General features: G+C 44.6%; 3 protein-coding genes and 1 non-coding gene across 4 annotated transcripts; 1 reads left to right on the top strand and 3 right to left on the bottom strand.

Moving 5' to 3' along the window:
• Window positions 1-10,039: 10,039 nt before the first annotated feature.
• On the top strand, window positions 10,040-12,317 carry LOC124675513 (glucose-6-phosphate/phosphate translocator 2, chloroplastic-like). Its single transcript, XM_047211592.1, has 5 exons — window positions 10,040-10,588; window positions 10,719-10,944; window positions 11,262-11,484; window positions 11,729-11,942; window positions 12,051-12,317. Exons 1-5 carry the CDS (start codon window positions 10,112-10,114, stop codon window positions 12,060-12,062), a joined length of 1,152 nt encoding a protein of 383 aa, XP_047067548.1. The 5' UTR covers window positions 10,040-10,111; the 3' UTR covers window positions 12,063-12,317.
• A 1,055-nt stretch (window positions 12,318-13,372) lies between these two features.
• Window positions 13,373-15,155, bottom strand: LOC124677308 (60S ribosomal protein L36a). Its single transcript, XM_047213311.1, has 4 exons — window positions 15,075-15,155; window positions 13,923-14,102; window positions 13,669-13,743; window positions 13,373-13,587 (listed from the first exon to the last, which is right to left on the bottom strand). The coding sequence occupies exons 1-4, from the start codon at window positions 15,075-15,077 to the stop codon at window positions 13,528-13,530; spliced, it is 318 nt and encodes a 105-aa protein (XP_047069267.1). The 5' UTR covers window positions 15,078-15,155; the 3' UTR covers window positions 13,373-13,527.
• Window positions 14,246-14,317, bottom strand: LOC124679908. The gene has a single exon (XR_006995327.1). It is a non-coding gene; the product is annotated as a small nucleolar RNA R66 (small nucleolar RNA).
• A 24,106-nt stretch (window positions 15,156-39,261) lies between the features above and the next one.
• Window positions 39,262-42,633, bottom strand: LOC124677913 (septum-promoting GTP-binding protein 1-like). The gene is made up of 6 exons (XM_047213853.1): window positions 42,030-42,633; window positions 41,504-41,624; window positions 41,325-41,421; window positions 41,168-41,207; window positions 40,870-40,953; window positions 39,262-39,765 (listed from the first exon to the last, which is right to left on the bottom strand). The coding sequence occupies exons 1-6, from the start codon at window positions 42,408-42,410 to the stop codon at window positions 39,601-39,603; spliced, it is 888 nt and encodes a 295-aa protein (XP_047069809.1). The 5' UTR covers window positions 42,411-42,633; the 3' UTR covers window positions 39,262-39,600.
• Window positions 42,634-66,877: the final 24,244 nt, after the last annotated feature.

Raw genomic sequence — 66,877 nt, 5'->3', positions numbered from 1 at the left:
TTTTCCCGCAGCTGACCATCCTTTAGGGCAAGGCTGCCCCAGCGAGCCTCCGAGTCAAAGGCGAGAAGAAAGAGGTGAACGGGTGCCACCATCGGCTTCAAATTATAATGCGAGCCAGCAGGAGTTTGAACAAAATCGGCTCTCAGCGGAGAGAACCTTCGGGGGTGGGCTTTGAGCTTCCCAGTGAGTTCTTACGTCTTCTTGATCAGGATGACTCATCATTCTTCGGCGGGCTGATGTAACTTCCGGTGAGGATGTTTTGAATTACTGAGTGCTCTCCAAAACTCTAGGCAGTAACAACCTCTGAACGTGACATCAGCCAGAGTCAGCCACCTTGCTTGCTTGTACCTTACGAGTCGATGTGGCGAGCATCCGATGCGCATATCATGCGAAATTTTTTCTACGGGCCTGATTTTTTCTATCTGTCGGCCCCCAATGTTTCTACGCATATGTATCGTACGTGTTTATCGAGTTCGTGCCCTAGGCGATGCTACGGAGTAGCTGGCGATATCGGCTCTATGGATATCAAGGCACTACGATGATGAACGTCGGCTACAGTTACAGGAACAATGTGGATTTCTTCCGGTGCATCGGCCCGGCCGCAAACCCATTGCCCATTGGATCGACGTTGAACCCGGGGCGGAATGAATGGTGAGGATAATTTGAGCGATTCTTTGGAATCGGCCTCCACCTTGCTTGCTCGATGAAGGTTTCGTAATGTTCCTCCGTGAGATCCTTGGGGCCGATCACATGGATCGGCATCGCGCGATTTGTCCATCGATGTTTGCTTTTGTTACGGTCAGGCCGGTGGATAAAACCAGCCTAACCCCGTTCTTTGTCACGTCGATGCGCTCATGATCGTCCAAATTGATGCTGAGAGTGGCTCTTGGCACCGATGTCTCCCAAACGTCCATGCCGGCCGTCGAAATCTCGGCTGAATCATCTGCGTGGACGACTTCTACTTCATCTCCATCCCTTTGTATTAGGCATTGGTGCATCGTGGATGGAATGCAACGGTTGGCGTGGATCCAATCTCTCCCTAGTAAGACAACATAGGAGCTTTTGTCTGTCGACAATAAAGAACGTCGTAGGGACGGTTTTCCTTCCTACGGTCGGATCCACATTCAGGACACCTTGTGCGTCAGATGCTTGGCCGTTGAAATCGCTCAGTGTTACATTGGTCTTGATCAGATCCGAGCTGGAGCGTCCCAACCGACGTAGCATGGAATATGGCATAATGTTGATTGCCGCTCCGGTATCCACCAACATCTTGTTGACAGGCTGCCCATTGATGTATCCTCGCAAGTACAGAGCCTTCAGATGCCTGTAACTTCTTTCTCGTGGATTCTCAAAGATGACCAGCCGTGGGCCGCAGTCTAGTTGTGCCACAGGTGCTTCGTCTAATCCTGGAGCGCTAAACTCCGTTGGAAGGATGAAGACCATGTTTGTGCCGGCCGATGTCTCATCATCGGCTTTCTTTTGTCTACGGGCGCCACTCTTTCCTTTGTGGCCGACCTTCTTCGTCCGGGGTTCGCTGAATTTTGGCGGCCAGATTAGGCCGTGCCTTCCTCAACGTGTGCGGGTATAACCTTTCGGCTTCCTCCAACCCACGCAGACGCTGAACCCTTCGCTTCGGGAACGAGCTGAGCCCATCGGGGCACCACCTTGGCCGATGATACTTGTCTTCCTCATCATCGTCCTCTAGTTCCTCGAGATCTTCCACCCGAGCGGACTCGAGCATGCTTGTTCCGAGGCGGGAGAGGCCCTAGACGTTTGAACACGGACACGTTAGGCTGCATCCTTCTTCCTTTGTTTGCATTACGAGGCGGTTGCCGATTGTAGGCAATCGGCTCATTCCTGAATCCCGGCGAGTGTACGAAGAAGGGGCAGTCCCAGTGCCTATCCACGTCGTCTTGCTCCCTCGACTTTTCCTTGGCGTGGCGCTCATATCGCTCCTCGTCGTGATCACGCCGACGACGTCTCCTGTCGTCCCTAGCCAGACGATCTTTTTCATCATCGTCGTTGTATCGCCGGCGTTGGTCATACTGACTCACATACTTGTTGAGGAGGTGATCAGAGAGAGGTCGCTGATATCTTATGTTCTTCACTTCTCCCTGCGTGACGTAGCGCTTGCCGTCGTGGCGGAGCCGATCGCGTGGAGCGGCTTCCTCTGTGTCTTTGCTATGAGAGCGGCTGCCCTCATCTCCGTCCTTACCGAGTGGTGCCCAGGTCCCACCATGTTGATATTGCACGAGAAATCTGGCTGGCACCCTCCATGGTAAGTATACTCCACCATGTTAACGACGGGGAAGGGGTGTGTGTCGACCTTCATGGCGTACTGATTGAAAATTAGCCGCCCTTTTTCTATCGCCATTTGGATCTGCTGACGCCACACCCTGCAGTCGTTAGTGGTGTGAGTGAACGTGTTATGCCACTTGCAGTATGGCTTTCCGTTCAGCTCCTGCACCGTGGGGATCTTGTGGCCTTCGGGTAACTTTAGCTGCTTCTCCGTGAGTAAGAGGTCGAAAATCTGCTCAGTTTTGGTCACGTCGAAGTCGAACCCTTTTGGAGGGCCTTGTGGCTTAACCCACTTGCAGGACACGGGGCCTGCTGCCCGAGTCCATTCAGCCACTGCTACCTCTCGATCTCCCGCAGCACCTTCATCCTCGTCTGTCTCAACCAGGACCACCGCACGCTTGAATTTGTCCTGGTAAACATCTGGGTGGCGCTGTTCATATGCTGCGGCTTACGCACCATGTGCGCCAATGAAGGGTAGTCACGCTTGGGAGGCCACGTCCTTGATCGATGATGAGAGACCCACCACCGCCAACTCGACTGCTTCTTTTTCACTTACGTGAACCGAATAGCATCGGTTCCTAATGGTCCTGAAGCTACTGGATGTATTCGACACTATTTCCCCGCGCTTCGTCGTACTTGTGCTAGATCGGCAATACCCGCCTCGGAAGCCTCGAGTGATACTTGTATGTGGAGCTGCTCTTCCAACTGCTTCCACGTCCGGATTGAGTTCGGTGGCAGCGATGTGTACCACCCGAAAGCCGATCTCGTGAGGGATCGTGCGAAGAACCTCACACGCAGCTCGTCCGATGCTGAGATCGTGCCCAGGTGTGCCAAATATCGGCTCACATGCTCGATGGAGCTGGAACCATCCGATCCACTAAACTTTGTGAAGTCGGGGAGCCGATATTTGGGCGGTAGCGGGATCAATTCGTACTCGTTGGGGTACGGCTTGGTATAGCCGAACGTCTTCCTTTTCGGCATCATGCCGAGCTGATCTTTCGGAATTGTACAAATCTGATCCGCGGTGATGGCTGAAGGTGTCGAACCACGAAGATTCGCCGGGGTGGCATACTTAACCAGCCATGCTTGCTTTTCCGAGTTACGAGCCAAGCTGCCGGAGCTGAGCTGCGGAGGTTTGTCGGAGTGGCGTGCTTAGCTAACCACGTTTGCTTCTCAAGATGCGCTCCCGACGTTCCTCCTGCTCGTTCCGAGAGTCCCTCGTTGTTGCAGCTCGGTTCGAGGGTGCCCGATTCTGCGGTCGCAGCACGTATGCGCACGCGTATCCGTGCGGGATCTCCTTGGGCGCCTCATGTAGGAATTGGTAGTCACTAGGGTCACCACCAATCTTGTAGACGACGTATGCCGATGAGTTCGGCACTTCTGGTGCTGCCAACGCGAACGGCAGCGGTGGACGGGACTGGAGTGGCACCTCTCCTTTGTGAGTCCCCAGAGATAGTCCCGACGGAGAATACTGATGGCTCATGATTTCCTGGATCACGCGCAGAGCGACACGCTCCAAAGTGTTCACCAGGTTCTCAGAGTGGCGGTGCAGCGAATGAGCCACCATGAAGTTGATCTCCTGACGCAGCGACCTGGTGCGTTCTTCGACGGGGCGGACAGGTCCACTCCATCGAGCGCGCCTTCGGTGAGAACCCCTTCCACCTGATGCCATGGGAGCGGGTTCTGTGGAAAGAGCCGATGAGGTCGGCTTCGAGGACTGCCTTGATTTCGTCATGCTTCTTCTTGAGCTCGTCAGTCAGATCCTCGTACTTGACCGGAGTGCTTTCCGCCATCTCGGATGTAGATGGCGATGCGGTGGATGTCGAAGATTGTCCCACCGGGCGTGCCGAGAATGTGTTGCGGTCGAGAAACCCACCGGCGGGCAGCGGCCGGCAGCACCGTAGAGCGGGAACAACTCGGGGCTGCGGGCGGCCCCGGTCCCTCGGAGCGACGGCCCGCAAAGCCTTACGGTCACACGTCCGATGCTGTCGCAAGGGCGTGCCACCTGACCTATACCGGTCGAGGAAGGTGTTGGATGATGCCTTGCTTAGTTTCTGCATGGCATACACGTAAACGTTAAATACGAGCCTCGATCGGCTCTCAGGTTATCCTGTGAATCGGCTCAAAGAGCCGATCCACCCATGATTCGTACGAGGTGCACGAATATATGGTGGTCCTGCTTGATCAAGATAAAGCTAAAGCGATCTACAACGATTTAGGGTTTTCACCGCATAATCGGATCATCCTACTCACGATTGGGCCTCGCGCTCGCGTACGGTGATCGTAAGCCGATCCTAGACAGGGCCTAAAAACCAACACGAGGTTGATCCCCGGAACATCCTGTCTAGGGCTAGCAAACTACACCCTACACGCCGCTGGATCCTCCAACCCTTTGTAAGGCCTAACTATTGCGGATATTAAACTAATCCTTGAAGAACAAGGAGCAACCGTAACGGATCGGATCTACTAAACGATGATCAAGCGGGGTGCCGCCCCTACACCTAAGATAGGTGTAAGGGCGGCTAGATGTATAAGGGTTGCACTACGACGGCATATGATACGAAGAACAATGCTAACCCTAACACATCTAAGATAACTACGTTGCTCGCCATCAAAAAGGCTTCAGCACGAGCAACGCATGAACAACGTGAATAAGCTTATGCTGCCTAGATCGCAAGATGCGATCTAGGCAGCATGGTGCTTACCGGAAGAAACCCTCGAGACGAAGGAGTTGGCGATGCGCCAAGATTCATTTGTGTTGAACGTTGGTTGTTGTTTATTTCATAAACCCTAGATACATATTTATAGTCCAGGGGACTTTCTAATGTGGGAATAATCCCAACCGTGCACGAGGCAAACTCTAACTAACCGACACGTAATCTAATATGTTACAGATACAAGGGCAAACTAGCCCAAACTTTGCATATAAGGCCGATTCACGTATTTCTTCCGTATATAATCTTTAAACCCATCTTGATCGCGGCCCACCTCTGACTTGGTCAAATTCTGGTGATAACACACCTTCCATGGGTTTGGTAGATGAGGGTAAGTCCGAAGCATCTCCCTCATCTAACGCACCCGTGTCTTTTACCTCTACACTAGGAGCCTTGGGAAGGGCCGGAGCCAAAAGCTCGGCAATCATCTTTTTCATGCTTTCCATTTGGGCTTCCATGGAGGACTTCAACGAATTGAAGTCTTCCATGGAGACCGTCTTGGTGGCCTCTTCCGTGGGATCCTCGTTCGGCATACTCTTAGGTGGTTAAGCCCGAAATAAGAGCCGAGGCTCTGATACCAATTGAAAGGATCGTATGCCGCACCTAGAGGGGGGGTGAATAGGTGCTAACCAATTTTTAGTTCTTTTTCAACTTAGGCTTGACACAAAGGTAAATTCTCTAGATATGCAACTAAGTGAATATACCTATATGACAAGGATATCAACTAAGCAAGATATAGCTACGCAATAGGAGATAGAGTGGGATAGAGGTAACCGAGAGTGGAGCACGCGATGACACGGAGATGATTCCCGTAGTTCCCTTCCTTTGCAAGAAGGTACGTCTACGTTTGGAGGAGTGTGGTTGCTACGCAAGCCAAACCAACAGCCACGAAGGCTTCACTCGGATCTCCCGTGAGCAACGCCACGAAGGCCTAGCCCACTTCCACTAAGGGATTTCCTCGAGGAGGAAACCGGGCCTTTACAAAGTTCTTGGGGCACACATCCACAACCAAATTGGAGGCTCCCAAATCCGTAACAATACAACAATCAACAACAACACATCAACAACAAATCAACTAGGGAACCAAATAGGAACACTAGCATGAGATCCCTCAAACAAGTGAGGGGGAAATGAAGAATGCTTCGGTGAGGATGTAGATCGGTGTCTTCTCCTTCGAATCTCCAAAGATCAAGAGCTTTGGTTGGGGGAGGAAGGAGATCTTGCAAATCTTGAGTTTCTTGAGGTAGCTCTAATGGAGGTGGCTTGGCAGATTTCTTGTGTAATGATTGAGCAAGCAACCAAGGTAGAAGAAGGGGGTATTTATACCTCCCCTCAAAAATGAGCCGTTGCAGCTTCCGGGGGGCCGGATATTCCGGCCTAAGTAAGGGCCGGATAATCCGCCCCCCCCGGATAATCCGGCCTTCGGGACAAAACTGTGACTTTATCCGGCCAAATGTCCGGCCCAATGCCAGACTTGCTTTTCTTCCAGTCCTTAGCCAAAATGGGCCGGATATTTATTTCCAAAATATCCGGCCCGGATATTCCGGCCCTGGTACAATACCGGGACAATATCCGGGCAAAAATCCGGCCCCTATACTGCGCTGCTTTTCCTCATGAGACTTAGCCAAAATCAGGGGGCCGGATATTTCAACAATATCCGGCCCCGGATTATCCGGCCTGGTCAACTTTTTCTGATTTCTTTTGACAGACGATCAAATCCAACACACATGAATAAATATCTATGTAATCCCTGTACCACTTAAACAAACATTAGTGTATCACATATATTGACATCAAACACACAAAACATAATGTGAGAGATGTTCTTTCACCGGCGCCGAAAATTATTGGCATGTGTTGCCTCATCTTCGAAGTAGTCGTTGTGCAGCATGGTATTCCCCTCCATCCTCTGTCGGGGCTTCGACTTCTTTCTCCCTGGCCTTGATCCTCCGCGGCGCGGCCTCTTCCTCTTCTATGCCTCGGCGTTAAGCACGTCCTCGAGGGTCGTGATGATCAGCAAATGCTCCCGGAGGTCATCGTCGATAGCTTGCTCGTCCTCCAGCAGTAGGGCAATCATATCATCGTCGCTATCCATGTCTGAAGCAAAATCAATGGATAAAATTGTGCCGCGGCAGACGAGGCAACGAACAACGGCCAATTGTGCGTACCTGGCAAGTCGTCGAGCACTTGTGTGCGCGGAGGTGGGCAGATTTGACGCCGCATTCTGGGACGCGTTGGTGAAGCGGCGGCGGAACGACCGGCGAGAGTGCCAGCCGCGACGACGGTGCCGACTCTCAGAAGAGATCACTCGTCGAAACGGCCGCAAATCTAGCAGCGGCGGAGGGGTGGGAGGCGCGGGAGGGAAGGAGCGACGAGAAAAAAGGCGTGAACCAACGGTTTATGGAAATAGTCACCGACATGTGGGAGCCCGCCTCGCTTTTCGTTGTGTCCGGCGTGCTCGGAGCGTCCCCTGTGGGGTGGGGACGGTCTCGGGGCGCCGAACACCGTATCAGGGCGCGCGGACAAAAAGCGGCTTTGGAGAACACGGTTGGGAACGTTTTTTATCCGGCGCGCCCCAAATCCCTTTGGGGGATGGTTTGGGAAACGCGACTGGAGATGCTCTTAGATTGGAACATAAATATTTGCTCCCTTTGTTCTAAAATAAGTGATTTTAGGACGGAGGGAATACAAAATTTTGTAATTCCTCCCCATTTATTTCTGTACTCGGGAGAATAGCTAATAGTGAGATGAGATTGACACATATAAATATGGGTGGTATGGATGATTTCAACACAATGGCATGCTAATGTCAGGTCTTCCTTCTCAAAATAAGTTTTCGCCTAGCTTTATAAATAAAGCAACCATATCCATACAAGATTCAAAGTAAGAGCAGAAACAGAAACTAACGACCACCATAATATTAAGGGGCTCTTTAATTACCAGATGTCCAATCCTAGTAAAAATAAGAAGAAACGTATTATATTTGCGAGTGAATAATTATTTCTAAATGTATACATGTAGTCATCAGTTGATGATCCTCACCTCTTTTTCATTTACATGAATCTCACTTTTTTTAGATAAAAGGCCATAAGTCCGACGTTAAATTAATAATGCCCTCAACAACGAAACAGATACAAAATGTTGAACCCAACTTACAAGGTAGAACTGCACACACGCACACACACAACACGGGCCAACCGAGGGAGCCACAGCCGGCAACGCGAACAACCGGCACGACTATTACAATCTACGAAGAGGAGGAGCAAATGCAGAGCGGGATACATTGTCGGACCGGAGCTCACCCAAGCATGTGTAAACCGACCACCACCCAAACGGCGAGACAACACCACCATCGCAAACGCCACCAGAGACCGGTCACCACAAGGAATCGACCAGCAAAGCTCACCAACCAGCGAGGATCACCAAGCTGGCAGCTCCCATCGAGAAACACCACGGGTGCAGAACACGAAGAAAGCCTTTCCGAGGAGGGACAGACAGAGGATGACCTCCACCACCCCAACAACGGAGAGCCGCACGGCATGAGAACTTCAAGGTGTCATCTTAAAAAAGAACACGACACAACAGCGCTGCTACCACCCTATCCAGAGATCTTGGGTTTTCACCTGGAGCACATGGAGAGGCCGAGTACCGCCACAACGACGCCTTCAAAAAGGTAGCGATGTCCGCGGACTCCACCGTCGTGTCCCAAAGGGCAAGGGTTTCCCCTGGCAAATGCACTCTGCCGTCTCCTAGGGTAGCGGTTGTCGCCGAAACCACCACTGTACCATTGCCACACCACAAAGCTCGCCGGCACCCCGCCACCCACATGTCCAAGGAACCCGACCAGCTCCAGAGTCCGTGGCACACCTGCCAACCAACCGGACTCCCACCATCCAGGGCCGCCGCCCCGGCTTCCCAACACTCTGCAAACTGCTAAGCATGGAAGACACCATTGCGAGGGTCGCAGAAGCCTACCGAGGCCACCGGGCCACCACAACACCACCACCGGCCCACTGGAAAGAGCACCCCCTGCCAGATCGACCACCAAACCGCCCCCGAGGCGGCCGGAGCATGCAAATCTAGGAAGAGATGGATGGGCTCAAAGGGGTCCGGGCCCCTGCCCGGCCCGAATCGAGGCGGCCAAACCCAGTCTGGATCCGCACAACCCACATCTTGCCGGTCTCCTCCATGGCTGGCTGGACGAGCGCGGTCGCCCACTACGCCCTGCCGAGCTGGGCATCAACCCGACGTCCCCGCGCATCACCAAGCCGTCACGCGCAGAGCTCGCGCTGCCCGCCGATGACCACTCCGGGGGGGGCAGCCACCGCGAGCACGCCCAGGCCACGCAACCACCACCGCGCCGCCGCACCCCACACCCAGCACAGGCGCCCTCACTGGCCGCGCCGTCGCCGCACGAGGGGGAGAGAGGGGCCCCGCCGGCACCGCACGTGCTTCGCCCGTCGACGCGCTGAGGCGGCTGCGAGGAGGAGGGGGAGGAGAGGAGGGGAACGAGGGAGGGCGCCGCCGGGAGCCCTAGGCCGCCCGCGGGAGCGTCTAAGGGGCTAGGGTTGGAAAACGTTCACCGAATCTCAATGTTTTGATCAGGTTGTTTTTGGTACCCAATGAGAAGTTGTCTAGGAAATAATAAAACAAACATTATAGTTCAGTTGAGAAGAGCAAATATAATTGGTTAAAGTATACTTTGCGAAAAGTTCGATTACAAAACTAACAGATCCAACACAAAACAGTGTCACATTCTTGCACTTCACGGGTGAAGTGTAAACTGTAAAGAATATATTGAAGAAAGATATCAGAGCGTTAAACTACAAGAATATACCCAAAATATTCGAGGAACATAGAGCAAGAAGATAGGGAGTACATAAGCAAAACATATTATTCCTTAAAAAAAGGAGAGAAAACCCAGTGGTGAAAAGATCCAAGGATGAACTGGCCAAACCGCCTCCCTTCTCCTTCGCGCCCTCACTATAAATACCTTCTTCCTCATCTCCCATCTACAATCACACACCACAAAGGCACAGAACCGCAGCAGGCGCATACCACAACACCCCAGACAAACCCCACGAAATCCCGCGGCCAAAATGCTGGCCGCCGCCGCCTCCGTGAGGCTCTCCCCGGCGTCCGCCACCGCAGCCACCACCAAGCTGACATTCAAGCCCATCCACCTCCCTCCCCTCCCCAACGCCGGTCTTCGTCCCCTCTCCCTCTCCGCGCGGCCCCTGTACCGCCAGGAGCCGTTCCTGGCGGCGTCCCGCGACGACCGCGCCGCGTCCATGGCGCCCCCTGCCGCCACCGCGGACGGCGCACGCCCGGTGGAGACGGCGGCCGCGCCGGAGACCGCGAGGAGCGCCAAGATTGGGGTCTATTTCGCGACGTGGTGGGCGCTGAACGTGATCTTCAACATCTACAACAAGAAGGTGCTCAACGCGTTCCCGTACCCGTGGCTCACGTCCACGCTCTCCCTGGCCGCCGGCTCCGCCATCATGCTCGCGTCCTGGGCCACCAGGATCGCCGAGGCGCCCCAGACGGACCTCGATTTCTGGAAGGCCCTGTCTCCGGTGAGCAATCCTGGACCTTTTCTTTTTTTTCAAGAAACAATCCTGCACACATTGCCATGCATGGTTTATCGGCGCGGCTCTGTTCTTGAGATCTGTGCTGATGCGTGTCTTGGGAATTTCCTTCTGTCAGGTGGCGATTGCGCACACAATCGGGCACGTGGCGGCGACGGTGAGCATGGCCAAGGTGGCCGTGTCCTTCACGCACATCATCAAGAGCGGGGAGCCGGCGTTCAGCGTGCTCGTCTCCAGGTTCTTCCTCGGCGAGCACTTCCCTGCGTCCGTGTACTTCTCCCTCCTTCCGATCATCGGTGGATGCGCTCTCGCCGCCGTCACCGAGCTCAATTTCAACATGACTGGTGAGCAATCTGCAGAATACCATTTTCTGAATCTTACCTCCAGCAGATTTAGATACATGAAAAATATCATCACTTGATATTTTCAATAGTTCTGACTTCTGAACAACATAACTGTCGACCAATCCTGAGGTCCATAATTTAGCACGTCTTCTACCAAAACCTGATCTATCTTTGATGTCACTTCTGGACAATCTTGTACTTCTGGATACGATTTCTGTGGAAAGAAGTATGCATAACTGTCGACCAATATGGAAGGTTTGACAGGTATTCTGATCGATCGATCTGCTGCTAATGCTGATACCAAACCCTCTGTGTAGGATTCATGGGGGCAATGATCTCGAACCTGGCGTTCGTGTTCCGGAACATATTCTCCAAGAAGGGGATGAAGGGCAAGTCTGTTAGCGGGATGAACTACTACGCCTGCCTCTCCATGCTCTCCCTGGTGATCCTCCTACCTTTCGCCTTCGCCATGGAAGGCCCCAAGGTGTGGGCTGCAGGCTGGCAGAATGCAGTCGCCGAGATCGGTCCCAACTTCGTCTGGTAAGTTCGATCACGTGCATCCTCCTTGTACTACAACTTACCAATTCACTCTCACAAGTTCACAACCACCATGTCATGCTGTTGAGGCTTAGCAATTCCAAATGTACTGGACTTGGAAACAAACAGTATAGCATTCATACTTGAGAAATGTCACAAGTTCAATTACACAACACAAGGACTATGATGCTTTCTGTGACTATTCACTCAGTTCATGTGTCTAAGTGTATTCCTCTATGGCTTTTAGGTGGGTGGCTGCACAGAGCGTGTTCTACCACCTGTACAACCAGGTGTCCTACATGTCTCTTGACGAGATCTCGCCGCTGACATTCAGCGTCGGCAACACAATGAAGCGTATCTCCGTCATTGTTGCCTCCATCATCATCTTTCACACGCCGGTGCAGCCCATCAACGCGCTCGGAGCGGCCATCGCCATCCTTGGAACCTTCATCTACTCCCAGGTAATCCATCCCACACGTTTCATTTGCCTCACCATACATGCGTGAGAAATGAGGTAGCCAATTCAGTATTCACCACTGAAAGTTAACCAAAAATCTCCGGTATTGCAGGCAAAACAGTAATGGGAAGTCGGGAACGGTATCTCTTTTCGCCGCGAGTCGGCTCGGCATTGGAACATGACATGTTGTTGAGCATATCTAATTAAGAACCCCTTGTAATATATATTAGGAATCGGTTTTTTTTGGTTTTCTTCTCTTTGTAGGATTATTAGCTGCCAATGTCTCTGAATTCTTCGTTTGTTGTTCTATGACCGTGACGCTGATGATGTAGAGAGGTGAATGAGTCCATCTAAATAAAAGTTGTCCGGAAATTTTGCTCGCCCTTTTGCACGGTTTGCCCCGGATCTCTCCTACGTGGTCCTAAACACAACTCGTGGTTTAGAATGCATTGGGCGTTGCTCTTTTGCCCCCAGATTGTTTTCTTGCTGGCGATGGATACAGGGCATGGCTGCTTCGTGCAATTTGCGAGCCAGGATCTCTGAGATGGGTGTTGCATTTGGCGCATAGCTCGTTTGCTGCGTGTTGCCCCATGTTTCCTTGGCCTTTCGTTTGGGAGTATCTGCTCGGTCCCCGGCTTGTTTTGCTGCCTGTTGACAAATGCTGGCGTTTGGGCGCGGCATATACCTGCAGTAGCATATATTCTTGGTTTAGAGGATCACCCTTTCCAGGGCTCAAAGGGGCATTGAATTTGAGTTTGAGTCTCAGATTCAGATGTTTCTTTCGGTGCTTTGTAGGAAGATCACTGAGACTGAGATGGCGTTCGATTGTTTGACGTTGGCTAGATGCTACGGATTGAACCTTTATAAACTATCGAAAGGGCGCACAGGCACAGGTGATGTACACGTACTTTTGTTTCCCGTTGTAGTAGTGCTAAGCTTATACAGGCACATCAGTACTGGTTTTTTTCTTCTTTCTGACAGAGCAGTACGAGCTTAAGAGTAGATTGTTTGTAACGTTGGCAATGGATTCTACATTGCAGTGATGCATTAGGCATTCGAGTTCACACAAGTGGGTTTAAAAAGTAAACAACAGAATGTTGGCAAAATAGGGTCTAGTGATCGACCATAGAAACAAACTTCTCTACCTGGCCTACAAGAATGTCAGCACAGACCTCAGTTATCTTGATTCTCTTGTGGCTTGAGTAGAGATCGTTTCAGACCTTAACTGGCAACAATATGTGAATGTTCCAGCAATCCTAACAGCTATCTTGCATGTCCAAGAAATCCGAACAGTAATAAAGCTCAGGTTACCATGTAACTCAAACATACAGTGCAAGCGATCATGCAGGCAAACTACCACTAATGAGGAGCCACGGGACATCAGATCTAATGAACAAGCCTGAGATTAGAACAAGTCATTATGCACATTCAAAGAGGATTCAAGCTACAAAACTTCATTCAGCCAAAAGTAATCGAATACAAGACACACAAGTTTCGATACGTGACAAGGTCTGTTATAATTTAACTTCTAACATCAAAATCTTAAGACATGTTGTTGAACACCACAACTACAGATAGGTGAAAGCTATTTAGAAGAGAGATGTCCCCTTGCCCTTCTTATCTCCACCGATCTCAAAGTGCTTGCACCTCTGCAAAGAGGAAAAAGAAAGACTGAGCAAGCACAACAGACACAACGAAGACATGTTCAGTTTAAGAGAAAAGGAACTAACCTTGATGGCGCGCTGGGAGTAGTGCTTGCAGCTCTGGCACTGCAGCTTCAGCACAATCTTCTTAGTGGTTTTTGCCTGAAGAAGGTCACCAAATTAGCACATCATACAGCTGCATCTTATCTTCATAAGATGTTTACATTGGAAAGGCACATCATAAGGAGATGGCACTGAGATGATAGGCCACTCAGAGAAATCCTACACTATATGTTGTGCTGGCAGATCAATAGAGAATCACAACGACTATGTTGCAGTACCTTCTTGTGGAAAACAGGCTTGGTCTGACCACCATATCCCGACTGCTTCCTGTCATAACGACGCTTTCCTTGGGCAGAGAGGCTGTCTTTTCCCTTCTTGTACTGAGTGACTTTGTGAAGGGTGTGCTTCTTGCATTCCTTGTTCTTGCAGTAGGTCTTCCTGGTCTTCGGAACGTTCACCTATACAACATTTGACACATTAGACTCATGCTATATGGTTTGCAGTGAACTGGATAGCAGGTTGAGATGACAATGTCTATGAACAAATTCAGCAAATGTTCCCAAAAACGTAGACAAAAATCATTGGCGCAAACTCCAGTCGAGTCCTCTGAAACATGCTTATAATTGGCATCATAAGGATAATAAGGTCTCAAAGATTTCATGCCATCATAGGACCCCATAATTAAAATCTCTAACTATCAAACAATTGAAACATAAGTTACATAACAAAGAGATGTCACTCCGCAAGAAAGAATATTGCCTAATGATTCAGGAAAATAGTAAAAGTCTATTTAAGAACAGCGAAGTACCACCAGAAAGGATTGCACATAAAACAGAGCATAGTTCGAATGTCAAATGGAAAAGCAAAATCACTGAAGACTGCACAATTTGGTCGGCCACACTGGGTTCTAGATGTATCAGGTAATCTCGAGAATTTTGCTGCCACAAGATGATACATTTAAAGTTGCATGAATACAAACTATTGTCAATCTAAGAATAGACACTGAAACCTAATTAGATAGCCACGAGGTGCTATCCGTACCATCTCTACCAGACTAGTATAAACCGCAACAACAGTTCACAAATCTAAGGCACATTTCATACATACAGTAGTAACTAGTATCCTAAAGCGGAACAAATACCAACATACTGTGGCCAAGAACTAGTAGTATATAGTTCACAGATCTGGTACTAGGAACAGAGTAAACCCTAAAATTGACGAAGAACTAGTAGTACAAAACTAGAATCAACCCTGAGAATGCAAGTACTCGACATGATCGAACTACTCAGATGGCCCGAAATCTAGCAGCTACGAATCAACGAACAGACCACCACGGGAAACCCACTGCTTCAAGCAAAGGAGGGAAAACAACATGGATAGGCAAGATTAGGACAAGAATTTCGAGCGATGGAGAGGGAGGAAGAGCATACCATTTTGGCGGCAGGGGAATAGGGCTCCGGCGTGCTTCCCTATCTGATGGATGAGTTGAGGCCTAGGGTTTTCTAGTCGCCTGCCCGTCGGTTCCTTGATGGGCCTCGAGGCCTTTATGAATAGTCGATCGTCCATTTCATTTTTAAGAAAATTGTAAAATGCGTTTGGTTCCTAAAAACACCGTGGGCGTGGGGTGCAGATAAAAATATTTCAGTTAAAGTGAAAAAACATTCAACCAATCCCGATTTTTCAGAAGAAAATATTATTCAAAGAGTCGGCTATTATTCAGTCCATACTTGTACTTGTCTATGCCATGTTAGTTTTCAACTTTCCAAAGAAATCATGTAAGGAGATTACCTGTGAGATGGAAGCTTTTTTGTGGGGTGATTCGGATGTTCAACAGCGTAGGCACTGAATGGCTTGTTGGTAGCATTTTGTTTCGAAAAGGATGGGTGTTGGGTGACCTCCATGCCTTTATTGACCTCGCTATGTTGGCCAAGTAGAGTTAGAGATTGGTATCTTGTGTTATGTGGTTTTGAGAGTCAAATACTACCTAGATGGAAATATTCTTCTTGTTGGACTAAAGTCTGGTTGTATGGGTCATCTTTACTTTCTAAAGTATCGTCCTATGTTTAAATACCTTAATAAGGATGCATTTGGAGAGTGGGCTCACGCCACAACATTGATGTATGGGTGAATCCACGGATCCCAAGCAGCCCTTTCAAACACCAAGATGCCAAGTTCTCCTAACAACGGTGGATGAGTTAATTGATCCGACAACCAACCATTGGGATTGAGACATTGATCAAGGTGCTTGATGCGCGTATATGACACGTCCGTTGGGAACCCCAAGAGGAAGGTATGATGCGCACAGCAGCAAGTTTTCCCTCAGTAAGAAACCAAGGTTATCGAACCAGTAGGAGCCAAGAAGCACGTTGAAGGTTGTTGGTGGCGGAGTGTAGTGCGGCGCAACACCAGGGATTCCGACACCAACGTGGAACCTGCACAACACAATCACAGAACTTTGTCCCAACGTAACAGCGAGGTTGTCAATCTACCGGCTTGCTGTAAATAAAAGATTAGATGTATTAGTGTGGATGATGATGGTTGTTTGCGAAGAACAATAAAGAACAATTGCAGCAGTTTGTATTTCAGATGTAAAGAATAGGACCGGGGTCCACAGATCACTAGCGGTGTCTCTCCCATAAGATAGCAGGTGTTGGGTGAACAAATTACAGTTGGGCAATTAACAAATAAAGAAGGCATAACAATGCACATACATATATCATGATGAGTACTATGAGATTTAATCAGGGCATTACGACAAAGTACATAGACCGCTATCCGGCATGCATCTATGCCTAAAAAGTCCACCTTCGAGGTTATCATCCGAACCCCCTCGGTATTAAGTTGTAAACAACGAGACAATTGCATTAAATATGGTGCGTAATGTAATCAACACAAATATCCTTAGACAAAGCATCGATGTTTTATCCCTAGTGGCAACGAGCACATCCACAACCTTAGAACTTTACATCACTTGTCCCAGATTTAATGGAGGCATGAACCCACTATCGAGCATAAATACTCCCTCTTGGAGTCACAAGTATCAACTTGGCCGAGCCTCTACTAGCAACGGAGAGCATGCAAGAACATAAATAACATATATGATAGATTGATAATCAACTTGACATAGTATTCAATATCCATCGGATCCCAACAAACACAACATGAAGGATTACAAATAGATGATCTTGATCATGATAGGCAGCTCACAAGATCTAACATGATAGCACAATGGGGAGAAGACGACCATCTAGCTACTGCTATGGACCCATAGTCCAGGGGTGAACTACTCACACATCGATCCCGAGGCGATCATGGCTATGAAGAGACCTCCGAGAGATGATTCCCCTCTCCGGAAGGGTGCCGGAGGCGATCTTCTGAATCCCCCGAGATGGGATTGGCGACGGCGGCGTCTCTGGAAGGTTTTCCGTATCGTGGCTCTCGGTACTGGGGGTTTCGCGACGGAGGCTTTAAGTAGGCGGAAGGGCAGGTCAAGAGGCGCCACGGGGGCCCCACACAACAGGGCCGCGCGGGCCCCTTGCTGGCCGCGCCGCCCTGTTGTGGCGGCGCCTCGTGGCCCCACTTCGTGTCCCCTCCGGTCTTCTGGAAGCTTTGTGCAAAAATAGGACCCTGGGCGTTGATTTCGTCCAATTCCGAGAATATTTCCTTACTAGGATTTACGAAACAAAAAACAGCGTGAAAACAACAGACTGGCTCTTCGGCATCTCGTCAATAGGTTAGTGCCGGAAAATGCATAAATATGACATATAATGTGTATAAAACATGTGAGTATCATCATAAAAGTAGCATGGAACATAAGAAATTATAGATACGTTTGGGACGTATCAAGCATCCCCAAGCTTAGTTCCTACTCGCCCTCGAGTAGGTAAACGATAACAAAGATGATTTCTGAAGTGACATGCTATCATAATCTTGATCATACTATTGTAAAGCATATGAGATGAATGCAGCGATTCGAAGCAATGATGAAGATAATGAGTAAACTAATGAATCATATAGCAAAGACTTTTTATGAATAATACTTTCAAGACAAGCATCAATAAGACTTGCATAAGAGTTACTCATAAAGCAATAAATTAGAAGTAAAAGCATTGAAGCAACACAAAGGAGATAAAAGTTTCAGCGGTTGCTTTCAACTTTAACATGTATATCTCATGGATAATTGTCAACACAAAGCAATATAACAAGTGCAATAAGTAAACATGTAAGAATCAATGCACACAGTTGATACAAGTGTTTGCTTCTGGGATAGAAAGAATAGGCAGACTCAACAATAAAGTAGAAGATAGGCCCTTCGCAGAGGGAAGCATTGATTACTATATTTGTGCTAGAGCTTTTCATTTTGAAAACAAGAAACAATTTTGTCAACGGTAGTAATAAAGCATATGAGTTACGTATAAGACATCTTATAAGTTGCAAGCCTCATGCATAGTATACTAATAGTGCTCGCACCTTGTCCTAATTAGCTTGGGTTAACACGGATTATCATTGCATAGCATGTGTTTCAACCAAGTGTCACAAAGGGGTACCTCTATGCCGCGTGTACAAAGGTCTAAGGAGAAAGCTCGCATTGGATTTCTCGCTTTTGATTATTCTCAACTTAGACATCCATACCGGGACAACATAGACAACAGATAATGGACTCCTCTTTAATGCATAAGCATTTAACAACAGTTATTATTCTCATAAGAGATTGAGGATTAGTTGTCCAAACTGAAACTTCCACCATGAATCATGGCTTTAGTTAGCGGCTCAATGTTCTTCTCTAACAGTATGCATACTCAAACCACTTGATTGTGAAAACCCCTCTTACTTCAGACAAGATAAACATGCATAGCAACTCACATGATATTCAACAAAGGTAAAAGAGTTGATGGCGTCCCCAGAAAACATGGTTACCGCTCAACAAGCAACTTACTAAGAAATAAGACACATAAGTACATATTCTTCACCACGATAGTTTTTAAGCTATTTTGTCCCATGAGCTATATATTGCAAAGGTAAAGAATGGAAATTTCAAAGGTAGCACTCAAGTAATTTACTTTGGAATGGCGGAGAAATACCATGTGGTAGGTAGGTATGGTTGACACAAATGGCATGGTTATTGGCTCAAGGATTTGGATGCACGAGAAGAATTCCTCTCAATACAAGGCTAGGCTAGCAAGGTTGTTTGAAGCAAACTCAAGTATAAAAGGTGCAGAAAAGCTCACATATGAACATATTGTAGATATTATAAGACTTTACATTGTCTCCTTGTTGTTCAAACACCTCAACCAGAAAATATCTAGACTCTAGAGATCAAACATACAAACCAAATTTTAACAAGCTCTATGTAGTTATTCATTAATGAGTACAAGGTACATGATGCAAGAGCTTAAACAAGATCTATATGAGCACAACAATTGCCAAGTATCACATTATTCAAGACATTAAACCATTTTACCACATGCGGCATTTTCCGTTTCCAACCATATAACAATGAATGAAATAGTTCAACTTTCGCAATGAACATTAAAGATAAAGCTAAGAACATATGTGTTCATACGAAACAGCGGAGCGTGTCTCTCTCCCAAACAAAGAATGATAGGATCCGATTTATTCAAACAAAAACAAAAATAAAAACAAACAGACGCTCCAAGTAAAGCACATAAGATGTGACGGAATAAAAATATAGTTTCACTAGAGGAACCTGATAAGTTGTCGATGAAGAAGGGATGCCTTGGGCATCCCCAAGCTTAGACGCTTGAGTCTTCTTAAAATATGCAGGGATGAACCACGGGGGCATCCCCAAGCTTTGACTTTTCACTCTTCTTGATCATATTGTATCATCCCCCTCTCTTGACCCTTGAAAACTTCCTCCACACCAAACTCGAAACAAACTCATTAGAGGGTCAGTGCATAGTTCATATATTCAGAGGTGACATAATCATTTTTAACACTTCTGGACATTTCACAAAGCTACTGAAAGTTAATGGAACAAAGAAATCCATCTAACATAGCAAAACAGACAATGCGAAATAAAAGGCAGAATCTGTCAAAACAGAACAGTTCGTAAAGACGAATTTTAAAGTGGCACCAGACTTGCTCAGATGAAAATTCCCAAATTGAATGAAAGTTGCGTACATATCTGAGGATCACGCACGTAAATTTGCAGATTTTTCTGAGCTACCTACAGAGAGGCAGGTTGAAATTCGTGACAGCAAGAAATCTGTTTCTGCGCAGCAATCCAAATCTAGTATTGGCTTTACTATCAAAGACTTTACTTGGCACAACAATGCAATAAAATAAAGATAAGGAGAGGTTTCTACAGTAGTAACAACTTCCAAGACTCAAATATAAAATAAAGTGCGAAGTAAAATAATGGGTTGTCTCCCATAAGCGCTTTTCTTTAACGCCTTTCAGCTAGGCGCAGAAAGTGTGTATCAAGTAACATCAAGAGATGAAGCATCAACATTATAATTTGTTCTAATAATAGAATCATAAGGTAACTTCATTCTCTTTCTAGGGAAGTGTTCCATACCTTTATTCAGAGGGAATTGATATTTAATATTACCTTCCTTCATATCAATGGTAGCACCAACAGTTCGAAGAAAAGGTCTTCCCAATATAATGGGACAAGATGTATTGCATTCAATATCCAAGACAACAAAATCAACGGGGACAAGGTTATTGTTAACTATAATACGAACATTATCAATCCTCCCCAAAGGTTTCTTTATAGCATTATCAACAAGATTAACATCCAAATAACAGTTTTTCAATGGTGGCAAGTCAAGCATATCATAAATTTTCTTAGGCATAACAGAAATACTTGCACCAAGATCACATAAAGCATTACAATCAAAATCATTGACCCTCATCTTAATGATGGGCTCCCAATGTTAACACCCGGATTTTTAAGTCCAGATGCCTATTATGCCGTACATCGCAATCCCAGGAATATTGTTGTTGCGAGACATAATAGTTGAATATCATAGAGTCATCATTTATTACAACACATAATCGTCTTACAAAGGTAGATCACATGATCCAATATTACAATAGTAGTTGATCTATCGATCAACGAACATCACAAATAGCGGAAGCGAAGTAGTAGTGGCTATCTAATCCACAGGCCAACGCTTGACGTCGGGAGCGGTCCTAGTTGTCGTAGACGTCCTGCTGTCCATCTTCCTCGTACTTGCGGTTCACCTTCATAGTCCGGCCATTTGAATAGCCGGGGACAAAGCCATGAGTACTTTTAAAGTACTCGCAAACTAATACTAGTGTAAGCACTATCAACTATAGTAAGGGGTGCTAAGCTCTAAGTTTATTTGCATAAAGCCAAGTTTATTTCATAAACATTTAGAAAAGACTCTTCATTTGCTAAACTAACTCAAGTGGGAACATTAGTGTCATTCCCACAACTACTGTTGTGATTCAATTCAACATCACCATTCACCTTTCAAATTCAAGTCCCAAGTCATATGTCACATTTTTGAAAATGGTCTGATGACGGAACAGTATAGCCTTCCCAACCGTCCATAACCGTGGACACGGCTCTTCGAATAGTTCTACACTCTGCAGAGGTCGTACACTTGTGCCACAATATTTGCAATAATCCGTCGAGGTTAAGCGGCCCTGATTTACCATACTCCGTATGCGGACTACCAACCATAACCTTTCACTTACATACTCTAGTATAGGCACCTCTCCCCATGAGCTTGGCCTCCCAGGTGAAAACCGCGATCAACCGGGAAGCCGCACGGGGCTTGGGCCGGACATTCACCTCATTCCACGTCATATCGTATTGTTTTGTTTGTTGTAGAGGCAGCCCTCGGCCTAACCCCGATGACGCTTGTTTAGAGGGAACCCATACTAAAGCACATAAATTTCTAGTTAAGCCCTTACCCATATTGGGTATTGTGGGGGTACTTTCAAATTGGAATGGTATCGCATCCGAACCCAACCATCAGTTTTTGTAAAATTCACCAAATCATTCACCAGTCATATTCACCTTCAAAATCTTTCAATAGAATGAATCATCATTCCAAGGTTTTTCAAAGTCATTTCATTTCACATGATCCCATCTAGAGTAGTCAATTCTATTTGTTTAGCAATAGCAACTAGTCATGAGGGGTGCTAACTAACTTGTCTTGCTCTAGGCTAACTTTGATGCCCTTGTTCTACTCTATATCTAAACCAAGTGAATCATGAATCAAAAGGTAAACTTTGATAAACAAAATTTAGAAAAGCTTGTAAAGTAAAAACTTGGGATAGGAGCATTAAGCATAAAGTAAAAAGGTTGGTGCCTTGCTCTTGTAGAGCTTTGCACAAGGGAACCTTGCAAGAGTGTTAGCTTGCCTTGATTGGTGTATTGATCAAAGTTTTCTGGCTCTTCCTCCTGGTAGAATACCTCCTCCTCTTGATAGTCTCTGGTACTAGCGTCTAAAAACGAAAACGAGGATACAATCACCAAACAATACTTAAGTACTCTTAATTAGCCTTAATGGCTCACTCAAATGATCTAGCACCACTACTTAACATTTATTCACAAATTATGCTAGGGTTTCTTTATTTAATATTAGGAAAATAATTTCCTCTCATTGAAAATGTGAGTTAGGGTTTCTATTTAGTTTGGGGAGAAATAATTTCCTCTCATTGAATTCTTCTTAATATTTAATCTTCTCACATAACCAGTGATGATCCCATGTTGACCAAGGTCAACACTTCACACTTAGTATTTGAGAAAAGTGATTTAAATGAGATTCATCATCTCATGTGATTTAAAATAACCATGGCAATTTTAAATACTAATTTGATTTAAATTCTACAAGTGAGCAAGTATGAACCTATGCAGTAGAGGTCCTCATATTACTTCATAATACTTGAGAAAATGATTTAAATGAGGTGCTACACCTCATAGATTTAAATTCTAAAATTTGGTATAGTTTAAAATGGACTAGTATTGACTACATAGCCAATATTTTGATTCTAGCCCATGATCATGTACAAAACCCATAGCATCTTTTTACATAAACAATTAGAGTTTGTGAAATGTGAATTATGAGAGGTGGAATCACCTCAAAATTCAAAAGGGTTGATTTTTAATAATTATTCTAAATCAGAAAAGTCTATGTCTTGTTTATTTTGCTACTTTAATTCTGCGACAGATATTGGTTTGAATCCAGTGGCATTGGATAGATAATTTCATAAGCTTTCCAACCATATGAAATTCACTAAAAATGGCTAAGTAGATTTGGAGATATTTGATTTCTAGCAAAGCATCTGATAGCACTTTAAATGAAAAAGAATTAAACCAAATTTGAATTCAAACGGGGGCGGGAAGTAGGTGCTCAACGCAGTTCTAGACTTGGCGAGGGGAGGACGAGGCTGTCGGGGCGAGGACGTGTCTCTGCGGCGCCCGAGGTCGTGTCGGGGCACGGTCACCGCGTGCTCGGCACGTTTCACGGCGTGCATGGGCGCGCACTGGTTCGGCCAATGCTTTGGCTTGGAGAGCTAGGGCTTGGTACTGGCTTCGTCCTTGTGTGCTAGGGGAGCTCGTGACATGGTTAAAGTGAGAGGGGAAGGCCGAGAGAGAGGAGTGGCAAGCATGGCCGGCATGGTGCACGGCATTGCTTAGTTTAGGTTTTCTCCACGCTTTAATCGACGGTGCAAGGACCTGGCTTGATGCAGGGGTTGCAGAGGGTGGTGATCATCACGAGTTGAAAGGGGTTTAGGCCAAAATCCTCTGGATAATAGCATGTAACATGAAACAAAGATGCTGCCTGCCATGTGTTTGATGAAATGGCCGCATGAAAATTCTTTTCAAATTTCGAAATTCTTTTTGGTGCAATTCAATTATATAAATAAAGTGATGGAATGGTGGTGGTGGTGTCCATTTTGGTGGTGGTTTGTGAGATTTCCAAAATGGGGGTCATCTTCACATTAATCCAAAGTCTCCACTTGTCCCTGTCTTTCTGGTCAACCTAGTCAACCTTAGCGAGAGATGGTCAACATGAAAGTTGTTGACCTTGACATGGTCTTGGATGACATGGTCATAGTTGACCCAGTTTAGTTTGAGATTTGAGAAATACGGAGGGGTAAAGTGGGGAACATTTTATAAAGTGACAAAATGACCATTATCATATGTATGATGAATTCTTGATTTCTTTTGATTTGATTCTTGATCCAATGATGCAATTGTGTTAGTTTATCATATTGAAGTATTTTAGAAACAATGGGGCAAGCAAATTTGGCCTTGGTGGAAGATTTGCATTTTGGCATATGTGTATGTGAGTGAATTTTGGGAAATTTCTCCCTATTTGATTTCTCTCCATTTGATTTGACTTTGGTTGACTCTAATGTGGTTCTTATGAGTTTAGAAACATTTTAAGAGCATTAAAACTAAATCAAAGGGTCTTGTTCAAAGATTTGCAAATTTGGCCTTAACACATAAGGAATGAGGTGTCCAATTTTCATAACTTGTACTAGGGTTGTTCTTGCTTCACTTGAACATGTGTTAGGGTTCATTTAGTGTTATATGGGGTTTATAGATGGTTTCGTACCATTTGGTCAAGGTTTGAAGTCATAGGTCAAGTTTTAGTGAAATGGCTATGTGTCACATAGGCTTCTATGCATAGGTGGTATTTTATTTTTAAGTTGACTTGGTTTGAGTCACAATGGTGTTGTTTAAGTGTTGACATGATATATGGAGGTGATCCCTCCATTTATAATAAGTCCTAGGGTCAATTTTCTTAAATTCCCTTATTTACTATTTTACTCTCATATGCCTCTATGGCATTTTTAGTTTTCTTTTTATTCTTTTTGGTTTCAACTTAGAAATGATTTAAGAAGTACTATATAAGGTTTATGAAGCATTTCCAATCCTCTAACTAAAGTGGAAAAGTCTAGAGTAAAGATTTATAATTTTAGCCATAGGCACATATGCCTTTTTCTTATTTAATTTCCTTTTATTTTATTTTAACTAGTATGGTGATAGGAGGGGTGAGGTTTAGGGTTTAAGATAATTTCAAACTACTATAACAAGCAATCATGGCAATAGCACAAGAATTAAGCAAGATCACTATGTATCACACTTAATTTAATAAAAGTTTTTGTTGGTTCCAAAATTTGGAACTAGGGAAATTCATTTGTTTTGTTTTGAAAATTTGGGATGTTACAAACCCTTCCCCTTAAACAAATCTCGTCCCGAGATTTTAAGAAAAGTTAAGTTCCTAAGAGAGATTGAGCATTTTATTAACGAGGAAGACATACTTGGCATGTTCGGGGTGCTTCACGAGCTTCGATGGCGATCATTTGGTAGAGGCGGCCGTTGTTGTTGTTACGGTTCCTTCTACCGGCGAAGCGACGCTGTTGCTTGGGCAGGTGCAGCAGATGTTGGCGGCGATCTTAGCAAGCTTCTTGGGACACTCATTGGAGTAGTGGCCCACAACTCCACATTCATAGCAGTTGATCGTGGACTTGTCCTTGGGGTTGACGGGGATGGCGTTGCTTCTGTCCTTGGGGCGGTATTGGTGTGGTTGTTGTTTCCATTGTTGTTGCTTGTTGTTGGGGTGGTTGTTGTTGTTGTTGTTGTTGTTGTTGTTGTTGTTGTTGTTTCCTCCGGGCTTCGGGGTCCTCCGGCGTTGTTGGTGTAGTTGGGGCGATAAGTACGAGCGGGTGGCCTGTTGTTTCTGGGGGTGAATCCTCCAGAGGAGTTATTGCGGTACTTCTGGGTATGGTGGGGTCCATTATGGTTCATCATTCTGCGCTTGCGGTTCTCATTGGCCTGATGCAGCTTTCCTTCCATCTGTATGGCTGAGTCTACCAGAGCTTCTAAGTCAGCGAATGGGATGTTCACTAACACAGTCTGCATCTCGTCGTGTAGTCCGTTCAGGAATCTTTCCTTTCTCTTCTCATTGGTGTCGGTCTCATCCGGGGCGTACCTTGACAGAGTGAGAAACCTGTCGCGGTATTCTACCACCGACATCCTTCCTTGTTTGAGTTCACGGAACTCGTCTCTCATCTTCTTGATCAGTCCTTGGGGCACATGGTATTTGCTAAACTTCAGCTTGAAGTCTTCCCATGTCATCATCCGTCCCGCATTCATTGCGCGGGCACTTGTCCACCGAGGCTGCGGCAGGTCCCGACGGGTAGTGGGTGGCAAACGAGTACTTTCTCGCGGCTTCAACTCCCGCAACTTCGAGGTTGTTCTCCATGGTCTGGAGCCAGTCATCAGCATCGAGGGGCTCTTCAGTCTTGTTGAACATCGGTGGGTTGGTGTGCTGAAAGTTTTTCAGCTTTGATCCAGGGTGATCATTGTTTCCGTGGCCCTGATTGTTCTGAGCTATCTGTTGCAGTGCAGCTATGTTGGCTTGGCGTTCAGCTCTCTCGGCTTCTCGGTCTGCCATCATTGTCTGCAGCAGTTGCATCATGGCATCCTGGGTGGTGTTGCGGGTTGGTGGGGCCATCTGAACATTGATGTAGATGATAAGATAAGAGGGAAATTTCTAGGGTTTGTTTTGTTTAAAGTTTAAGAAGTTCATAAATTGAAAACTTGAGTAGTGTTGCGGGGGTAAAAACCAACAACACTTTTTCATTCATACCAAACATCATACATTACAAAGCTAACACACCGTTGGTTTGAAGAACCATTCATCGCTCTACGATACAAGGGGATCCTGATACAACTCACACCTACTTAAGTGCTTGGGTGATACTACTCTTCAGGGTGGAATTCTGCGTCTTCACGGGTAAGGTGCTTGGCGAGAGGCGAGGGCGTTGTCCAAATCCCTGAGGGTTTTGTACTGCCTGAAGTCCTGAGGGGCTTCATAGGGGTTCATCTTTGGTTGTGGTGGGGGCATGGTCATCGGTCTTCCCATGGAGTCATGTCTTGGGTAGTAGATGAAACGAGTGTTCTTGATCTTGTCCTCATTTTGCCCACACAGACGGAAAATTGCTTCTTGCATAGCTTTGTCTAGCCCTTCCTTCCAAGTGTTTCCCGTTACAGAAAACCATATGGTTTCCCATACCGGGGCATCAAGCTTCCTTCGTAGATCGGTAGAAACGTCCCACGAGGTGGTTCTCCTAACGAGCTTTGAGGGGTATTCCGAAGAATTCGGGATACGGGTGTCCTAGATGGTCAACCGAGTTGCTTCAACTCCTTTTCGAACCTTAGGTCGCCTCCGGAACCAAGCTGATAGGACTCCCATTGGTACTCCATCTGTGAGCAATTAGGATAAGTAAGTTAATGAAGTGATCAAGTGTGCAAAATTTTATGTACCATTTCAAATAAAAGTAGAGCATGGATTTATTATTTTGAAAAGATCTCAAGGGTAAGAGTGAGAATATGTTTTCACAAATATTCACTTCATTGGTTTTGAAACTAAGTTTTTCGGACGTCCATTCTAACTAGGGTCTCCTAAGGTCAAACAATGGCTACGATACCAACTTGTTAACACCCGGATTTTTAAGTCCGGATGCCTATTATGCCGTACATCGCAATCCCGGGAATATTGTTGTTGCGAGACATAATAGTTGAATATCATAGAGTCATCATTTATTACAACACATAATCGTCTTACAAAGGTAGATCACATGATCCAATATTACAATAGTAGTTGATCTATCGATCAACGAACATCACAAATAGCGGAAGCGAAGTAGTAGTGGCTATCTAATCCACAGGCCAACGCTTGACGTCAGGAGCGGTCCTAGTTGTCGTAGACGTCCTGCTGTCCATCTTCCTCGTACTGCGGTTCACCTTCATAGTCTGGCCATTTGAATAGCCGGGGACAAAGCCATGAGTACTTTTAAAGTACTCGCAAACTAATACTAGTGTAAGCACTATCAACTATAGTAAGGGGGTGCTAAGCTCTAAGTTTATTTGCATAAAGCCAAGTTTATTTCATAAACATTTAGAAAAGACTCTTCATTTGCTAAACTAACTCAAGTGGGAACATTAGTGTCATTCCCACAACTCGTTGTGATTCAATTCAACATCACCATTCACCTTTCAAATTCAAGTCCCAAGTCATATGTCACATTTTTGAAAATGGTCTGATGACGGAACAGTATGGCCTTCCCAACCGTCCATAACCGTGGACACGGCTATTCGAATAGTTCTACACTCTGCAGAGGTCGTACACTTGTGCCACAATATTTGCAATAATCCGTCGGGGTTAAGCGGCCACTGATTTACCATACTCCGTATGCGGACTACCAACCATAACCTTTCACTTACATACTCTAGTATAGGCACCTCTCCCCATGAGCTTGGCCTCCCGGTGAAAACCGCGATCAACCGGGAACTGCACAGGGCTTGGGCCGGACATTCACCTCATTCCACGTCATATCGTATTGTTTTGTTTGTTGTAGAGGCAGCCCTCGGCCTAACCCCGATGACGCTTGTTTAGAGGGAACCCATACTAAAGCACATAAATTTCTAGTTAAGCCCTTACCCATATTGGGTATTGTGGGGGTACTTTCAAATTGGAATGGTATCGCATCCGAACCCAACCATCAGTTTTTGTAAAATTCACCAAATCATTCACCAGTCATATTCACCTTCAAAATCTTTCAATAGAATGAATCATCATTCCAAGGTTTTTCAAAGTCATTTCATTTCACATGATCCCATCTAGAGTAGTCAATTCTATTTGTTTAGCAATAGCAACTAGTCATGAGGGGTGCTAACTAACTTGTCTTGCTCTAGGCTAACTTTGATGCCCTTGTTCTACTCTATATCTAAACCAAGTGAATCATGAATCAAAAGGTAAACTTTGATAAACAAAATTTAGAAAAGCTTGTAAAGTAAAAACTTGGGATAGGAGCATTAAGCATAAAGTAAAAAGGTTGGTGCCTTGCTCTTGTAGAGCTTTGCACAAGGGAACCTTGCAAGAGTGTTAGCTTGCCTTGATTGGTGTATTGATCAAAGTTTTACGGCTCTTCCTCCTGGTAGAATACCTCCTCCTCTTGATAGTCTACGGTACTAGCGTCTAAAAACGAAAACGAGGATACAATCACCAAACAATACTTAAGTACTCTTAATTAGCCTTAATGGCTCACTCAAATGATCTAGCACCACTACTTAACATTTATTCACAAATTATGCTAGGGTTTCTTTATTTAATATTAGGAAAATAATTTCCTCTCATTGAAAATGTGAGTTAGGGTTTCTATTTAGTTTGGGGAGAAATAATTTCCTCTCATTGAATTCTTCTTAATATTTAATCTTCTCACATAACCGAGTGATGATCCCATGTTGACCAAGGTCAACACTTCACACTAGTATTTGAGAAAAGTGATTTAAATGAGATTCATCATCTCATGTGATTTAAAATAACCATGGCAATTTTAAATACTAATTTGATTTAAATTCTACAAGTGAGCAAGTATGAACCTATGCAGTAGAGGTCCTCATATTACTTCATAATACTTGAGAAAATGATTTAAATGAGGTGCTACACCTCATAGATTTAAATTCTAAAATTTGGTATAGTTTAAAATGGACTAGTATTGACTACATAGCCAATATTTTGATTCTAGCCCATGATCATGTACAAAACCCATAGCATCTTTTTACATAAACAATTAGAGTTTGTGAAATGTGAATTATGAGAGGTGGAATCACCTCAAAATTCAAAAGGGTTGATTTTTAATAATTATTCTAAATCAGAAAAGTCTATGTCTTGTTTATTTTGCTACTTTAATTCTACGACAGATATTGGTTTGAATCCAGTGGCATTGGATAGATAATTTCATAAGCTTTCCAACCATATGAAATTCACTAAAAATGGCTAAGTAGATTTGGAGATATTTGATTTCTAGCAAAGCATCTGATAGCACTTTAAATGAAAAAGAATTAAACCAAATTTGAATTCAAACGGGGGCGGGAAGTAGGTGCTCAACGCAGTTCTAGACTTGGCAGGGGAGGACGAGGCTGTCGGGGCGAGGACGTGTACTGCGGCGCCCAGGGTCGTGTCGGGGCACGGTCACCGCGTGCCTGGCACGTTTCTGGGCGTGCATGGGCGCGCCTGGTTCGGCCAATGCTTTGGCTTGGAGAGCTAGGGCTTGGTACGCTTCGTCCTTGTGTGCTAGGGGAGCTGCGTGACATGGTTAAAGTGAGAGGGGAAGGCCGGAGAGAGGAGTGGCAAGCATGGCCGGCATGGTGCACGGCATTGCTTAGTTTAGGTTTTCTCCACGCTTTAATCGACGGTGCAAGGACCTGGCTTGATGCGGGGGTTGCAGAGGGTGGTGATCATCACGAGTTGAAAGGGGTTTAGGCCAAAATCCTCTGGATAATAGCATGTAACATGAAACAAAGATCTTGCTGCCATGTGTTTGATGAAATGGCCGCATGAAAATTCTTTTCAAATTTCGAAATTCTTTTTGGTGCAATTCAATTATATAAATAAAGTGATGGAATGGTGGTGGTGGTGTCCATTTTGGTGGTGGTTTGTGAGATTTCCAAAATGGGGGTCATCTTCACATTAATCCAAAGTCTCCACTTGTCCCTCGTCTTTCCGGTCAACCTAGTCAACCTTAGCGAGAGATGGTCAACATGAAAGTTGTTGACCTTGACATGGTCTTGGATGACATGGTCATAGTTGACCCAGTTTAGTTTGAGATTTGAGAAATACGAGAGGGGTAAAGTGGGGAACATTTTATAAAGTGACAAAATGACCATTATCATATGTATGATGAATTCTTGATTTCTTTTGATTTGATTCTTGATCCAATGATGCAATTGTGTTAGTTTATCATATTGAAGTATTTTAGAAACAATGGGGCAAGCAAATTTGGCCTTGGTGGAAGATTTGCATTTTGGCATATGTGTATGTGAGTGAATTTTGGGAAATTTCTCCCTATTTGATTTCTCTCCATTTGATTTGACTTTGGTTGACTCTAATGTGGTTCTTATGAGTTTAGAAACATTTTAAGAGCATTAAAACTAAATCAAAGGGTCTTGTTCAAAGATTTGCAAATTTGGCCTTAACACATAAGGAATGAGGTGTCCAATTTTCATAACTTGTACTAGGGTTGTTCTTGCTTCACTTGAACATGTGTTAGGGTTCATTTAGTGTTATATGGGGTTTATAGATGGTTTCGTACCATTTGGTCAAGGTTTGAAGTCATAGGTCAAGTTTTAGTGAAATGGCTATGTGTCACATAGGCTTCTATGCATAGGTGGTATTTTATTTTTAAGTTGACTTGGTTTGAGTCACAATGGTGTTGTTTAAGTGTTGACATGATATATGGAGGTGATCCCTCCATTTATAATAAGTCCTAGGGTCAATTTTCTTAAATTCCCTTATTTACTATTTTACTCTCATATGCCTCTATGGCATTTTTAGTTTTCTTTTTATTCTTTTTGGTTTCAACTTAGAAATGATTTAAGAAGTACTATATAAGGTTTATGAAGCATTTCCAATCCTCTAACTAAAGTGGAAAAGTCTAGAGTAAAGATTTATAATTTTAGCCATAGGCACATATGCCTTTTTCTTATTTAATTTCCTTTTATTTTATTTTAACTAGTATGGTGATAGGAGGGGTGAGGTTTAGGGTTTAAGATAATTTCAAACTACTATAACAAGCAATCATGGCAATAGCACAAGAATTAAGCAAGATCACTATGTATCACACTTAATTTAATAAAAGTTTTTGTTGGTTCCAAAATTTGGAACTAGGGAAATTCATTTGTTTTGTTTTGAAAATTTGGGATGTTACACCCAACCATCTTCTAACTTTCTAACAATAGAAGTTTCAAGTTTTAGTTTCTCCTCTCTAGCTTTTATGAAAGCATTTGTAATATGTTTTGTAAAGGCCAAATTTATAGCACTAGCGTTGGGACTTTTAGCAAGCTTTTGTAAGAACTTTATAACTCCAGAGATGTGACAATCATCAAAGTCTAAACCATTATGATCTACAGCAATGGGATCATTATCCCCAATATTTTGAAAAATTTCGACGAGTTTTATCAATTTCAGCAGTTTTAGCAGTTTCAGGCAATTTTGCACGCTTTGCACTAGGAGTAGTAACATTGCCAACACCAATTATTTTACCATTGATAGTAGGAGGTGTAGCAACATGTGAATCATTAACATTACTAGTGGTGGTAATAGTACAAACTTTAGCTACATTATTCTCTTTAGCAAGTTTTTCATTTTCTTCTCTTTCCCACCTAGCATGCAATTCGGCCATCAATCTAATATTCTCATTAATTCGAACTTGGATGGCATTTGCTGTAGTAACAATTTTATTTTCAATATCCGTATTAGGCATAACTTTCAATTTTAAAAGATCAACATCAGAGGCAAGACTATCAACCTTAGAAGCGAGAATATCAATTTTATCGAGCTTTTCCTCAACAGATTTGTTAAAAGCAGTTTGTGTACTAATAAATTCTTTAAACATGGCTTCAAGACCAGGGGGTACACTCCTATTATTGTTGTAATAATTCCCATAAGAATTACCATAACTATTACCATTAGTAGAAGGATATGGCCTATAGTTGTTACTAGAATTGTTCCTATAAGCATTGTTGTTGAAATTATTATTTTTAATGAAATTCACATCAACATGTTCTTCTTGGGCAACCAATGAAGCTAAAGGAACATTATTAGGATCAACATTAGATCTACCATTCACAAGCATAGACATAATAGCATCAATCTTATCACTCAAAGAGGAGGTTTCTTCAACAGAATTTACCTTTTTACCTTGTGGAGCTCTTTCAGTGTGCCATTCGGAGTAATTTGTCATCATATCATCAAGAAGCTTTGTTGCCGCCCCCAAAGTGATGGACATAAAGGTACCTCCAGCAGCTGAATCCAATAGGTTCCGCGAAGAAAAATTCAATCCTGCATAAAAGGTTTGGATGATCATCCAAGTAGTCGAGTCCATGGGTTGGGCAATTCTTTACCAAAGATTTCATTCTCTCCCATGCTTGAGAAACATGTTCATTATCTAATTGCTTGAAATTCATTATGCTACTTCTCAAAGATATAATTTTAGCGGGAGGATAATATCTACCAATAAAAGCATCCTTACATTTAGTCCAAGAATCAATACTATTTCTAGGCGAGAGATAGCAACCAATCTTTAGCTCTTCCTCTTAAGGAGAAATGAAAGAATTTTAATTTTATAATGTCACCATCTACATCCTTATACTTTTGCATTTCACATAGTTCAACAAAATTATTAAGATGGGCAGCAGCATCATCAGAACTAACACCAAAAAATTGCTCTCTCATAACAAGATTCAGTAAAGCGAGGTTTAATTTCAAAGAATTCTCTCTGTAGTAGCGAGGTGGAGCAATAGGTGTGCATAGGAAATCATTATTATTTGTGCTAGTGAAGTCACACAACTTAGTATTCTCAACAGTACCCATTTTAGCAGTAGTAAATAAAGCAAACTATATAAAGTAAATGCAAGTAACTAATTTTTTTGTGTTTTTGATATAGAGAACAAGACGAGTAAATAAAGTAAAGCTAGCAACTAATTTTTTTGTGTTTTGATATAAGTGCAGCAAACAAAGTAGTAAATAAAATAAAGCAAGACAAAAACAAAGTAAAGAGATTGGAAGTGGAGACTCCCCTTGCAGCGTGTCTTGATCTCCCCGGCAACGGCGCCAGAAAATAGTCTTGATGCGCGTATATGACACGTCCGTTGGGAACCCCAAGAGGAAGGTATGATGCGCACACCAGCAAGTTTTCCCTCAGTAAGAAACCAAGGTTATCGAACCAGTAGGAGCCAAGAAGCACGTTGAAGGTTGTTGGTGGCGGAGTGTAGTGCGGCGCAACACCAGGGATTCCGGCACCAACGTGGAACCCGCACAACACAATCACGGAACTTTGTCCCAACGTAACAGCGAGGTTGTCAATCTCACCGGCTTGCTGTAAACAAAGGATTAGATGTATAGTGTGGATGATGATGGTTGTTTGCGAAGAACAGTAAAGAACAATTGCAACAGTTTGTGTTTCAGATGTAAAGAATAGGACCGGGGTCCACAGATCACTAGCGGTGTCTCTCCCATAAGATAGCAGGTGTTGGGTGAACAAATTACAGTTGGGAAGTTGACAAATAAAGAAGGCATAACAATGCACATACATATATCATGATGAGTACTATGAGATTTAATCAGGGCATTACGACAAAGTACATAGACCGCTATCCGACATGCATCTATGCCTAAAAAGTCCACCTTCGAGGTTATCATCCGAACCCCTCCGAGTATTAAGTTGTAAACAACGAGACAATTGCATTAATTATGGTGCGTAATGTAATCAACACAAATATCCTTAGACAAAGCATCGATGTTTTATCCCTAGTGGCAACGAGACATCCACAACCTTAGAACTTTACGTCACATCGTCCCGGATTTAATGGAGGCATGAACCCACTATCGAGCATAAATACTCCCTCTTGGAGTCACAAGTATCAACTTGGCCAGAGCCTCTACTAGCAACGGAGAGCATGCAAGAACATAAATAACATATATGGTAGATTGATAATCAACTTAACATAGTATTCAATATCCATCGGATCCCAACAAACACAACATGAAGGATTACAAATAGATGATCTTGATCATGATAGGCAGCTCACAAGATCTAACATGATAGCACAATGGGGAGAAGACGACCATCTAGCTACTGCTATGGACGCATAGTTCAGGGGTGAACTACTCACACATCGATCCGGAGGCGATCATGGCTATGAAGAGACCTCCGGGAGATGATTCCCCTCTCCGGCAGGGTGCCGGAGGCGATCTACTGGATCCCCCGAGATGGGATTGGTGGAGGCGGCGTCTCTGGAAGGTTTTCCGTATCGTGGCTCTCGGTACTGGGGGTTTCGCGACGGAGGCTTTAAGTAGGCGGAAGGGCAGGTCAAGAGGCGCCACGGGGGCCCCACACAACAGGGCCGCGCGGGCCCCTTGCTGGCCGCGCCGCCCTGTTGTGGCGGCGCCTCGTGGCCCCACTTCGTGTCCCCTCCGGTCTTCTGGAAGCTTCGTGCAAAAATAGGACCCTGGGCGTTGATTTCGTCCAATTCCGAGAATATTTCCTTACTAGGATTTCTGAAACCAAAAACAGCAGAAAACAACAACTGTCTCTTCGGCATCTCGTCAATAGGTTAGTGCCGGAAAATGCATAAATATGACATATAATGTGTATAAAACATGTGAGTATCATCATAAAGTAGCATGGAACATAAGAAATTATAGATACGTTTGGGACGTATCAGTGCTCTTCGATCCTCTTGATGTATTAAGAATTATTCGGATCCTATTAAGTGAGAATATGGACAAAACTATTTTATAGCCTAGCATATGACAAAATCTTACTCCTTGGTAAGGTTTGGATGATATCTTGTGTGAAATCATATTAGTGTCATAGTCTGAGTAGGAGGGACGATCTGGGCTCATCCTCAGAATCTAGTGTGGAGAATTTGTGGAAACCGGAAGTACCAAAGAAAATAAAAGTATTTCCGTGGAAGGCTCTACATGGTACAACCCTGGCATGGCTATTTTTGCAGATTGATATATCTCTGTTGCCTCGCAGTGTTCGGTGTGTGCTCGAGGACATGAAGATATTCATCACTTGATGTTTACTTACCACCATGCACAAGTTGTATGGAAATCTCTAGGGCTCCTCAAGTTACTCACTTAGTTCCTGTAGTTGATAGATCTGGTTCGTGGACTTGGGAGATTTTTTTAGAATAATAATGAAACCCCATCCAAACTAAGCCAAATTGGCTGAAGGAGTCGATAATAGTTGGGAAATGGTACAACTGGTGGGCTGCATCCAAGCACGGCACCAACTGACTCGTGAGCACCCACAATGATCCGGCTCATTTCAATATGAGCTCATCCTCATGGACTGTGTTAGACAAATACATAGGTTGTTTTGGCGCTGAACAAGGATGTGTTGCCTGAAAGCCTTCGCCAATACAGTGTGGGAGACTCAGTGGCGGAGCCGGAAACGACCAAAGGGGGGTGCTAACTAATTGCAAGTAAAATTTCTCCTCAATTGTAACCAAAATTTACCATAGTAAAAGTACATTGCAAATGTAGACAAAAACATAAATAGCTGATTGATGAAAGAAAAAACACAAACTATTGCATCCTCTCTAGAAATACCATGAGGACGTTGATATATATCCCTGTAGTTGACACATCATCAGCATGAATCCATTTGAGACATCAATCTGCACATATGCAAAACAAATAGTACTGAGAACAAACATCATAAATATAAATGAGATGATATGAAAATTGAATTCCATTTGTCATGGTGGTCTTGGAGAAGTTGATATTTTATCTTATATGAAGCACTAGCAGTGGTTACAAGCAAAGTGCAATTATTAAAGAAATCCTCAACATAAGTACAATACTTGGCAACAAAAACAACCACAAGTTGCGATTGGTGAGCGAAACAATGTATATAGAAAGCATATGGATTTTCGTCCAATATGTGTCTTTACAACCCATGAAACTGACCTCTCATATTAGAGGCTCCGTCATATCCTTGCCCTCGCAATTGTGAAATAGATAAACCATATTTGGTAAACATAGCATCCAATGCTATCTTAAGAGAACATGATGTAGTATCAGGAAAATGCTTAATCCCGAGAAACCTCTCAATCACTTCACCTTTACCATTGACATATCTACATGAAAAAAGTTATTAAGCGACACTTTTTTAGAGATTATATTAAGCGACATTTGATAGAAAGATAGAAATGAAACATCAATACCAAGGTTGGTGCATACCTCAAAATCACCGCCATTTGCTTTTTTATTGATTTATCACGAGACTCGTCAACAAGCACCGAAAAAAGACGCCCTTTAAATTCAGAAATAATTACATTCCTTGTCTCATGTGCACAAGCCTTCACTAAATCTTTTTGTATTTCAGGAGCTATCATTTGACAGTTCTTGGGAGCATTTACACCAAGAACACTTGCAGCTTTAGGATCTTTACTTTTGTACCATTCCAACCTCTCTAGAAAGTTACCCTTGTTGCTTGAGCTTGATGATTCATCATGTCTACGAAAAGCAAGAGCTTGCAAAAGAAGAAATCTTACAATACCTAAAACAATAAGAAAGCGAGCTTTGTATTTCTCCTCTCTCTCCGTGCTTTTCTTGGACAACACATACGCCACACTTTGTGTATGATTTTGGAAACCAGCGGCACATTTCCTAGCCTTGTTGTGGGCACTATCAGGTCCTCCAACATGAGTATTGAAAGTTTCAAGTCCCTGCCTCCAATTAACATAACCATCTTCAGTGGATGTATCATTTTCCCAATTACCAATCCTTGCAGGTTTAAAGAGATAACAATAAAAGCAATAAGCTGCATCTTTTTGCATACTGTATTCTAGCCAATCAAATATGTTAAACCATGTTTTTATAAATCCCCTCATCTGACCCCCTTGCAATTTTCGTGGAAAAGCATGGCCACATGGTTGACATGGACCCATAGACAAATATGCTCTCTTAGCTTCATCTCTAATGTTCAGATCAAACTCATAAACTGGTTTTCTAAGAGCTGGATCAACAACAATATCATCCATATCAAGTTCAATACCCTTTTCTGTGTCTCTAAATTCGTACTAGAGGCAAATGCATCTTTTTTTTTGGATAATATTTCTCCATCCTAGCAGAACATATAGTTACTAGTTAGAATCAAAACATCAAATATAGAGACTCTATTTGTCTTCTTACATTTCCAGTAAAAATTTAAGGGGATGGAAATCTCACTTAGTGGAGCTGCCAGTCTTGGACGAACAAATCAATTGCAGTGGGGCTGAATGCTTCAAGGAGAAACTCTTGGCATCAAGCGACTCAAGTCATCAAGTTCGCCTGGGCAGCTGGGCGCGGCCGCACGGGGCTCCTATCATCAGGATGAAACAGAGAGTTGGGAGAGGTCGAGAGGAGATGAACCGACTGCGTGTGCCGTGTGGGATCTGTCTTCGTTCGATCAACTCGAGGGCATCATGCGAGACTGCAGCGACGGCCGAACTGGCCAGACGGCCAGCAACATTTATACAATTTTTTTATATTTATACCAAACATTTTTACTTTTGTTAATAATTTTTTCCATCACTAGCTAGGTGTATTCCATATTTTCTGATCAATACATTATTCAGTATAGTATTCTGAATTATGTGTTTCATACATCTGTAGAAAAAGGAAGAATGTAACTGTGTATCCAAACGTTAAGATGTCATGTTCAATGTTTCACATATCTCTATTTATTGCAACAAAAATTTCTCATGCTAGAGTGAAGAGATATTTAATTAATCACAAAAATAATTTAATCATGTAAATTTTGGGATCATTTATGGAAATATTTTGTTACACAACATTTTTCTATAAGTTTAAGCAAAGTAAAAAATATATTTATCTGAGTTAAGTTATGGAGCTAATCAGTGAATATAATTGTAGTGTCCTTGCACAAAGTTATATCTTGTTCGAGAATTTTGTGCAAATATCTTAATGGATGTTTCTAGAGTTTACCCTGGCTTGGGCAGCCTGGCTCAACCTAAAAATCCCTAGCTTGGCCCAGCCCAACCATACCAGTGTCTAAGCCTCAAATATATACCGTATCATATTAGTAAGTACTGCATTTACGAGAATCAATCTCCCCCAAGGGACAATAATTTGCCTTTTTAACTACCTAGACGTTTCTGAAATCTTTCCTCGACGAATTTCCATTCGCCAACGTCAGTCTCCGATACAACCTCTTTATTAAGCTTTTTTCTTTAGATTGTGAGCTTGTAAGGAGTATGTGGCTACATGTATCTTTCGGTTCAGAAATCGTGATAATGAAAAGCTCCCAAATTTGAAAAGAACTCGTGTGCTACTTTGAGGAGTGTACGATTCAAAGAGCGTGTTTAACTGTAAGCACCCTCCAGCTTAAAGATTGAACGCTTGAGTTTTGTACCCGGAAGTTGTAAACTCGCGTGGAAATTTGAACTTCTCAAGGCTGAATCACTAGTTTGGTAAGTAGTGGGCCTTGAATTAATAGACTTGTAGACTTTTTTTACTTGTAATGTGTGTACATCATGGGCTCGCAACGATTCAGGCGTACAAGGTTTCAAATCCAGACAAGCAAAATAGGTTGTGATGGAGCCGGAACAAAGCCAGCATGTCTGACAGGCAAATGATTTCTGACGGTGCTAAACATTGCCCTTTTGATATTTATCAGCTCAAACGACAGTTACATTATGTATTAACAGAGAAGCAAAGCAACCTAAGGCGGCAGCCGGCAGGTCGTCCAACCAAACAAGAGGGAGGTAATCTGCCAGAACAAGACTGGCTAGCTAGCTTGCCTAATTAGCTTATGAGATACAGTATTTGCCCTACGAGGACACATCCTTCGTCAAATGATACTTCAGAAAAACTACTAGCAATGACCTACACAGCTTCCTTACACAGTCTGTCGGCAGGCAAACCTTATTTGCAGCTCTACTTCTCTGAAGCTAAACTATTTCTCGGCGCTCATCTGTTTGCGGCGAAACTTCAACCGCAAAGAAAAAATCTAACCAAGCTACCAACTGCGACGTGTTCTCCACTACTCTGAAGAGCAGACGTGTTGTGCATCATTCGGTGGTTGCCACTAAGCTAGGTACTATTTGCATATATAAAAGCCCTGTCAAGAGGGGAAAAAAGGGGCGTGTATATTACATGGATTCCTCCTATACATACAGGGATGCGAGACGGACATCTCGCGGTTACCTCTTCAGGAGAAGGGAGGGATGCACCTCAACATACACCTATGTACATTGTACAACGCTGCGCATCTTGCCTTCCTGCCTGCCTGACAGCCTCGATCGACCAGACACCGATCGAGAGGCGCGAGCTTGGTTAGTAGCTGGAGAAGGAGGGGCGAAGGGCCTCCTCCTATGGCGTGGGGCCGTGTTTGTGTATCTAGTACTGGGGTCAGTTGTGATCAGAAGTCTATGATAGGCTCGCCGACGGTGAGGTTGCGCTCCACCGTCCAGGGAAGGTTGAAGAGCTTGGCCGTGATGAACTTGAAGATCTTGTTCACGTTGATGTTGTGCGTCGCGCTCGAGAAGAAGAGGGTCGCCTTCATCGCTCTTGCGTATGCTCGGGCCTGCCAACAAACCAACACTGTCAGCATTGCATGTTATAAAACTCCACCAAAGTCTCAATTCGAATGGGTCTGCAGTAGGTACAGACATGCGGAAAGGAATGCAGCTAACTTAATCTTATGCATGATTCTCCTTTTATTGGCTAAATAATAGCACGATATATCCATTGAACTTTTCTTGTTTTCCTTTCTTTTCTTGATAGTACTCAAAGGGGTCCACGGTAGGTACACAGATGCTTTAAGAGATGCAGCTAGCTTAATCTTATGCAAGAAGCTCCTATATATGGCAAAGATATATCCAGTGAACTTTTCTTCTTTTCTTTTCATTCTGAATGATTTGATGATGGAACTTCTTTTCTTTATTAGATGCGGCTAGCTTTTCTGGCTTGAGATGTCGAGTAAGAAGTGACCATCAATCTACATTCTGTACCCTCCGGCCCACGCTGGAGAAAAATCCGCATAATTTGCTTTTCTGAAACTGAAAGATTTTCGACCTGTGGCTGTTGAGACAAGATATGAAAACAATATCTGCTACGACATTTCTTTTCTACCGTCAGTGAACTTCATCTTGTTTGTTGTGCTTGACAAAACATTCATCACCGACGACCAAGCCTACTTGGCGATTACCCTGACAAGCAAGACCCACCGTCTTCAATTCAATGTGCAGTAATAGACATTCATATGTGGTGTGGTACTCTGTCTCAGATTAGATCAGTCTTAATTAGTCCCCTGTACTCGATTCAGGTTTTGATATGGGCTCTATTGTCGCTGTCACTCGGGTACGCCAGGCCTGGGATACCAGTGGCTCTGATAAAACTAAAATCTTGTGGCCTCTGACTAGTACTCAAAACTAAAATCTAGCACTGCCAATCGGTGACCATAGAAAGACTCGCCCAAGATAAAAAAAATATGGTTCTTGTTAAATCTGCGCTGTTTCTGATGAAACACGCATGGGTAGCGCAGCCCCAACTTCTGCCGTCAGAACCAAGGCATGGCCTCATCTTTCTATGGTAACCACATTGGAGATGCAGAAGGCCCGTGACCAAGACATAAAGACAAAAGGTGAACCATATTTTGATCACAACAAACCGTTATAAAATGCAGTACCTCGTTAACGATGGTCCACTGCATCTCAAGAGGAAGCTGAGCGAAGTCATCAAACTTCGTTCCGATTAGGATTGGAATAGCCGTCTGCCAGATGTAAAAAGAAATTTATGTTCAGTACAGTACAAGAACCACGAACAATGTTCGTTATGCAGCTGGAGATGTGATTAATAAAAACATATGACCAAAGTTTCTCCATATGCACAGCCAGTATGATCCAGCTATAGCATAGGAGACAGCTAACATGCAGGGAATAAAATCCAAAGAACTGAAGAAAAATTACAGCAAGCAATGCACCAACCTTATTCCACTTCCTTGCCCTCTCGTACCAATCTATGACACTGCATCAATCAAATTAAAAGCAGCAATAAGCACCTGGTGACGGAAACAAAAATCCAATGAACTCAGAATTAGTTTTCTGAGCCCCACAATGCCGTGAAATTGATGTGAATACTAACTTGGTGAGCGTGCACCGGCTGGTGAGATCGAACATGAACAAGATGGCCACGGCGTCCTTGCAGGCGATCGGGACGTGGTCGGCGGACTGGCTGTCTCCTGCATCAAAACATTCAGGATCCCTGTACTTGGATGAACGCAAAGGACAATTTGGTGTCTGCATCAATTGTGCACACAGTACCTGCAACATCCCAGATGTTGAAGGCGAGCCTAGCGCCCCGAACCGCCAGCGTCTTGTCCATGAGATTGAGGCCCGTCATCTGCAACCCGTTCTGCTCCTCCCCGTCTCCGACATACTTAACCTGCAGCCGAGATGAATGACCATGACAAGAATGATGAGTTAGCTGAATCGGCAGGCTACTTTCAGTTGCAGGCTGAATGAATGGTGAATTTGTGATGCATTTTCAAGGCTGGTGCCAGGTCCACACTTTGGTGGTTTCTTGGTCAAAATGGAAGTTGCGAATGCACAATACTATAGCATTCTATGAGAAGGAAATGTCCTCTGTAGGTTGTACTGGCAAACAAACATAGATTGTAATACTCGTTTCTTGACTACTTTAGACAATTAGTTAGGGTTGAATAAGAAAAGCACGGACGGGCAACAAACATAACCGCAATAACAAACCAGCTAATAAATTGGAGATTACACAAGCAAGCAGGTCGGCAAAACCAAGGAAGAAGGAAAGGAGGAGGAAGAAGGTGCTTACCATGAAGCTGGTCTTGCCGGTCTGGCAATCCCCGAGCAAGCTGACCTTGAGGCCGACGACGTCCTGGGCGTCCACCGCGTCGGCGTCGGGCGCCGGGAAGCCTTCGTCGTCGAGCGGGACGGGGGTGAGCACGTCCCCGGCCTGCGGCGGGCCGAGGCGGCGGTACTGGCCGCCACCGCCCCCTCCGCAGGAGGAGCAGGCGAGCAGCTGGTCCCAGACGAGGCGCACGACCCTGGTGGCGACGGCGAGGCGGAGCAGGCGCGCCCACCGCAGGTCGAGCCGCAGCACGGCCGGCCTGCGCCGGCGGCCGGCCCTGCCACGCGCGCCGCCGCCGCATAGCTGCGTCGGCGCCACGTTCATGGAGGCCGTCGTCGTGGTCATGGCGCCGCGGCGCCCATGCACGCCCCGGTGCGGCCGGAGGTGGGAGGAGGAAAAGAAAGGAGGCGCCCGCAGCACGACGCGGTATTAAGAGCTGGGAATCGCTGGCTAAACAAAGAGCTGGCGCTATAAAAAGGCTGGTTGGGCGCGCGCGCGATGCTTTTGGTGTGTGCTTACGGCGGAGGGATCATGGCCATGGATGGTGGATTGATGGCACGCACGCTCGCACGGCGCCAAGGTACGCTTGCTTCGGTGGCTTTCCTAGTCGTGCATGGGTAATTGGCGCGCGCGGGCGAGATAAGAACCGGGAAAGGAGATGCGGTGAATGGGGTTGTTTAGTAGGATGGGTGTCTGAGGAAGACGACGACGTGTCGTCGTGGTGGATGTCATGTCCATGGCCGATGGCCGATGGCGGTAACGACCGGACGGTGGAGGAGAGGGGAGGTGGTGGTTGACCCGTTAGCGCCACGGTCACAACGAGACATGGCATGCAGTAGCAGTCTGACTATGAAATCTGGATGACGACGATACATTCACGATTTCAGCGTGCGTGCTCTAACCTCTCTCTCGCTCTCGCCTGCGATGGCATGGCACACACACAAAAAAAAAGTTCTAGAAGTTGTTGCGGCTGATGCTAGGAGTGGACCTGTTCAAACCTTGGGCCGGGTCGGGCTTGCCAAAGCCCTACTACCTCAATGCCAAGCCTGGTCAGCTCAAGTCGTGCCATGTGTGTAAATTTGACTTTCTGCAACTGTTTCATCAGATGTGTGAACAAAAGTCCAGATGAACTAGAGTCAACTATGTTCAAGGACTTTGGGCTTCCACTAGTCTCATAGTATATTTTTGTTGTTTTATTTTGCTTGACTCGATATTCTCCCTCCGAAACTTATTATGGACCGGGGGCAGAACATTACTCGGCTTATCAATAGTCGTTGGTTTGTTTACTACAAAAGGTACTTACACTCCCGCCTTGGCCCTGGGCTAGACGCGTGCACTCGCCTTTAGGGCTATTGGAGACGAATACCTAGTCCAATGACAAGAGTTGCGGCGACTTCAGTTAAGGCCATTGATGCGCTTCGGAAGAACGAGACTATGGTGAAGAAATGACATTGTGCTAAGTGGCGAATGCCATAGTGGAGGATTACTTGGTCTCTTGTTGTGCAATGGTTGGTGTTAGCGCTGTTGTGTAGGTTTACAACATCGAGTTTTGTTGCGTATCTTAGATATTTTTTTTAGCTTGGTTGTAGATGTTCCACCACTTGTGTCGTGTTGTTAATGTTTTGCCTATTTCGTCTCGATGTCCTTTAGGTTGGGACTAATCCACATGCGGTGCTTATGTTCTATGATGATTTGTTGAAAAAACTCGACACTCGTGTAGGGTTCACATCTTGTTTTCGTTATAAGAAGGGGCCATTTCTATTCTTAATTATGAAATGTAGGAACCCCCCCCCCCCCCACACTTTCGAGGTCCTCGGAAATAGGATGTAAACATTTTTTAAAGCAAAGTGACTAACCATAGCATTTTATACAATACTATTTATCGTTTTTATATATAATAGTACTAGCTTGTTCCAAAAGTAAGTCTTTTCAACACTTTTTACCAATCAAACAATTCTAAGTTTGATATATGAAGTGAAAATTACTGTTATATTTATCATAATATTTATTCATTTATAATGTGCATGTGTGTTATCACCGGAATTTAACCGAGTCAGAGGTGGGCCGCGACCAAGAGGGACATAAAGAAATATATATAGAAGGAATACGTGAATCGGCCTTTTATACCAAGTTGGGCTTAATTGCCCGTGTATCTGTAATATATTAGATCGTATTTTAGTTAAGAGATAGAATCTTGGTCGTGCACGGTTTAGTGCACGCCTTCATTAGAAAGTCCACCGGACTATAAATATGTACCTAGGGTTTATGGAATAAACAACAACTCACGTTCAACCCCAAAAACAAACCAATCTCGGCGCATCGCCAACTCCTTCGTCTCGAGGGTTTCTATCAGGTAGCGACATGCCGCCTAGATCGCATCTTGCGATCTAGGCAAGCACAAGCCCCACGTTGTTCATGCGTTGCTCGTATCGAAGCGCTTTTGATGGCGAGCAACGTAGTTATCATTAGATGTGTTAGGGTTAGCATTGTTCTTCGTTTAAGCATGCTTACGTAGTGCAACCCTTGCACATCTAGCCGTCCTCACGCCTATCTCAGGTGTGGGGCGGCACCCCGCTTGATCATTATTTAGTAGATCTGATCCGTTACGATTGCTCCTTGTTCTACAAGGATTAGTTTAATATCCGCAATAGTTTGGCCTTACAAAGGGGGGAGGATCCCGTGGCACGTAGGGTGGCGTTCGCAAGTCCTAAACGGGATGTTCCTAGGATCAACTTCATGTTGGTTTTTTGGCCTTGTTTAGGATCGGCTTACGAGCACCGTGCGTGGCCATCTGGCCCAACCTGGAGTAGGATGATCCGATTATGTGGTGAAAACCCTACATCGTCGTAGATCTCATTAGCTTCATCTTGATCAAGCAGGACCACCAAGTATTCGTACACCCCGTACGGATCATGGGTGGATCGGCTCTTTGAGCCGATTCACAGGATAACCTGAGAGCCGATCGAGGCTCGTATTTAACGTTTACGTGTATGCCCCGCAGGAAACTAAGCGAGGCAATCTCATCACCTTCCCGACCGGGTATAGGTCAGGTGGCACGCCCTTGCACTTCGCAACGCCGCGTGTGACCGAAGAGCATTGCGGGCCGTCGCTCGGAGGGGTCTCGGCCAGCCCGCAGCTCTAGGCTCCCCCCGGCTCTACGGTGTTGACAAGGCCGCTGCCCGCCGGTGGGTTTTGGCAGTCAACACATTCTCGGCACGCCCGGTGGGACAATCGTCTACATCAACCACATCGCCATCTACATCCGAGATGGCGGACGGCACGCCGCTCACCTACGAGGATCCGCCCGACGACCTCAAGAAGCAATACAATGAGATCAAGGCTACCCTCGAAGCCGACCTCATCGGCTCTTTTCGCAGAACCCGTTCGGTGGCATCGGATGGAAGGGGTTCTCACCGAAGGTGCACTCGATGGGATAGACCTTTCTTCCCCGTCGGAGGAACGCACCGGGGGTCCGCGGCAGGAGATCAACTACCCGGTGGCTCACTCGCTACACCGCCACTCGAGAACTTGGTTAACGTGCCGGAGCGTGTCGCTCCGCGCGTGATCCAGGAGATCATGAGCCACCAGCACTCGCCGTCGGGACCAGCTCTCGGGACGCATCAAGGAGAATTGCCATTCCGGTCCCGTCCACCGCTGCCATTTGCGTTGGCAGCACTCGCCGAAGTGCCGACTACATCGGCATTCCTCGTCTACAGAATCGGTGGCGACCCCAGTGACTACCAGTTCTTAATGGAGGCGCCTAAGGAGATCCCTCATGGGTACGCATGCATGTATGTGCCGGATTGTGGTGACTGGGCACTCACAAACCAGGCCACAACATCGGGGACTCCGGCGAAGAAAGGAGGAACGTCGGCGGCAGAGCGGACGTGGCTAACTAAATACGCCACACCGACGAAACCTCCCGAGCCCGGCCTCCCGCAGGCCGGCTCGGAGCCGGAAAAGCAAACGTGGCAGGCCAAGTACGCCACCCCGGCGAATCTTCAAAGTGCAAATCCTACGGCCAGCACAGCGGATCAGATCGCACCATACCGAGAGACCGGCTCGGCATGATGCCGAAAAGAAGGGCGGTCGGCTATTCCAAGCCGTACCCCGACGATTACGAGATGATCCCGCCGCCACCAAAATATCGGCTCCCCGACTTCTCCAAATTCAGTGGATCGATGGCTCCAGCTCCATCGAGCACGTCGGCCGATATTTGGCTCAACTAGGACCGGCTTCGGTGTCGGATCAGCTACGCGTGAGGCTCTTTTCACAGTCCCTCACGGGATCGGCTTTTGGATGGTACACCTCTCTACCAGCGAACTCCATCCAGATCTTGGAAGCAATTGGAAGAACAGCTCCATATGCAATACCATTCGAAGCTTCCGAGTCCGGCATTGCCGATCTAGCACAACTACGTCGAAGCGCGGGGAAACGGTGACGGAATACATCCAGCGCTTCAGGAATCTTAGGAACCGATGTTATTCGGTTCGTATAACCGAAAAGGAAGCAACCGAGTTGGCGATAGCAGTGCCTTGCAACACAGCTCAAGGACATGGCCTCCCAAGCGAGATTATCCCTCGCCGGCGCACATGGTTCGAAACTATCGGCATATGAACGGCGCCACCCCGACCCGTACCAAGACAAGTTCAAGCGTGCGGTAGTCATGGTCGATACGGAGGAGGATGAAGTGCCTGCGGGAGGCCAAGAGATAGCAAGTGGCTGAGTGGACGCAGGGAGGAACCCCCGTGGCCTCGCAAATGGGTAAAGCCGCCAGTGGCCGCCTGTGGGATTTGATTTTGACGTGACCAAGACCGAACAAATCTTCGACCTCCTACTCAAGGAGAAACAAGCTTGACGGTTCCCGAAGGTCTCAAGTTCCCCACGGCGAAAGAACTAAACGGAAAGCCGTACCGCAAATTCCACAACTCGCTTTCCCATGCCACCAACGACCGCCGGGTGTGGCGTCGCACATCCAAGCGGCGATAGAGAAGGGGCGGCTAATTTTCAACCAAGCACGCCATGAAGGTCGACACCCAACCCTTCCCCGCCGTTAACATGGTAGGAATCACCTACCCCGAAGGTTGCCGGCCAGTGCCCCTCGTTCAAAGCATCAACATGGTAGGGCCTCGGAAACCACTCGGCAAAGATGGAGATGAGGGCAGCTGCTCTCACGAGCAAGGATACGGATGAGGCCGCTCCATGCGATCGGCTCCGTCATGATGGCAAGCGCTATGTCACGGAGGGAGAGGTGAAGAATATAAGATATCAGCGACCCCTCTCTGATCACCTCCTCAACAAATATGTTAATCAGTATGGTCAACGCCGGCGACCCTATTACAGAGAAGATCGTTTGGCTAGAGAAGCCAGAAGATATCGTCGGCAGGATCACGATGAGGAGGAGCATGAGCGCTATGCCACGGAAGCATCAAGGGAGCAAGACAACAACGCCAGGCATTGGGACTGCCCCTTCTTCGTACACTCGCCGGGATTCAGGAATGAGCCGATTGCCCACAATCGGCAATTGCCCGTAATGCAATAAGAAAAAGAAGGAGGCAGCCAACGTGTCCGTGTTCGAGCGCTTAGGGCCTCTCCCACCACAAAGCAAACGTGCCGAGTCACCTCGTTGGGCAGATCTTGAAGATTCGGAAGACGAGGGAGAAGTGGAAGAAGACAGGTACCACCGGCCAAGGTGGTGCCCCGACGGACTCAGCCGTTCCCGTAAGCGCAGGGTTCAGCGATTGCGCGGCCCGGAGGAAGCCGAAAGGTTGTACCTGCATACGCTAAGAAAGGCACGGCCCGATCCGGGCCGCAAAGGTTCGGCGAACCCCGGATGAAGAGGGTCGTCCACGTAAAATGGAGTGGCGTCCTAAACGGAGGAAAGCCGATGATGAGACATCGGCTGGCACGAACATGGTACTCGTCTTGCCGACAGAGCGTAGCGCTCCACGACTCTACGGAGCACACAAGGTGGACGACAAGCAGGCGCATCAAGTCGTGAGGTTGGGTTGGTTTCATCCAGCTCGACCAAGTAGCAAGATCAAACCAATGGGCAAACCAGAGAGGCCGATCCTTGTGATCGGCCCCAAAAATTTACGAAGGGAATTTACAAAACCTTCAACGAGCAAGCAACGTGGAGGCCGATTCCAAAGCAATCGGCCAAAATTATCCTCACCTACCTCTCTGCCTGGGTTCAACATGTTATCCAACGGAGCCGATACCATCAATTTTCTTGACAGAATCGGCTCGGGGGGGCACCCAGGTATATGGAAATATGAGGGTATACAACAGAAGCATCTCATCTTTTGTTGATGGTTATTGGAATATGGGGGCCGATGCACAGGTCGGCCGTAAAAACAAAAAAAAAAAAAAAAAAAATGAAAATTCGAAAATTCGAAAGTTTTCGAACACAGCCGATGCAGCAGGCATCGACTTAAGGACAAACAGCCGATGCGTAGCCATCGACTCTGATTGTGCGAGGATTATCCAATCTGTGGGGTTAGTACAGCTGGAATGGAAGATTATCGGCTGTCAGAGGAAGAAAGAGGATCGGCCGTGGCACATTCTCGCCTCGAGTAAGAACTCGGGGGCAGCTCACCTTGAAGGCTTTCCGTCGTAGAGGCCGATTTGTGTTCAAATCGGCTGACGCTACATAAGGAATTTCCCCGCACACAATCAGGCCCAGGTTTACACGGTTCATGCGCGTATTCCTCGTCTCTGTTTTACATCGGCTGAGACTCGGGGGGCAACAGGCCTGGTAGATCGCTCTGTTGAAGGGCCGGTGCGTTGTTATCGGCTCATTACGCATTGGCAAAGGGGACGAATCGGCAAGGTCGATAGAAGAGAGAATCGGCTCAATTAAAAGGAATCGGCAAAATCAAGATTGGGGAAAAGTTCTTCATTGATTAAGAGGAGATTTCTTACATAAGGAGCTAATTGCTCTCAAAAGGGGAATACTAGGGGTTCCACTGCCCCATCTTCTACTACTGGCCCTATTCTAGAGGTCCTATCTATGGGCCATCACTGCCCTCGTCGTCGCTGTCGTCGCCATCATCGGCGCTGCTCCCGGCGGGCTCATCGTCGCTCCAATGGCCGCCGACCGGGCCCTCGTTGTCTTCATCTTCTTCGTCAGCGTCGTCCTCGTCGCTGTCGAAGTCGCTAAGATTGCCCGGCCAAGGGCAGAACCGCTTGGCCGGCGGCTCGTCGGAGGAGCCCTCGTCGTCGTCCTCCTCCTCTTCCCCGCTCCTCCTCCTCCCCGGGAGAGGTGAAGTCGCAGGAGAAGCCGTCGTCGTCACTCCCCTTTTCCGTTTCCCCAACGGCGAGGAAGCGGAGGTCGCTCTCCCCGTCCGTCAAGGACTGGGTCGTCCTCGGACCGGACGGAGAAGTCGTGGTCCGATTCCTCCCCGCCGCAATGGCGCGGCGGGTGTTGGCCGCGTGGACCGCCGCAGCGTCGTACTCCGGCGTCGGCTCACGGGATGTGGAGGATTGGCTAGCAAGATCCGATGGAGCAGAGGAGGAGGAAGACATGGTGGCTGGGAGGGTTTTTTGGAGTGCTAATGCGGAGGAGATACAAAGGAAGAACTGTTCAGAGCGGTTAAATCAAAGGGGGATATAGTGGAGATTCAATGCCACAGCAGTTTCCGAGGAAGTGGTGCCTAAAAAAAAAAAACTGCCAGGTCACGCGGAGAAGTTGAGAAGGCAAGGCATCATCATGAGGGATACTGCGACGGTTCTGCCACGACATGACCCGACGAAGGAAAGCAGAGTGATTTTGGAAATAATATTTCCAAAACCAGGGGGGCATGTGTTATCACCGGAATTTAACCGAGTCAGAGGTGGGCCGCGACCAAGAGGGACATAAAGAAATATATATAGAAGGAATACGTGAATCGGCCTTTTATACCAAGTTGGGCTTAATTGCCCGTGTATCTGTAATATATTAGATCGTATTTTAGTTAAGAGATAGAATCTTGGTCGTGCACGGTTTAGTGCACGCCTTCATTAGAAAGTCCACCGGACTATAAATATGTACCTAGGGTTTATGGAATAAACAACAACTCACGTTCAACCCCAAAAACAAACCAATCTCGGCGCATCGCCAACTCCTTCGTCTCGAGGGTTTCTATCAGGTAAGCGACATGCTGCCTAGATCGCATCTTGCGATCTAGGCAGCACAAGCCCCACGTTGTTCATGCGTTGCTCGTACTGAAGCGCTTTTGATGGCGAGCAACGTAGTTATCATTAGATGTGTTAGGGTTAGCATTGTTCTTCGTTTAAGCATGCTTACGTAGTGCAACCCTTGCACATCTAGCCGTCCTCACGCCTATCTCAGGTGTGGGGGCGGCACCCCGCTTGATCATTATTTAGTAGATCTGATCCGTTACGATTGCTCCTTGTTCTACAAGGATTAGTTTAATATCTGCAATAGTTTGGCCTTACAAAGGGGGAGGATCCTGTGGCACGTAGGGTGGCGTTCGCAAGTCCTAAACGGGATGTTCCTAGGATCAACTTCATGTTGGTTTTTTGGCCTTGTTTAGGATCGGCTTACGAGCACCGTGCGTGGCCATCCGGCCCAACCTCGGAGTAGGATGATCCGATTATGTGGTGAAAACCCTACATCGTCGTAGATCTCATTAGCTTCATCTTGATCAAGCAGGACCACCAAGTATTCGTACCCCCCGTACGGATCATGGGTGGATCGGCTCTTTGAGCCGATTCACAGGATAACCTGAGAGCCGATCGAGGCTCGTATTTAACGTTTACATGTATGCCCTCGGCAGAAACTAAGCGAGGCAATCTCATCACCTTCCCGACCGGGTATAGGTCAGGTGGCACGCCCTTGCACTTCGCAACGCCGCGTGTGACCAGAAGAGCATTGCGGGCCGTCGCTCGGAGGGGTCTCAGCCAGCCGCAGCTCTAGGCTCCCCCCGGCTCTACAGTGTTGACAAGGCCGCTGCCCGCCGGTGGGTTTTGGCAGTCAACAATGTGTTCCAATGTGAGATGAAATGTTTATACAAAATGTGATCATCAAAGCACCATCTCGAATACCATGTACATGTCTTAAAATATTTAAAGATTGGATCGGAGAACTTATCTTTCAAGATATTTACCTTTTTCTGGATTTTTCGGGCTTCAAACTTCAAAATAGAGCCCCCTCGAACCTGATTAACTAGGATACTGTGGGGCAGTGCCGTGGCGGGAAGGGCTAGCCATGATCCAGGTCTAGTGGGAGGCGTGAGCCTTCCTTTTGGTACATAAGTTTGTGTATGGAAAACGAGTGAGGTGCAATTTGTTGTGCATAGAATTCTATATTGAGTTTGGTTTTCTAACGGATACATGCTTTTTTAGGTCATCTTTTAATTATTCGATGGTTACCCTATGGCGTAATTGGTAAAGAAAATAAACTACTCCCTCCGTCTAAAAATAGTTGTCTTAACTTTATCGAGGTACAGATGTATCTCTAACTGAAATGCATCTAGATACATCCGTATCTATAAAAGAGAGAGACCTGTTTTTATATGGAGGGATTATATTTGGTGGAGTTTTATTTGAAGGCATGCTCAAAGAAAGTGAAATTTGTTAATTTTCGGACAGTCTAGTTGAATTTCGTGAGAATCGAATGGTTATTCTCGTCCTTTGACCGCATTGGAAACAAGAATTGCTATTGACCAAATTTGACAGACTGAAATGCTTAACCTATTAGTCATACTCAGGTGGTTGTACTATTCAGCCTTGAGTTGTGGGTTGCTTAACCCAATCATTCAAAAATTCATACATTAAGTGTGAACCGTTGGGCATATGTTAGTAACTCGTCAGGTCGTCGTCCCTCTTCTCTACAAGCGCTCCAATTTATGGTGCCTGTTAGTACATCAAATCAACGTGCATGGTGCTATTGTTACATCAAGCGATCGATGCTTGGAAGGGGACGTGCTATTAACTGGCAGTGAGCTCGCGTGACGGTTCGGACTGATCGGTTGTATAGCCTTTTGTATAATTTTCAGTAATGCTGCATCATATGATGCAAACTAGGTCTGACATGTCAAACAATAGATAGATGTATCCAGAGTATTTACGTGATTCTGAGTGGACGGTGGAATTGTTTGTGAAACAAATTGGACGGTGCAGGGTCCAGATCAGGAGTGTGGTGTGCTGTACTCTGCCATTGTATTCAAAACTTATTGAAGTTGTAGATCAGATATGATTGTACGAGTTCGAAAAAAATGTTCGCACCTCCGATAACTGAAAAATGTGACAGTGACGGCCATAAGAATTATGGTGGCTTCATTTAAATGATTGAATCAGTATCACATAAAACATTTTTTTAGATGAAAGGCGCTCCCGCACCCATTTCAATCAGAAACCAAACACACAGTATCACATAAAACATTTGCAGGGATTAGAATTCAACAAACTCTCCTCTTTTTCATTGAATCCAATGCAAACATTGAGACGTTTTTTAGTCCCCTCACATAAAACACACGAGGTTTACACCATAAATTTGTCCCATCAAATTAGGTAGAAAGTTTTCCATTGCAGACTAGCAAACTCAAGAATCTTCGAGTGTATTATGCGTTTCAAGGCATCCAACACTAGTCGACACTGGACCCTGGAGTACTCAGTGTGATCCTTATCATCAGAGTGATCATGTGCTTAGTTTTTTTTTTAGATGATCATGTGCTTAGTTGGTTTAGCTCACGAATATAGATTAATCTGACTGAGGTCTGGACTGTGGATCGATCGGGTTAAATTACACACACGGGATCAAACTGTACAACTGTCGCACCGAGACAAGAAGCAGCAGAAGGGAAAACTAGTCGAGCAGGTGAATCTTGTACCGCGCGCACGGCTTCCGACGCATTATGCTGCTCCGGATCCGATCGAAATCTGTGGCCGGTGGCTGTGCTTATCTTTAAAAAGAAAAAGAAAAAGAAAAATGAATCTGCTACTTATCTGAAACACAAACATGTGAATCCCAGTTTAGCTCTCGGCATTTAATTTCAGGTGTAGTTGTAACAGAGGTGATCAACCAAAGCAGAACATTATACCCAAAATAAGCTGCTCATTTTTTCTATATACGGTTGTATATAGATTTTTTTTTTTTTGAGATGGATATATAGATATGTTTTTAGTTGTTCGTATCTAGAAAAAATTAAGCACATTATTTTAGAGCAGATGGAGTATAAGTATTGCAGGAAAGTGGTGGGCAATTCTAAATACTCGGTTTTGGGGGGATTTGCGGGTACGTGAAGTTCCTCTTAAAGTAAAATTTGCTAGGTTATATAATCTTACTTTTAATTCTGATATTCTGGTAGCTTAAGTATTTCAAGAAGGTTGGACCGTGTGTAGGTTTTAGGAAAACATAACAAGAGTAAACTGCAAATATGTGGAGGGAGTTATAGAATTTGTGTGGTGAAGTTATTTTAACTGAACATAAAATGTAAGTGGTTATTAGAGAAATCAGGCAAATACATTGCTAGGTCTTTGTACTCTGCTCTCAACATGAATTAGGTTAGATGTTCTTTAAAAAGTTTATGGTTTATTAAAGTGCCTCTTAAGATTAAGGTGTTTCTGATGAGACCTAGGGTCTAGGGTTTGGCCCAATCTCATGAATTCAACCCAAATCGGAGGAGGGAAAAGAGGAACAAACGAAGAACGAGATGAACACGAAGAAAACAAACGCACACCAACCCTACAAACGAATTTCACTCACGTGGGCCGTGGCTCGATAGACCATGCCGATAGAATTAATCGGAAGTGACCGCGAGGTAGAATTCTGGGTGAGAGATCGGTGATGGAGATGAACAATGTGAGAGAGAGAGAGAGCGGAGCACACTAGAATCTCACACATAAATATTCAAATCTCAACAAGAGTGGCCTTGATTACATAGGAATTGCCTCCTCCTCCTCCTCCCTCCTCGTCCTCCTCCTCCTCCTCCTCGTCGTCCTCCTCCTCCTCCTCCTCCTCGTCCTCCTCCTCCTCCTCCTCGTCCTCCTCCTCCTCCTCCTCCTCCCCCCTCCTTCTCGTCCTCCCCCCTCCTCCTCCTCCTCCTCCTCCTCCTCGTCCTCCTCGTCCTCCTCCTCCTCCTCCTCCTCCTCCTCCTCCTCCTCCTCCTTGTCATGTATGGCTTCCACTCGGGCTCGTGTCACCGGACCACTTGGGTACTACTTAGCCTTGGTGTAGTGTTGTCCTTTGGAGGGGCTACATTAGTTTCTTTGGCTGGTTTTTAAGAATGTGTTTTGACTAGAGATGTTTTGAAACATAGAAGTCGGGAGGGGACAATGTGTTTGTGCACACGGGTGCATATGCACACTGATACGTCTCCGACGTATCGATAATTTCTTATGTTCCATGCCATATTATTGATGATACCTACATGTTTTATGCACACTTTATGTCATATTCGTGCATTTTCTGGAACTAACCTATTAACAAGATGCCGAAGTGCCAGTTCCTGTTTTCTGCTGTTTTTGGTTTCAGAAATCCTAGTAACGAAATATTCTCGGAATTGGACGAAACGAAGACCCATGTTCCTATTTTCACCGGAAGCATCCAGAACACCCGAGAGCCGCCAGAGGGGGGCCCTGTGGGCCCCAGATGATAGGGTGGCGCGGCCTGGGCCCTGGCCGCGCCAGCCTATGGTGTGGCCACCCCTTCGACCCTCCTGCGCCGCCTCTTCGCCTATATAAAGCCTCCGTCGCGAAAACCCTGAGGCGAAGAACCACGATACGGAAAACCTTCCGGAGCCGCCGCCATCGCGAAGCCAAGATCCGGGGACAGGAGTCTCTGTTCCGGCACCCTGCCGGAGCGGGGAAGTGCCCCGGAAGGCTTCTCCATCGACACCGCTGCCATCTCCACCGCCATCTTCATCACCGCTGCTGCTCCCATGAGGAGGGAGTAGATCTCCATCGAGGCTCGGGGCTGTACCGGTAGCTATGTGGTTCATCTCTCTCCTATGTGCTTCAATACAATAATCTCATGAGCTGCCCTACATGATTGAGATTCATATGATGATGCTTGTAATCTAGATGTCATTATGCTAGTCAAGTGAGTTTTACTTATGTGATCTCCGGAGACTCCTTGTCCCACGTGTGTAAAGGTGACGGTGTGTGCACCGTGTGGGTCTCTTAGGCCATATTTCACAGAATACTTACTCAATGTTGAATGGCATAGTGAGGTGCTTATTTATATCTCTTTAAGATTGCAACATGTTTTGTATCACAATTTATCTATGTGCTACTCTAGTGATTTGTTATTAATTAAAGTAGTTTATTCCTCCTGCATGTGTGCAAAGGTGACAGTGCGTGCACCGTGTTAGTACTTGGTTTATGCTATGATCATGATCTCTTGTAGATTGCGAAGTTAACTATTGCTATGATAATATTGATGTGATCTATTCCTCCTACATATGCATGAAGGTGACGGTGTGCATGCTATGCTAGTACTTGGTTTAGTACTGTTGATCTATCTTACACTAAAGGTTACTAAAATATGAGCATTATTGTGGAGCTTGTTAACTCCGGCATTGAGGGTTCGTGTAATCCTACGCAATGTGTTCATCATCCAACAAAAGTGTAGAGTATGCATTTATCTATTCCGTTATGTGATCAATGTTGAGAGTGTCCACTAGTGAAAGTGTAATCCCTAGGCCTTGTTCCTAAATATCGCTATCGCTGCTTGTTTACTTGTTTCTATGCGTTACTACTACTGCGTTACTACTGCTTGCGTTACTACTGCTTGTTTACTCGTCCTGGGCAAAGCACTTCTCCGGTGTCGTTGCCGTTGCTACTGCTTATTCATACCACCTGTATTTCACTATCTCTTCGCCGAACTAGTGCACCTATTAGGTGTGTTGGGGACACAAGAGACTTCTTGCTTTGTGGTTGCGGGGTTGCATGAGAGGGATATCTTTGACCTCTTCCTCCCCGAGTTCGATAAACCTTGGGTATCCACTTAAGGGAAACTTGCTGCTGTTCTACAAACCTCTCGCTCTTGGAGGCCCAACATTGTCTACAAGAATAGAAGCTCCCGTAGACATCAAGCACTTTTACGGCGCCGTTGCCGGGGAGGAAAGGTAAAAGGCACTCATACTACGGTCCCGGGTAAAGTATTTTTCACGGCGCCGTTGTGTGTGTGCTCAAAGCTATTTCCTTTAGATCCTGCAATTGCATCTTTTTGTTTCTTGTTTACACTAGTTTGGCATAATGTACAAGAGTGAGCTTCTTATTCTATTTCCTGATTTAAGACATGGATTGTTTGATGCGAAAATTAAAAAACCTATGAAATCTTATTTGCATGCTGGTAGTAATATTAGTATGAACGCTTTGAACACCATTGTTGATAATAATATAGAAAGTTCTAAGCTTGGGGAAGCTGGTTTTCATGATCTTTTTAGTCCCCCAAGCATTGAGGAGAAAATTTTCTTTGATGATACTTTGCCTCCTATTTGTGATGATAATAATAGTGGTCTTTTGGTACAACCTACTATGGAGAGTAAATTTTGTTGTGATTATACTATGCCTCCTACACCTGATGAGAATAATAATGATAGCTACTTTGTTGAATTTGCTCCCACTACAACTAATAAAATTGATTATGCTTATGTGGAGAGTAATAATTTTATGCATGAGACTCATGATAAGAATGCTTTATGTGATAGTTATATTGTTGAGTTTTCTCATGTTGCTACTGAAAGTTATTATGAGAGAGGAAAATATGGTTGTAGAAATTTTCATGTTACTAAAATGCCTCTCTATGTGCTGAAATTTTTGATGCTACACTTGTTTTATCTTCCTATGCTTGTTACTTTGCTCTTCATGAACTTGTTTATTTACAAGATTCCTATGCATAGGAAGCATGTTAGACTTAAATGTGTTTTGGATTTGCCTCTTGATGCCCTCTTTTGTTTCAAATACTATTTCTTGCGAGTGCATCATTAAAACTGCTGAGCCCATCTTAATGGCTAAAAAGAAAGAACTTCTTGGGAGATAACCCATGTGTTATTTTGCTACAGTACTTTGTTTTATATTTGTGTCTTGGAAGTTGTTTACTACTGTAGCAACCTCTCCTTATCTTAGTTTTGTGTTTTGTTGTGCCAAGTAAAGTCTTTGATAGTAAAGTAAGTACTAGATTTGGATTACTGCGCAGAAACAGATTTCTTTGCTGTCACGAATCTGGGTCTAATTCTCTGTAGGTAACTCAGAAAATTATGCCAATTTACGTGAGTGATCCTCAGATATGTACGCAACTTTCATTCAATTTGAGCATTTTCATTTGAGCAAGTCTGGTGGCCTAATAAAATCCATCTTTACGGACTGTTCTGTTTTGACAGATTCTGCCTTTTATTTCGCATTGCCTCTTTTGCTATGTTGGATGAATTTCTTTGATCCATTAATGTCCAGTAGCTTTATGCAATGTCCAGAAGTGTTAAGAATGATTGTGTCACCTCTGAACATGTTAATTTTTATTGTCCACTAACCCTCTAATGAGTTGTTTCGAGTTTGGTGTGGAGGAAGTTTTCAAGGGTCAAGAGAGGAGGATGATATACTATGATCAAGAAGAGTGAAAGCTCTAAGCTTGGGGATGCCCCGGTGGTTCATCTCTGCATATTTCAAGAAGACTCAAGCATCTAAGCTTGGGGATGCCCAAGGCATCCCCTTCTTCATCGACAACATTATCGGGTTCCTCCCCGAAACTATATTTTTATTCGGCCACATCTTATGTACTTTACTTGGAGCGTCTGTTTGTTTTTGTTTATGTTTGAATAAGTTCATCATGCTTGTGTGGGAGAGAGACACGCTCCGCTGGTTCATATGAACACATGTGTTCTTAGCTCATAGTATTCATGGCGAAGTTTCTTCTTCGTTAATTTGTTATATGGTTGGAATTGGAAAATGATACATGTAGTAAATTGCTATAATGTCTTGGATAATGTGATACTTGGCAATTGTTGTGCTCATGTTTAAGCTCTTGCATCATATACTTTGTACCTATTAATGAAGAAATACATAGAGCATGCTAAAATTTGGTTTGCATAATTGGTCTCTCTAAAGTCTAGATAATTTCTAGTATTGAGTTTGAACAACAAGGAAGACGGTATGGAGTCTTATAATGTTTACAATATGTCTTTTATGTGAGTTTTGCTGTACCGTTCATCCTTGTGTTTGTTTCAAATAACCTTGCTAGCCTAAACCTTGTATCGAGAGGGAATACTTCTCATGCATCCAAAATACTTGAGCCAACCACTATGCCATTTGTGTCCACCATACCTACCTACTACATGGTATTTATCCGCCATTCCAAAGTAAATTGCTTGAGTGCTACCTTTAAAATTCCATCATTCACCTTTGCAATATATAGCTCATGGGACAAATAGCTTAAAAACTATTGTGGTATTGAATATGTACTTATGCACTTTATCTCTTATTAAGTTGCTTGTTGTGCGATAACCATGTTTACGGGGACGCCATCAACTATTCTTTGTTGGATATCATGTGAGTTGCTATGCATGTCCGTCTTGTCCGAAGCAAGAGAGATCTACCACCTTCATGGTTGGAGCATGCATATTGTTAGAGAAGAACTTTGGGCCGCTAACTAAAGCCATGATTCATGGTGGAAGTTTCAGTTTGGACATATATCCTCAATCTCATATGAGAATAATAATTGTTGCCACATGCTTATGCATTAAAGAGGAGTCCATTATCTGTTGTCCATGTTGTCCCGGTATGGATGTCTAAGTTGAGAATAATCAAAAGCGAGAAATCCAAAATGCGAGCTTTCTCCTTAGACCTTTGTACGAGGCGACATGGAGGTACCCCATTGTGACACTTGGTCAAAACATGTGCATTGCAAAGATCCGGTAGTCCAAGTTAATTAGGACAAGGTGCGGGCACTATTAGTATACTATGCATGAGACTTGCAACTTGTAAGATATAATGTACATAACTCATATGCTTTATTACTACCGTTGACAAAATTGTTTCATGTTTTCAAAATAAAAGCTCTAGCACAAATATAGCAATCGATGCTTTCCTCTTTGAAGGACCTTTCTTTTACTTTTTATGTTGAGTCGGTTCACCTATCTCTCTCCACCTCAAGAAGCAAACACTTGTGTGAACTGTGCATTGATTCCTACATACTTGCATATTGCACTTGTTATATTACTCTATGTTGACAAACTATCATTGAGATATACATGTTACAAGTTGAAAGCAATTGCTGAAACTTTATCTTCCATTGTGTTGCTTCAATATCTTTACTTTAAATTATTGCTTTATGAGTTAACTCTTATGCAAGACTTATTGATGCCTGTCTTGAAAGTGCTATTCATGAAAAGTCATTGCTTTATGATTCAGTTGTTTACTCATGTCATTACCATTGTTTTGATCGCTGCATTCATTACATATGTTTACAATATGATCAAGTTTATGATGGCATGTCACTTCAGAAATTATCTTTGTTATCGTTTTACCTGCTCGGGACGAGCGAGAACTAAGCTTGGGGATGCTTGATACGTCTCCGACGTATCGATAATTTCTTATGTTCCATGCCATATTATTGATGATACCTACATGTTTTATGCACACTTTATGTCATATTCGTGCATTTTCCGGAACTAACCTATTAACAAGATGCCGAAGTGCCAGCTTCACGTTTTCTCGCTGTTTTGGTTTCAGAAATCCTAGTAACGAAATATTCTCGGAATTGGACGAAACGAAGACCCGGGTTCCTATTTTCACCGGAAGCATCCAGAACACCCGAGAGCCGCCGGAGGGGGGCCTCGTGGGCCCCAGATGATAGGGTGGCGCGGCCTGGGCCCTGGCCGCGCCAGCCTATGGTGTGGCCACCCCTTCGACCCTCCTGCGCCGCCTCTTCGCCTATATAAAGCCTCCGTCGCGAAAACCCTGAGGCGAAGAACCACGATACGGAAAACCTTCCAGAGCCGCCGCCATCGCGAAGCCAAGATCTGGGGGACAGGAGTCTCTGTTCCGGCACCCTGCCGGAGCGGGGAAGTGCCCCGGAAGGCTTCTCCATCGACACCGCTGCCATCTCCACCGCCATCTTCATCACCGCTGCTGCTCCCATGAGGAGGGAGTAGTTCTCCATCGAGGCTCGGGGCTGTACCGGTAGCTATGTGGTTCATCTCTCTCCTATGTGCTTCAATACAATAATCTCATGAGCTGCCCTACATGATTGAGATTCATATGATGATGCTTGTAATCTAGATGTCATTATGCTAGTCAAGTGAGTTTTACTTATGTGATCTCCGGAGACTCCTTGTCCCACGTGTGTAAAGGTGACAGTGTGTGCACCGTGTGGGTCTCTTAGGCCATATTTCACAGAATACTTACTCAATGTTGAATAGCATAGTGAGGTGCTTATTTATATCTCTTTAAGATTGCAACATGTTTTGTATCACAATTTATCTATGTGCTACTCTAGTGATTTGTTATTAAAGTAGTTTATTCCTCCCTGCATGTGTGCAAAGGTGACAAGTGCGTGCACCGTGTTAGTACTTGGTTTATGCTATGATCATGATCTCTTGTAGATTGCGAAGTTAACTATTGCTATGATAATATTGATGTGATCTATTCCTCCTACATATGCATGAAGGTGACAGTGTGCATGCTATGCTAGTACTTGGTTTAGTCTGTTGATCTATCTTACACTAAAGGTTACTAAAATATGAGCATTATTGTGGAGCTTGTTAACTCCGGCATTGAGGGTTCGTGTAATCCTACGCAATGTGTTCATCATCCAACAAAAGTGTAGAGTATGCATTTATCTATTACTGTTATGTGATCAATGTTGAGAGTGTCCACTAGTGAAAGTGTAATCCCTAGGCCTTGTTCCTAAATACTGCTATCGCTGCTTGTTTACTGTTTTACTGCGTTACTACTACTGCGTTACTACTGCTGCGTTACTACTGCTTGTTTACTGTCCTGGGCAAAGCACTTCTCTGGTGTCGTTGCCGTTGCTACTGCTTATTCATACCACCTGTATTTCACTATCTCTTCACCGAACTAGTGCACCTATTAGGTGTGTTGGGGACACAAGAGACTTCTTGCTTTGTGGTTGCAGGGTTGCATGAGAGGGATATCTTTGACCTCTTCCTCCCTGAGTTCGATAAACCTTGGGTATCCACTTAAGGGAAACTTGCTGCTGTTCTACAAACCTCTGCTCTTGGAGGCCCAACACTGTCTACAAGAATAGAAGCTCCCGTAGACATCAGCACCCTTTATTTGAAATGCATTTTGAACATATTTAAAAATGTGAAATAAATATGAAAAAGTTTACTGTTTATATTTTAGCATGTTACATGCTCAGAAAGTTGTTCAACAAAAACTGACATGTTTTGTGGCCAGTGTAAAAAGGGAAAAAAATTAGCGCTAAAATAATCTATTTCTCGAGACATTTTTTTTGTCTTTGTACATAGATCATAAAAAGTGTCGGTTCTATGTGAAACTTTACATGCACACATAAAACATGTCCCTCTACATGTAAACTTTTTCCCATTTTTTATAACTTAAAAAAATATTTTATACATACCGGGTGCATATGCACCCAAGATCAGATTTGAGTTTCTGGTCGGGTGGGTAGTAGTAAATGTTTATTCTGTAGCGATACGAAAGTATAGATCATCTATTTTTGCACTTCGAGATGGCTTTCCCTTAAAAAAATGCCTGGGGTCGTACAATGTCTTTTAGACATTAGAAGAGTTTTGAAGTCAGTTTCAGATATAATTAGTTGGGTTTTTAGATTTCCTCTACTATGAGTGGTTTTGTGGCAACATAACATGAGTTACTGCACTAGTTTGGGCTTTGTGAAAAACTAGGAATGTTGCATGTTTTAACAATACATATTTTTGTATGATCTTACTAGTGTAATTGACATCTACAGTGCATGTGCTGCTGTTTTATACGGCACTTTTTTACAGGGCTTAGATCATGTTCGTCCATTTCCGATCTAACACAAGCTAATACAGCTGTCTGGTGTGGTGCGGTAGCATTTACTCTGTGGTGGTAGTAATTTTTTTCGAGATTGAATGACACAGGTGAGCGGCTGCTAAGAGCATCTCCACCGGCGGCCCCGATAGCGGCTCCGATTGTGTTTTGGGGTCCGGGAGCGAAAATGGGCTCGTACCGGTGCGCCTCAAACGGCGCCGGCTAGTTTTCGAGCCCAATAGAATCGCCGACAACCCCGTGGCGGCCCCTTAGCCAAGGACCCGAATCGACCACGCCGGCGCCTCGCGGAACGATGGTTTTCACGGGTGGAGGCGCCTTGTCAGCGAGAGGACGCGACGGTTCGCATAAAAAACGATGCGAAGAAATTGGTCATCGACGGTAATAGCCTTCTGTATGGGAGGCGTCGGTGTGGGAGCAACATCCCCAAATAGAGGATGCTCTACCGACGCCCCTCATACGACAGTGCCGGTGTCCCTGCCGGCGCCTATTTAGGAACCATCGGTGGAGATGCTCTAACCACATCTTGTTGTTGTTACCTTGTGCGAGTGCGAGAGATGTGGTCTTAGCTTTGGATGCAAGATGCAACAAGTGGAGAGAGAGTAGTACGTGGCACGACCAGTAGGACGCACGGATGGACTTTGACTCGGCAAAAGCATGTATGCGTAGCCGCCTCTCTCCTTGTTGCACGATGCTGGCCGTCGTCATTGACGACTTTGGAGCAAGCAACTTGGACCACTGGGGGCGCGCCTTTCCGCCGTGAGTGCTCAGAGATGTTTCTTCGCTTCCATTTCTGGTATGAAAACTTTAGCAGACCAATAAATTTGTGACGGTATAATGTGTGCATATAATGTGTGCGTATCTTTTTTAATAAAATGTGTTTTATTAATTAAAAGTTTAAGCATTGCACTGGTTTTTTTTTTTTTTGCATGCGCATAGCGGCATAAGTCGAGCAAAAGGTCAAAAGAGATGGCGCAATACAAGTAATTATCAAAAAGCTGTAAAAACATCTATATTTGGATGGAGGATCATTTCGTAGATTACTAAAAATTTCCCTCATTATATCCTTCAACCATGTAAAAAAATTATATATTTACGAAATTTAAGAAATTGGTCACTGAAATATAAATTATATATTTACGAAATTTATACCATTAGATTCGTATTTAAAAAAGGTTTCCAATGATATAATTTTTGTAACATATATTCTATATTTTATTGACCAAAATAATGATCAAAGTAATTTTTTAAACTACGCGCGCGCCTGTTAAACTGGTCCGGAGGGAGTAGATAACATGCGGAGAAGAGATAAAATTATTATTGGGACCATTGTCATATCAACATAGTCAAACCGACAAAATAACGACAAACACTTCCGCCCTAATAAAAACTCTAAACCTATGATCAACACCATGTAGCCACTTGCCGAATATATTAACGTTACATGGTGGATACAATGTAGAAGTTACTTGGATGGTAGACTATATGAAGCTAGCAAATTTACACGTGAAGAATAAGTGTTTTATTGTCTCATCATGATGACAAATGCACACCCTATACTTCTATCGCAATTATGTTTACAAGTTTGTCATTAGTAAGAATTACTCATTTGCAAAGATAACATGCAAATATTTTTGATAGATGATAGTGGAAGCTTTTCTTTTTTGAGATTTTTCTTCATATGACATGCCATCCTCCAAGGTATTTGAGTGTAGCGCGTATTTTGTTACTCCACGTTTCGATAGGAGTCAATAGGTTTGTACCACTCCGTTTTAACCATATCGGAAAAGCTCTAACGATGTAGCCATCTAAATTCAAACTCAAATTGGTATTTACATTGTGGTCTAGGCATACCTATGATTAATAGAAAAGAAGCATTGTATGAGCACTGGAGTTCAGGTACAAGTCTCCTCTCGATAGACCTGCATCCGTTTATGGCACCACTCGGTTCTTCTCCGAGAACCGGCCCACTGAAGATGCCCTTATGCTACCGAGTTTCTGCTGCTCGCACGCTTTAACCTTTATCAAAGGCGAGGAGATTCGATTCCGTTCCCGTGTTGCAGAAAAGGGAAAAGGCATGCAGTGTGTAACATTCTTGTCAAGATAAGCGCGGCGCACGTAGTGGTAGTGCAACAGGGGCAGACGGCCACGGCGATCGACAGCGCTCGCACACGCGCGCGGCTGTTGGTGTTGTGCTGTTGGCAACTGGAGCGCAACCGGCGGCACAAACCTGGGTTCACGCGGCGCGGCAGGCGATCAATCCTACGATCAGGCGACTAGACGACTAGTTTTTTTTTGAACACAGACTAGACGACTAGTTAACGCGGCCTTTCACGGGCACGTTCCCGTGTCCCGCCAAGAGCAAATCGACAGGCGGAGCGCTGAGCACGAAAAATGGCCGCACGCTCGTCGGCAAGTGCACAATGCCCAGAATTCGGGCGCCATGGCAGGCAGGCAGCTCGAGCGAGCACGGGCGCAGCTGGCTGCCCGAATCTTGGCAGAAAGCTTGCAGCCGTAGCATCGCGTTGGCTTGCGAGCACCTGCGTGCTGCCTGCCTTTTGTTTCCGTCCTTTGCTTTTGCGGACGTTGCGGTCATGTGAGGCGTGCCATCCATGGATCGATGCTGCCTGAAAAGCTCTCGACGTGACAAGCAAAGAGGTAGCAGACGAGTCACGGCCATCTCGTGATGAGGCTCTATCCAGACGCATAAAACATCTACGCATGTTTTTTTAGGGCAACTAGCGAGGTGGCCCTCGCAAATGCGAGGGCATCATCTATAGTGAAAAATGTTAAAAAATAATTTTAATTTATTTAAACCTTTTTTCCTTCTATTTATCTTCTTCATTGCGAAATTATTTTACAAAATACATACATTGGTACTGGTTAACTTTATCGCTATTCTGTAAATTAATACATTAGTATGTTGCAAACAATTAACAAGGAAAATGAATATCTCAGAAATGCGATGTTTTTAGATTATTTCTTTTTAATTTTTTTACACATAATACGTGATTTCAAAAATTTACAAATCTAGGATTCTATCGGCCGACCAGACGCCGACCGACAGCTGGTGGCCGACCAGCCGTGAGACCTGTCAGCCATTATACTGTATGCATCAAAGCAACGTGAAGCAATACCGTATGCATCAAACCAACACCTTGCTCGGCAGCCAGTGTGCCGATCGGCGGCCGTCTAGCCGACCGGGTCCTAGTTTTGAAATGTATTTTTTCAAAAATGATGAAAATAATTTTTTTTAAATGCTAGAGAAATCGGATGGTAGTGGTTTATGTTTTCTTAATAATATTTTCATAACATAAAAACTGAAGCTGGGACACCGACAAACTAAGCTACAATCTTGGAGGCTTTACATCAACTGGGGTATGCTCTCTGGTGTAGGTGGTCAGCAGCTCTATGCATATTTATCATTTTATGCATAGCTATATGTTGTAATCCAATCTCCTAGTTAGTATCGTTGCTGAAAAAAATAGTTGGTATATATAAGCTGAGACGTTTGCATGCATGTATAGTTGAATATATCTATTATTTATAAATAAAAAATACATATATTGGTATTGGTTAACTTTATCTTTATTTTGTAAATTAATACATTAGTATGTTGCAAACAATTAACAAAGGAAAATGAAATATCTCTTAAATAAATGCGATGTTTTTAAATAATTCCTTTTTTGATTTTTTTTACACATAATACGTGATTTCAAAAATTTACCAATCTAGGACTCTGTCGGCCGACCAGACGCTGACCGACAGCTGGTGGCCAACCAGCCGTGAGGGCTGTCAGCCATTATACCGTATGCATGAAAGCAACATGAAGCAATACCGTATGCATCAAACCAACACCTTGGTCAGCTGCCAGTGTGCCGATCGGCGGCCGTCTAGCCGACCAGGTCCTAGTTTTGAAATTTTAAAATCACGTATTTTTTCAAAAATGATGAAAAAATCTTAAACTTTTTTAAAATGCTAGAGAAATCGGATGGTAGTGGTTTATATTTTCTTAATAATATTTTCATAACATAAAAAAGCTGGAGCTGGGACACCGACAAACTAAGCTACAATCTAGGAGGCTTTTACATCAACTGGGGTATGCTCTCTGGTGTAGGTGGTCAACAGCTCTATGCATATTTATCATTTTATGCATAGCTATATGTCGTAATCCAATCTCCTAGTTGGTATCGCTGTTGAAAAAAATAGTTGGTATATATAAGCTGAGACGTTTGCATGCATGTATAGTTGAATATATCTATTATCTATAAATAAAAAATATTAAACGTAGAAACCAATTCATGATCACCACACACTCTCTTACATGTGTTTTCTGCATGTTGTCTTTCACATAAAACCTCAATGCGAGTGGAATTGATATTTTTTTCAATTCGTGCATTTTTGTTCCAATTTTTTTGGCTCATCCTTCAAAAGTTGCCCCCGACACTTGTCCGTGTAAAAAACATGATTATATGTGCATATTAATCAGTAAATTATATAGAAAGCTCGGTTCCACTACTTAATATGGAGCTCTTATAAAAATGAAATCATGTTTTATCTCTCATTTTTTGATTCTGAATTCACAAAGAAAATGACAAAAAATAAATTGTAAATGTTATATAGCTTGATTTATATGATAGGGTGGTGCCATTCATTCTTCTAACAAAAGTTTATATACAAAAATATTTTTTAGCCTATATGTACAATCTTGCAAAAAAAACAACGGTCTTAGTAATATCATAGTATTAAAATATAGATGTGTTAATATGATATATTGGGAAGATTTATTTTGGCTCCCGATCTTCAGTGTGATTGGTATAAAAAAATAAAAAAATTATTTTCTTTTCGCAAAA

The sequence above is a fragment of the Lolium rigidum genome, chromosome 7 (genome assembly GCF_022539505.1).
Source record: "Lolium rigidum isolate FL_2022 chromosome 7, APGP_CSIRO_Lrig_0.1, whole genome shotgun sequence".
Lineage (NCBI taxonomy): Eukaryota > Viridiplantae > Streptophyta > Magnoliopsida > Poales > Poaceae > Lolium > Lolium rigidum.
Note: the sequence above shows the minus strand (reverse complement) of the source record. Positions and strands in the feature narration are given on the sequence as shown.

Coding starts and splice junctions, on each gene's coding strand:
- LOC124675513 (XM_047211592.1), top strand. CDS start 10,112: ATGCTGGCCGCCGCCGCCTCCGTGAGGCTCTCCCCGGCGTCCGCCACC. Junction 10,589..10,718: donor TCTGGAAGGCCCTGTCTCCG/GTGAGCAATCCT, acceptor TCCTTCTGTCAG/GTGGCGATTGCGCACACAAT. Junction 10,945..11,261: donor GCTCAATTTCAACATGACTG/GTGAGCAATCTG, acceptor CCCTCTGTGTAG/GATTCATGGGGGCAATGATC.
- LOC124677308 (XM_047213311.1), bottom strand. Junction 13,744..13,922: donor AGCCTGTTTTCCACAAGAAG/GTACTGCAACAT, acceptor GACCTTCTTCAG/GCAAAAACCACTAAGAAGAT. Junction 13,588..13,668: donor ACTCCCAGCGCGCCATCAAG/GTTAGTTCCTTT, acceptor TCCTCTTTGCAG/AGGTGCAAGCACTTTGAGAT.
- LOC124677913 (XM_047213853.1), bottom strand. CDS start 42,410: ATGACCACGACGACGGCCTCCATGAACGTGGCGCCGACGCAGCTATGC. Junction 41,625..42,029: donor CCGGCAAGACCAGCTTCATG/GTAAGCACCTTC, acceptor TCTCGGCTGCAG/GTTAAGTATGTCGGAGACGG. Junction 39,766..40,869: donor AGTGGACCATCGTTAACGAG/GTACTGCATTTT, acceptor GTTTGTTGGCAG/GCCCGAGCATACGCAAGAGC.